At 42.5% G+C, this 72,089-nt stretch overlaps 2 protein-coding genes and 2 pseudogenes across 3 annotated transcripts; 2 read left to right on the top strand and 2 right to left on the bottom strand.

Moving 5' to 3' along the window:
* The window catches only part of LOC115131751 (major histocompatibility complex class I-related gene protein-like), a 10,268-nt pseudogene extending 2,247 nt beyond the window's left edge, over window positions 1-8,021 (top strand).
* Window positions 8,022-15,859: 7,838 nt separating this feature from the next.
* On the top strand, window positions 15,860-17,857 carry LOC115131714 (XK-related protein 8-like; annotated as a pseudogene).
* A 5,213-nt stretch (window positions 17,858-23,070) lies between these two features.
* Window positions 23,071-49,880, bottom strand: LOC115131389 (eyes absent homolog 3-like). Its single transcript, XM_065020365.1, is given in 20 exon segments — window positions 23,071-26,363; window positions 26,558-26,658; window positions 26,850-26,971; window positions 27,106-27,199; window positions 27,202-27,219; window positions 27,741-27,901; window positions 28,073-28,221; window positions 28,382-28,465; window positions 28,901-29,040; window positions 29,996-30,176; window positions 32,346-32,422; window positions 32,975-33,115; window positions 33,446-33,555; window positions 34,321-34,390; window positions 34,700-34,783; window positions 37,621-37,718; window positions 38,087-38,136; window positions 38,841-38,937; window positions 41,705-41,808; window positions 49,774-49,880. Coding segments are annotated over 18 exon segments (1,821 nt in total). The 5' UTR covers window positions 38,901-38,937; window positions 41,705-41,808; window positions 49,774-49,880; the 3' UTR covers window positions 23,071-26,282.
* Window positions 49,881-52,778: 2,898 nt separating this feature from the next.
* LOC115131388 (serine/threonine-protein kinase Sgk1-like) lies at window positions 52,779-69,920 on the bottom strand. Of its 2 annotated transcripts, none has more exons than XM_029663080.2 (9): window positions 69,633-69,920; window positions 59,007-59,082; window positions 57,605-57,677; window positions 57,199-57,384; window positions 56,778-57,022; window positions 56,358-56,577; window positions 55,698-55,853; window positions 55,452-55,541; window positions 52,779-55,204 (listed from the first exon to the last, which is right to left on the bottom strand). In XM_029663080.2, exons 1-9 carry the CDS (start codon window positions 69,658-69,660, stop codon window positions 55,043-55,045), a joined length of 1,236 nt encoding a protein of 411 aa, XP_029518940.1. In that variant the 5' UTR covers window positions 69,661-69,920; the 3' UTR covers window positions 52,779-55,042. The 2 variants fall into 2 exon arrangements, with proteins under 2 accessions (XP_029518940.1, XP_029518939.1); XM_029663079.2 differs by lacking the exon at window positions 69,633-69,920 and adding an exon at window positions 59,621-59,866.
* Window positions 69,921-72,089: the final 2,169 nt, after the last annotated feature.

Raw genomic sequence — 72,089 nt, 5'->3', positions numbered from 1 at the left:
CTGGCGGCGCTGGGCAGACTGGCGGCGCTGGGCAGACTGGGAGCACTGGCGGCGCTGGGCAGACTGGGAGCACTGGCGGCGCTGGGCAGACTGGGAGCACTGGCGGCGCTGGGCAGACTGGGAGCACTGGCGGCGCTGGGCAGACTGGGAGCACTGGCGGCGCTGGGCAGACGGGGAGCACTGGCGGCGCTGGGCAGACTGGCGGTGCTGGGCAGACTGGCGACGCTGGGCAGACTGGCGGCTCTGGGCAGACTGGGAGCACTGGCGGCACTGGGCAGACTGGGAGCACTGGCGGCGCTGGGCAGACGGGCAGCACTGGCGGCGCTGGGCAGACTGGCGGTGCTGGGCAGACTGGCGACGCTGGGCAGACTGGCGGCTCTGGGCAGACTGGGAGCACTGGCGGCACTGGGCAGACTGGTGGCACTGGGCAGACTGGCGACGCTGGGCAGACTGGCGGCGCTGGGCAGACTGGCGGCGCTGGGCAGACTGGGAGCACTGGCGGCGCTGGGCAGTCTGGGAGCACTGGCGGTGCTGGGCAGACGGGAGACTCCGGCAGCGCAGGAGAGGAGAAAGGCTCTGGCTGCGCAAAACTGGCGGGAGACTCCGACAGCGCAGGAGAGGAGACAGGCTCTGGCTGCGCTATACAGGCGGGAGACTCCGACAGCGTAGAAGGGAAGGAAGGCTCTGGCTGTGTAGAACAGGCTAGGCGCACTGAAGGCCTGGTGCGTGGTGCTGGAACTGGAGCTACAGGATCGAGGACACGCACAGGAAGCCTGGTGCGGGGAGCTGCTACCGGAGGACTGGTGTGTGGAGGTGGCTCTGGATAGACCGGACCGTGCAGGCGCACTGGAGCTCTTGAGCACCGAGCCTGCCCAAGCTTACCTGGCTCGATGCCCACTCTAGCCCGGCCAATAGGAAGGGCTGGTATGTGCTGCACCTGGCTCTGCACCCGCACTGGAAACACCGTGCGCTCCATAGCATAACACGGTGCCTGCCCGGTCTCTCTAGCCCAACGGTGAGCACAGGGAGTTTCTACCTGGCATAAACATACTCCCTTCTAGCCCCCCCCAATAATTTTTTTGGGCTGCTTTTCCGGCTTCCAACCGCGTTGCCGTGCTGCCTCCTCATACCTGCGCCTCTCCGCTTTAGCCGCTTCTATTTCTTCCTTGGGACGGCGATATTCTCCAGGCTGAGCCCAGGGTCCTTTACCGTCTAATTCCTCCTCCCATGTCCAAATCTCCAAGTGGTGCAGCCTCTCCCACTGCAACTGCTCTTCACGATTAACAGGGAGAGTAGGCTCAGGTCTGACTCCTGACTCAGCTACTCTCTCTCTGCGCTCTCCCCCGTTACTTTCGGTTTTCGCTCTGCGTCACCGTGTTTTCCTCTTTGACTCCATTAGCCTGTAGCCCTCTTCGCACTGCTGAAGCGAATCCCAGGCGGGCTCCTGCACTCTCTCCAGGTCGGCCGCCCACCTGTCGATTTCTTCCCACGTCGTATACTCCATGCCTCTACCGTCCATAACGTCCTCCTTTCGCTCCTGAAGCTGTCTACGTCGTTGCCAGTTTACACGCTGCTCGGTCCGTGAGTGGTGGGTGATTCTGTAACGGCGTTCTTCGTTTGTGGAAAGAGAGTCGGACCGAAATGCAGCGTGTTGGTTACTCATGTGACTTTAATGAAAGAAATGTGGTACATGAAATAACTCATACTATGAAAACAACAAACAGAACTTGAAACCTAAATACAGCCAATTTTTTTTTATTTTTTTAATAAAAATAATTTATTATCTTCAATACCATTCATTCTTTACAACTCATAATTTACATACATACACAAATAATGGTATTTTAAATAAACTAATTAAACTAAAACATAAACCACAAACAAAACCTCAGGGGAGCATCTTCCCTCCCCGTTACCCTACAAAATACCTCTCCCTATCTCCCCGGCCCTAATCTATCCTCTTACAAATCTAAATGACACCCAGCCCTAAACCCCCCTTCCACCTCTCCCCGAGCAGCATGCTGCCCCCACTTCCTCTCCTCCCTCTTCATCCTCCCCTCAAATCTCCTTCCACCCTCCTCACTATCCCTTCCACCCCCAATCTTTCCCTGTCTTCACCATGTTCTGCCTTGCTTCCCACAGCCCCGTTTAAAGAGACTCATGAGAAGCCAGAGCAGAAACCTGTCCCTATCCGTCCCTCTCGCTCTCCCTACACCCCTCTCTAACCTGGCCCACGTCAATACAAAATCCCCCTTTACCAAACCTAACAACACCCGTGCCCTAGCCCATACTACTCCGGCAAAGGCACAGTCCCAAAAGACATGGCGCACAGTCTCCTCCCTGCCACAAGAGGATCTTAGACAGGTGGGGATTGCACCAAATTATACCGGTACAAGATGGAACGTACCGGCAAACACTTATGAAGGCTCAACCAATTCAGGTCCTTGAGCCTGTTATCCAGACCCCGCGCCTGCACTCCCTCCCAGACCACTTCCGAGATGCCCACTACAGGCGCCGGACTCCCTGCCTTTCTGACCTCCTCGTACAGGTGCCTGTGATCTAAACCTACTCGGGCAGCTTCAACCTCAGGGTGCGCACGCAGCCACTTGGCCGCATGACCAAAGTGCCACGGCAGCTGTTCCGCCCGAGGACCCGTGTTAGACCACACCATTATGCTTCTCGCCTGATACGAGAAAAACACCCGCAGGAGGTAACCGGACGGGTGTATCACTGGCTGAGCAAGCTCCGTTAACAAGAAGGAAACAAAAATTGAGTCCAGCTTGAGGGGGAAATGTGGTACCCCCCTACCTCCCTCCCCGATGGGACAGATAATGCGTGCCCTGGCGACCCACTCGCACCTGCCACTCCACATAAACTGAAACACAAGCCTCACTAGAGGCCTCCTCAGACAAGCCGGCAATGGGTAGATGTGTGCCAAATACAAAAGAGACGTCAACACATCCACCTTTAGGACCAGGACTTTGCCCGTAAAAGACAAATACCTAGCTTTCCACATTGCTAGCTTCCTCTGTACCACTGCGATACGCATGTTCCAGTTTAGCGTCGCTGAGCCGGAGGACCAAAATGGACCCCGAGAATCCTCAGGGCCCCCTCACAGAGAGATAACCCCCCAGGCACATCCGTTCTACCGCGCCATCTTCCGAAAAACTTGACTGAAGACTTTGCATGGTTCAGAACTGCTCCCGACGCTCGGGTGAAATCCCCAAAGATGGCAAGGGACCTTGTCAGGCACGAGTCCTTGCACAACAGCAAGGAAGTGTCGTCGGAGTACTGCGTCATCTTAACACGCAGCCCACCACTTCCAGGGATCAGCAAACCTTCCACCCCTGTGTCTGCCCTAATGGCAGCCCCCAGAGGCTCCATGTACAGAACGAAGAGGAGAGCCGAGAGTGGGCACCCCTGTCTGACCCCAGACGAGAGGTCAAAAACATCACCCAAGTGACTATTTAAACTAACTCGGCACCCCGCTCCGGCATATAATGTACGAATCCATCCTATAAACTTCTCCCCAAATCCTAATCGACCTAACACTCTGAATAAAAAGGATCTATTCACGCGATCGAAGGCTTTCGCCTGATCTAGCGCTGCTACCATTAAAGGCAGACCTCTATCTTCAACCCAAGCGATGGAGTCCCTGATTAACTGTAGGTTCCATCTAATAGAGCGGCCCTCTACCCCGCACGTCTGATCCTCATGAACGACGTAGGGAAGGGCTGTGCGCAACCGGTCTGCTAAAACCTTTGCAAGTAGCTTGTAATCTACACACAGCATGGTCAACGGCCGCCAGTTGCCAAGGTCTGTTACTTCCCCCTTCTTATATAAAAGTGACAGCACACCAACAGCCATTGATCCCCCCGGGACCCCCGTCTCAAGGATGGCCTTCAAGACTTCGAGGACCACTGGTCCAAGTATACCCCAAAACTTGAGATAAAACTCAGCCGGCAGCCCATCTATCCCAGGCACCTTCCCTTTTCCCGTCCTCCTAAGAGCGCTCTCAACCTCTTCTAGTGAGATCTGGGCCTCCATCACTTCTCTAATGTCCTCCGGCAACCGCCTGGACAAGTGTTCTAAAAACACATTTCCCTGCTCTACATCTATTTCCCTTTCCTTAAATAAACCTTGGAAATGATCAGTTGTCACCCTGACCATATCCTCTGGTTCTCTAACTATACTACCATTTTCTTCCCTAACACCATGCATTACCTTCCTACTCTGTCTTGCCCTAACCAACTTAAAGAACATAGCAGAACAAGTCTCATTATGTTCTAGAAAGCCATTATGCGCTCGCTCAAGGAAAGCTCGAGCCTTCCGCTCCTGCAACTCCCTGATCTCTCCCAGTCAAACGACCCGCCGAGGTTGCCTGCCTCGTATTCGAGTTCAATTAACCTCTGGATACGATCCACCTCCCTCCTCTCCTCCCTTTTTTTCCTCTTGCAATACCCTATTATAAAAGCCCTAATCCTCACCTTAACTAATTCCCACCACTCTAACACTCCCTCGCACATGGACCGGAGGCCCTCAAGCCTCCAAAAGAAACCATAAAACCCGTCAACAAAAGCCTGCTCCTCCAGCACATCCCGATCTAGCTTCCAGTACCCTCTACCAAAGAGGCAGACTGGCGACCCCACCTGCAGGAGCACCCCGTCGTGATCCGAAAAGAAAACAGGCAACAGCCGCCCAGACAACTTACCCAAAGACCTGGGTACAAAAATATAGTCGAGCCTCCGCTCAACCTCCCTGGAGTTACGTCCATTTTCGGAGTAGTGTGCAGACCACCATCTACCAGACCATGGCAAGCCATTAGCCTGGCAATGGTGCCCGCACTGCTATCCCCCCCTCTTCCTAAATCTGTATTAAAATCCCCCACTATCACTAATTTCCTATTTGTGACACACAGGGGCGTCAGACAGTCCACCATCTCCCTCCTGTCTGCCACCACCTGTGGCCCATACACCACCACTAATCTAAATTTACAATCCCTTATCGTGACATCCACCCCCATAACCCTCCCCTGCATTACCACAAAAGAATCCTCCACTTTTACCTCCCTGTGCCCACACAAAATCCCTACCCCCGATGAGTGCACCCCCCCCAACACCCCAAACCGACTCCCCCTTGTCCCACTCCCTCTTAAACCTAATAACATCCCTCCATCCCTCAGGTGAACCTCCTGTAAAAAACAAAAATCAAACCCCACACCCTCCAAATAACTAAAAACCGCCCTCCTCTTAACAAAATCCCTTAAACCCCTTACATTTAAACTAACAAAAGTAAAATTAGACTCCATGAAAAATAAATACATGTAATACACTCAAATTCTAAACCCAGACAGAAAAAACATAAAACAGGAGACTCACCCGATGCTCCCCTGCTCCATATCTACCGGTGAGAACACCATCCGTAATCCCGACATCCCCCCCTCTTCCTCCATCACACCATCCCAGGATGCAGGAATAGTGTTTGGCTCCGGGGTGCCCTGCACCCTGGGTCTACCCCCACAATCCTCCCCTTCCCCAGTGTTGCAGCTGGTTTGGAAAAAAATTGGGGAGGCTGAGTCCCCAAACAAAAAACTCCCCACCTCCTCTTGTACCCAGTCCTGAGTCTTGTTATGTGTCCCCACCCAACAGAAGTTGAGGGCCTGGGGAAACCAGCAGCAACCCAGAGGTTTCTCCCGCCCCCATCACTCTCTTGGCCATCCCTTCCCCCTCACTGTCGGCCAATCGCCCCCTCCTCTTCATACTCTTCTTTGGTGATGGCGGCAGTGAAGAGATACCACCCTCCCCCGCCAGCTCCTCCACCATACCCCTCATCTCTTCCACCATGGCACTTTCCCCCAGTCCACTTTCTCTTCCACCGTCTCCTTCTCCACCACTCCTCCCTCGCTTTCTTCTCTCTCATGCTCCTCCACTCGGTTGCCTTCTTCCACCGCTTTTTCTGGTTCTCCTACTCCCGTGCCTTCCGTTTCCTTCTCTCTTCCATCCGCCGCTTCTGGCTCCTCCTCCTTCCTTGTGGCCTTCCCCTCTGGACCTGAACTCTGGTCATGAGGCGTGCTTCCTTCCCCTCCTCTTCTTCCCCCATCCCCCGCTCCTGCTCCCCCCAGCCGCAGACGCATATGACCTCTGACGGGCCGGGCACCCCTCCACAGGTGTGCTGACGAGCCACACCCATGGCACGTCTTAGGCTTGTCACAATCCTCGCCTCGTGATCCTCAGATGCCCAAAATCTGCATTTTCTTGCACTGCATGAGGCGAATATGTGACCATAGGCCATACAGCGTCTGCAAAATGGGGGCTGACGTGCATAATACAACGTCCCCCTGTCAGCCCCTAGGAGAACATAGCAGGAGGATGGAGGTAGCCACCATGTCCCCTTGGGTCCTCTCTGAGGAGGGCCTGGAAGCCTCTCCTCCCATTCCAAAACCCAAGGGAGTCTTTGAGGTGCCTTGCTGAGGAGACGTTATCCATGTATCTCCCCAGAAAAGCCCTCACCTCTTCGTCCTTAACGTAAGGGTTGTAAATGTTTACAGTTACAACCCTAAAGTTATTCTTCGCCAGGCTTGTTATTTCGTAGTGGCACATCGGCCTCTCACCTCCCACTGCTCTTGCCCTTCTCAGGATATCATCGTGTTTTTCCTCTGTATATAGTGCAACGTCGTATGCTCCCTCCAACGAGTTGCCTTGGAAACAAAACACGTCCTTCACCGTCAGCTTTAGAATCCCCATCAATATTATCCTTCCAAAGGATTCCCGTCCTAAAGGCTCAAACTCCTTTTCCTTCCAAGCAAACCGAATCGTGTTGGCCAGCCCAATCCCAGGGACCGACCGTGTTAATGTATTTAGCACCATCTCCGCAAGGAGAATGGCGCTCGTTCTCTTCTCTTCCAAAACAATTGAAAAGAAAAAACCAAGTGACTGAGCCTATCTGGTGAACTACACAGAGACAGGAACAAACACCCACGAAATACCAAGCGAAACTCAGGCTGCCTAAATACGGTTCCCAATCAGAGACAACGAAAGCACCTGACTCTAATTGAGAATCGCCTCAGGCAGCCAAGCCTATACCACACCCCTAATCAGCCGCAATCCCAAATAATACAAACCCCAATACGAAACATAACATATAAACCCATGTCACACCCTGGCCTACCCTAACATATGACAAAAACACAAAATACAATGACCAAGGCGTGACACTGTGATGATATCTCGACAACTCTTACTCTGAACCTCACTCGGTCTCTCTCGTTGCCTCTCTCTCTCTGGTGTGCACATATCCCAGGTAATGTATGGTTGTGAGTGGGATGAAGAGACTGGTATCACTGATGTGTTGTTCCAGTATGGTCATGATAGAGAGGATTTCATCTCATTTGACCTAAAGAGAATGACATGGGTCACTCCAAAGCCACAGGCTGTCATCACCAAACACAAGTATGACAGTAACATAGCTGTCAATGAGGGGTATAAGCATTACCTCACCCATAGGTGTATAACATGTCTCAAGAAGTATCTGCAGAATGGGAAGAGTACTCCGCAGAGGATAGGTACAGAAACACTGGGACAATTTCTTCTACATACACAATTCTTATTTAATACTGTTGAGTTTTTAAATGTGTGCATTGAATTGTACATAAGTCACAATACTGTTAACACTGTGTATTGTTAATAACAACTTCCTTATTCTGCTCTACATCTTTTCCCTGTCATTCTTTCTCTCCCATCTCTGTCTCTTTACCCCACCCTTCTCTCTCTTCCATCCTTTCTTTCCACACCCATTTCTCTCCCCCAGTGTCTATCCTCCAGAAGACCCCCTCCTCTCCAGTTGTGACATGTCATGCTACAGGTTTCTACCCCAGAGGAGTGATGGTGATGCGGATGAGAGGAGAACTGGATATCCATGAGGATGTGAAGTATGGAGAGACCCTCCCCAACCACGACGGGATCTTCCAGATGAGGTCTCGTCTGACGGTGGACCCTAAGGAGTGGGACAACAACAACACCTAAAGCTGTGTGGTCCAACAAGAACCCTGTATCACACCCTGATCTGTTCCACCAGTCTTTGTGCTCATCTCCACCCCAATCCAGGTGTTGACCCTCTTCCCCATTACCCCCAGTGTATTTATACTTGTGTTCTCTGTTTATCTGTTGCCAATTCGTCTTGTTAAGCTTACCAGCGTATTTTCTGAGTTCCTGTTTTCTACTAGACTCTGATTTGACCTCTTGCCTGCCCTGACACTGAGCCCGCCTGCCTGAACATTCAGCCTGCCCTGACCTCGAGCCTGCCTGCCGCCCTGTACCGTTTGGACTCTGACCTGGTTTATGAACTTTTGCCTGTCCTCGACTTGCCTCTAGCCTGCCCCTTGGTTGTTCAATAAATATCAGAGATTCGAACCATCTGCCTCCTATGTCTGCATCTGGGTCGCCCTGTGTCATTATACCCTGAGGATGAAGTCACCATCTGGGTCTTGCCCTGTGTCGTTATACCCTGAGGATGAAGTCACCATCTGGGTCTTGCCCTGTGTCGTTATACCCTGAGGATGAAGTCACCATCTGGGTCTTGCCCTGTGTCATTATACCCTGAGGATGAAGTCACCATCTGGGTCTTGCCCTGTGTCGTTATACCCTGAGGATGAAGTCACCATCTGGGTCTTGCCCTGTGTCGTTATACCCTGAGGATGAAGTCACCATCTGGGTCTTGCCCTGTGTCGTTATACCCTGAGGATGAAGTCACCATCTGGGTCTTGCCCTGTGTCGTTATACCCTGAGGATGAAGTCACCATCAGACTGGAACACTCAGGTGGTCAAGACCAACTGGAGTTAGCAATTATGATCATACAAAGAAACTGTGAATGTTACGGCATACTTGTAGAGAGGCTACAGTCTACACAAAGGACCTCTGTCATGTTAATTGATCATTTTTGCCTTTGAATATTGGTAAAACATTTAACTCTATGCATATAGTCATAGGCTGTTCATTTATTTTTACCTCATAAACCACAAATTCCCAAACTTAGCATACCAAACGTTCAAAATAAAAACAAATTACCTCAATGATAAAGCATTTACTGTGTGGAAAGGTGTCCTCTTTCCTGGCCAATGAAGTCCAATTTTGGGGACCATTTTTTACTCATCAACGGCACAGTTGAATTTTAATCCAAAACTAGTTGGAATACCACAGATCATAATTACATCACTTGCAATTAATATCTGCACGGTTGACGATTGCATAGCCAGTTACCATTTTCTCATGGACATTTACAATACGAACTGTAATATGATCTTTGTAAGCACTGAGAAGCTGTGGAGGAGTGTCCCTAACTTATGTCATGTCATACTAAGACCAACGCCTAAACAAGTACCCATAATTCATGAACATATTTTTTCTGTTCAGTTCCAGAGGATGACAATGCAGGTTTCATCATTGGGAGTGTGGAAGCTGCTGCTACTTTTGGGTCCTCCTGGCTGCTGTCTGGTTAAACAGGAGGAGGACCAGGGAGTCATGCAACAACTACCAGGAACACAGAGACTAGTGGGGACCAGAAACATGGGGTAGATTCATTACATTCAGGGATGTCATTCCAACTAGTGTTCTCCCCTATCATTTGTATTTTCCTACATGGATTTCTTTAGGTATTATACAGTATATTCCTCCACCAGTTTCCCACGTTATGAAGAACTTCTCATTCTAGATAACTATCAAGTTAAGTGGGTGGGTCATTTATTACAATATTATGCTTGTTCTAGTCTAGGTAAACATCCAAGTAATGTACATAATGTTAATATGGAATATGTGCAAAATGTAAATATAGAATATAAGTAATGTACAAAGTGAGGACATGAATGTGTAAACAGATGTAAATATGTGCATCAGACCAAAGTCAATCCAAAAGGTAAACATTTTCACATTATATGTTTATACTGATAGTTGCTGTATTTTTCTAGCCTTTTTTATACTCAAAGCAAACTTCATTGTGAAGTTCGTTGGTCATAAAAACCTGACCTCGCCTACAGGTGCATCAAAGCAGGGACCGAGAGACTGAGAAACAGCTTCTATCTCAAGGCCATCAAACTGTTAAACAGCCACCACTAACATTGAGTGGCTGCTGCCAACACACTGACTCAACTCCAGCCACTTTAATAATGAAAATGGATGGAAATTGATGTAAAAAAAATGTATCACTAGCCACTTTAAACAATGCCACTTAATATAGTGTTTACATACCCTATATTACTCATCTCATATGTATATACTGTACTCTATATCATCTACTGCATCTTGCCATCTTTACATAATACATGTATCACTAGCCACTTTAAACTATGCCACTTTTATGTTTACATACCCTACATTACTCATCTCATATGTATATACTGTACTCGATACCATCTACTGCATCTTGCCTATGCCGTTCTGTACCATCACTCATTCATATATCTTTATGTACATATTCTTTATCCTTTTACACTTGTGTGTATAAGGTAGTAGTTGTGGAATTGTTAGGTTAGATTACTCGCTGGTTATTACTGCATTGTCGGAACTAGAAGCACAAGCATTTCACTACACTCGCATTAACATCTGCTAACCTTGTGTATGTGACAAATACAATTGGATTTTATTTGATTTGTAGTTGTAGCCTATTAAAGAGAAATTTAAACCAATTTAAACTAATTAGAGACCACATTTGTATTAATGTTTGTATCTTTGTTATGAAAAGACAAAATGTCTGCTGTGTTTTCCTGACACGCTGATGTTGAAAGGCCCACAGTAAGTTCAGCCCTGTGGTGATGCTGTTCTGACTGCTCTGTTCCAGTCATATGGGCTCAAATGTCAGCCTATTCCCTATATGGTGCTCTACCAGGCCCCATCGTAGTTATGGGTCTATGGGCTCTGATCAAAAGCAGTGCACTAAATAGGAAATAGGGTGCCATTTGGGACACAACCATGGTGTCGGTGTAACAGAGACACTGACTCAGCAGGAATTGACATGAGCTTTTTTAGCCACTAGTTCTTCGGACAAGTAGGACAGATTGTTTTACTTGTCCGAAAGCTCAAGGACCAGTGGAAGCAAAATGTCCCCATAACCTCAAAGATCCACCACCATATTTTACAGTGGGTATGGGGTTATTTCCTGCATGGGGCGGCAGGTTGCCTAGTGGTTAGATTGTTGGACTAGTAACCGAAAGGTTGCAAGATTGAATCCCTGAGCTGACAAGGTAAAAACCTGTCATTCTGCCCCTGAACAAGGCAGTTAACCTGCTGTTCCTAGGCCGTCATTGACAATAAGAATTTGTTCATAAACTGACTTAAATAAAAGGTAAAATTTAAAAAAAATTATAAAATGTTTCACTTGACGCAAAACCCACCACTGGTGTGCGTGGCCAAATAGCTTTTTCTAACAAATGTAAACACCTAGAGTTTGATAAATGGCATTGGAACTGGTGCTATGGTCAGATGACATGAAAATAGAGCTCTTTGGCCACACACACCAGTGGTGGTTTTTGCGTGAAAAATGTGCACATACAGAAAAGTACCTCATACCTACTGTAAAATATGGTGGATCTTTGATGAATGCACTAACTGTAATTCGCTCTGGATAAGAGCGTCTGCTGAATGACTAAAATGTCATGTAAAATTTAAGGGGCTATTTTGCTCCTTCTAAAGCTGTTCTCCAATCTAATAAAACATTTTAGAAAAAGGCTCAGTGCCATTTTCCTGACAAGGGGAGGTATAGTATTGAAAACGGGGATGCCAATCATTTTTACCCCTATCTTTAAGATAAAAAAGATTACTTGTTAACCAAAATTTCTCTTAGCAATTGTGTTAGTATAAAATAATATACAGTTGAAGTCGGAAGTTCACATACACTCAGGTTGGAGTTATTAAAACTCGTTTTTCAACCACTCCACAAATATCTTGTTAACAAAATATAGTTTTGGCAAGTCGGTTATGACATCTGCTTTGTGGATGACTGTCACGAGTCCGACCGAGGGTGTTTCCCCTTCCCGGGCGGGAATTGTACTTTTTGATTCCCTGTGGTTGGGAACGCAACTTTTTGTGAGCACCCTGTGGTGCGTTGGTGCTATTAAAAGACGCACAGCATTGAACTCTGTCTCCTGCATTTGACTCCACACCCACGACACCCGGAGCATTACAATGACACAAATAATTTTTCCAACAATTGTCTACAGACAGATTATTTCACTGTATCACAATTTCAGTGGGTCAGAAGTTTACATACACTAAGTTGACTGTGCCAATAAGCAGCTTGAAAAATTCCAGAAAATTATGTAATGGCTTTAGAAGCTTCTGATAGGCTAATTGACATAATTTCAGTCAATTGGAGGTGTACCTGTGGATGTATTTCAAAGCCTTCCTTCAAACCCAGTGCCTCTTTGCTTGACATCATGGGAAAATCAAAAGAAATCGTAGACCTCCACAAGTCTGGTTCATCCTTGGGAGTAATTTATAAACGCCTGAAGGTACCACTTTCATCTGTACAAACAATAGTACACAAGTATAAACACCATGGGACCACGCAGCCGTCATACCGCTCAGGAAGGAGACGCGTTCTGTCTCCTAGAGATGAACGTACTTTGCTGCGAAAAGTGCAAATCAATCCCAGAACAACAGCAAAAGACCTTGTGAAGATGCTGGAGGAAACAGGTACGAAAGTATCTACAGTATATCACAAAAGTGAGTACACCCCTCACATTTTTTAAATATTTGAGTAAATATTTTCATGTGACAACACTGAATAAATGACATTTTGCTACAATGTAAAGTAGTGAGTGTACAGCTTGTATAATAGTTTGCTGTCCCCTAAAAATAACTCAACACAGCCATTAATGTCTAAACCGCTGGCAACAAAAGTGAGTACACCCCTATGTGAAAATGTCCAAATTGGGCCCAATTAGCCATTTTCCCTCCCCGGTGTCATGTGACTCGTTAGTGTTACAAGGTCTCAGGTGTGAATGGGGAGCAGGTGTGTTAAATTTGGTGTCATCGCTCTCACACTCCCTCAAACTGACTGGTCACTGGAAGTTCAACATGGTACCTCATGGCAAAGAACTCTCTGAGGATCTGAAAATAAGAATTGTTGCTCTACATAAAGATGGCCTGGGCTATAAGAAGATTGCTAGACCCTAAAGCTGAGCTGCAGCACAGTGGCCAAGACCATACAGCGGTTTAACTGGACAGGTTCCACTCAGAACAGGCCTCGCCATGGTCAACCAAAGAAGTTGAGTGCATGTGCTCAGCGTCATATCCAGAGGTTGTCTTTGGGAAATAGATGTATGAGTGCTGCCAGCATTGCTGCAGAGGTTGAAGTGGTGGGGGCTCAGCCTGTCAGTGCTAAGACCATACACTGCATCAAATTGGTCTGCATGGCTGTCGTCCCAGAAAGAAGCCTCTTCTAAAGATGATGCACAAGAAAGCCTGCAAACAGTTTGCTGAAGAAAAGCAGACTAAGGACATGGATTACTGGAACCATGTTCTGTGGTCTGATGAGACCAAGATACATTTATTTGGTTCAGATGGTGTCAAGCGTGTGTGGCGGCAACCAGGTGAGGAGTACAAAGACAAGTGTGTTTTGCCTACAGTCAAGCATGGTGGTGGGAGTGTCATGGTCTGGTCCTGCATGAGTGCTGCCGGCACTGGGGAGCTACAGTTCATTGAGGGAGCCATGAATGCCAACATGTACTGTGACATACTGAAGCAGAGCATAATCCCCTCCCTTCGGAGACTGGGCCGCAGGGCAGTATTCCAACATGATAACGACCCCAAACACACCTCCAAGACGACCACTGCCTTGCTAAAGAAGCTGAGGGTAAAGGTGATGGACTGGCCAAGCATGTCTCCAGACCTAAACCCTATTGAGCATCTGTGGGGCATCCTCAAACGGAAGGTGGAGGAGTGCAAGGTCTCTAACATCCACCAGCTCCGTGATGTCGTCATGGAGGAGTGGAAGAGGACTCCAGTGGCAACCTGTGAAGCTCTGGTGAACTCTATGCCCAAGAGGGTTAAGGCAGTGCTGGAAAATGATGGTGGCCACACAAAATATTGACGCTTTGGGCCCAAATTGGACATTTTCACTTGGGGTGTACTCACTTTTGTTGCCAGAGGTTTAGACATTAATGGCTGTGTGTTGAGTTATTTTGAGGGGACAGCAAATTTACACTATAATACAAGCTGTACACTCACTACTTTACATTGTAGCAAAGTGTCAGTTCTTCAGTGTTGTCACATGAAAAGATATACTAAAATATTTACAAAAATGTGAGGGGTGTACTCACTTTTGTGATATACTGTATATCCACAGTAAAACAAGTCCTATATCGACATAACCTGAAAGGCCGCTCAGCAAGGACATCACAGGGAAGAAAAATGATATGGATATATTGAAGTAACATCTCAATACATCAGTCAGGAAGTTGAAGCTTGGTCGCAAATTTGTCTTCCAAATGGGGGGGTTCTGTTTTTTTGTGTGTTTTTTTTCTCACAAAAAATATATTTTGTATCTTTGAAGTGGTAGGAATGTTGTGTAAATCAAGTGATACAAACCCCCCTAAAATCAATTTAAATTCCAGGTTGTAAGGCAACAAAATAGGAAAAATGCCAAGGGGGGGAATACTTTCACAAGCCACTGTATGAACTGTTTATAGTGACCACGGTCCATTCTTTAATTTATCAAATCTATCCTAGCCAGAGATGTAAAGTTAGAGCCATGCATAATGCTGTGTGTAGCCTATAGTGTAAATAACATGTACTAAAATACCTACTAAATTATGAAGGTATAGCTAATCAAAGAGTTCTCTATAAACGAGGAATGCATTTACTCAAATCGACTAATAAGATGTATTAGTCATGAAAGAATAAACACTCATACAATAACAGTGTACCTGGAATACATGACATGCAAAATACAACAGATGACTATCAACTAAATAAGACTCCTGTGTTTACTTACAGGTGTGTCTTCAAAATAATATCTAGAGAGAAAGTCTGTGTGTCTGGTACAGTGAATTCACTGCCCATTTAACCAAATTGAAAATGGGAAACTCACCCACAACTTTATGATATATATTTTGTATCAATTATTTTAAGAACGCAGCTCAAATATTGCCACCACCTCAGCACAAGCAAGCTGATGTTAGATGGGTAAATTGCTGAACCTGGCATTAGGGACCATTATACTATAATCTCATATCATGTGACAACCTGGTCTCAGAGCATTTTGTATTCTTCTGTATGAACTGTATATCTGAAACACTCCATTTAGTAAAATGTTACATTTTGCCTATTTTTATGTAACCATACCAAATATATATATATATATATCATACTATTTTGATTGTCTTAGTAAACTAAATGTTATACCTAGTCTATGATACCAGGCTGTGTGTGGGCATATGAGTAATGCTCACACGCCTCGGTCTTCAAACATGTAAATTGAAGTGCAGTAGCAAGTATGGAACTTTTGTACTTTAACTGTATGTTACATGAGGATCCATAGGGACTTCAGTAACTTTGTTCATTTGCTTGTCTTTTATCATCTGCTCAGGTTGTGTACAACTTACCTCTCTGTTGTATGGCAATGTGCTTTACATATTTCTCTTCTCCTTCTACAAAACATGTTGGAGGCGTGGAGATTTGTTTGGAAGTGTGTGTACTTAAACTGTCTTTACTTTGCTGTTTGCATACCTTCAGTTTCACAGTCGATGGGTCACTCAGTGAGCAGGAGTCACAAGTAGCGGCTGTGTTTTTCTTTTTCTTTTCTTTTCCATCTGAGGGTTAAATGCTAGAGCAACCGCAAACGTGTGGAATTGAGGTTTACTCAGTCATCATGGAGGAGGACGGGGGAAGCCCTCTCTTCAAGTACCCAGTATCTGACTTCCTGTTGACAGTCGGTGGTCTGGTGTTCTTTCTCCTGGACGTGGGACTGGACGCGTGGGCGGTGGTGTCTTTTTATCAGGAAGAGGACTATGTGTTCATGGGACTGCTGGTGTTCCTCCTCCTAGGTTCCTCAGCCCTGGTCCAGGCTTTCAGCTGGCTGTGGTACCACTATGACAAGGACGGGACTGAGACCAGGACTGAGAGCCTTGTGAAGAACCTCTGCTCTCTCAAGATCCTACATCTTTTCCAGATGGGAGTCTACCTCAGGTGGAGTTCAACTGTGTTTACTTGGTGTTGAACAGGAAACAGCACAGGCCGCGTTTATAATCTAAAAAGGTTGTTTTCAGAGTCCTTGTGAGTCTGGCAAGCAAGGCTCCTTTAAGAATTCTCCTTCTCGGTTTCCCTTTCTGCTCCACTGATTGTGTTGCAGTTGAAAGGAATAGTCCCGGCTGACAGGAAAAATACAGCAAATACAATTGCCTAATACCATGTTTTAAATGATACATAAACATTCCAGAATACATTGTCAGAGTTGTACATTCATGAAGTAGTACATCATTGAAGTAAATGAGTAGCAGTTCTCTGAAAGAGTTTCCCACTCATCTCAAGGCAGAAACACCTTTGTAACCACACTTATTTGTATTATAGAATTAAGATGGTGAATATAGTCTCAAGTTACACATACTGCTTGGCTGTCATTCTAGATATGCTGGTGTGGTGAGGATCTCGATATGTGGCTTCTGCTGTGGAAAGCGTTACATGGGCGGCGATGCTGTGTATCTGACCCATGACCTAAGCCTGCTGCGCCTCATCGAGGCTTTCTCTGAGAGCACCCCACAGCTTGTCCTCATGATCACTATCATTGTCCAGAGGGGAGAGGTTGAGCCCATCACAAGTACATACATGTATAGACAGAGACTGCGTCCAAAATGACACCCTATTCCCTATATCATACACAACGTTGACCAGAGCCCTATGTGCCCTCGTCAAAAGTAGTGCAAAAAAATAGGGAGCCAAATGTGACAGTCCTAGGGGTATGGCACATTGTGGCTGGTATTGCCCTGTAACTAGGCTTCAGAGTTTTCTCCTGACCCTACATAATCTACGAGTACAGACTCCAAACATTATGATACATTTTTATCATTTCATCCATTGTCAGTTAGTTGATCAGTCTGTTATTTAACATCCTGTGTCGGTGTTCTCTCTCCCTCAGTCTTGAAGGCACTTGGTTCAGCATCTGCTATCGCCGTCAGTGTGACCATGTACCACCGTTCCCTGCTCTCCTTCCTCCCTGACAAGGCCAAGCAGGGCTGGTTCTCCTCCGTGGTCTACTTCCAGTGGAACCTGCTCCTTATTGGTCCGCGTGTGGCAGCAGTCGCCCTCTTTGCCTCAGCCTTCCCCTGCTTTATCACTGCCCACTTCCTGTCTTCCTGGATGGTTCTCTTTTTCTTCACCTGGCGACTCAAGACAGACTTCATGGACAACCCTGGTGGAGAATGGCTCTACCGGGCCACCATAGGACTCATCTGGTATTTCAGCTGGTTCAATGTGATAAAGGGGGACACCAGGTACCAGAGCACCCTCTACCACACCTGGATAGGAGTGGATATTGGGATGCTTTGTGGTCTTTGGGTGTGGCAGATGAAGAAGAACCCTCCATATTTTGAACTGCCACTAGATCCCTATGTCATCCTTGGCATTATGATTCTACATTGTTGGGCTCGGTCTTAAGGTGATATACTACAAGTACAGTCACCCAAAGATCACACAGCTGAGAGAAGACGAGCGTTGCCTCGAGCCGGAGCCAAGGTCTGAGCCAGAGGATCTCACCTCAGATTGCCATGACGAAGTGGACTCTAGGCTTATGAGCCATAGAATGGGTCCTACAGAACCGGTCATCAGAGTCAATAAGAGGATGAGGAACTTAGCTGATAACTTCTACTCCTGAATTGATCATCAGAGACCTCCTGAACATGGAGAAGGCTGTATGGGCTTGTTTGACATTGCAGCCGACATTGCAGTCAGTCTCAATTAGTCATTCAGTCACAATTTACCCACAATGACTAAATGGTCTGTCACATGTGGAGATGGAATCCACATGACAGATGGCTGTGTGAGCCCTTCCCACACTGGTGAAAATACCAAGGTCCTATATTTAAACGTTATTTTGACAGGGAGTCATGCTGAGACCAAGGTCTCTTTTACAGATGAATCTGGAGGCGAAAGAAACGCACACCTGTTTAGGCGAGGTGCTGGCTAGCAGAGTAGAACACCTGTTTAGGAGAGGTGCTGGCTAGCAGAGTAGAACACCTGTTTAGGAGAGGTGCTGGCTAGCAGAGTAGAACACCTGTTTAGGAGAGGTGCTGGCTAGCAGAGTAGAACACCTGTTTAGGCGAGGTGCTGGCTAGCAGAATAGAACACCTGTTTAGGCGAGGTGCTGGCTAGCAGAATAGAACACCTGTTTAGGCGAGGTGCTGGCTAGCAGAGTAGAACACCTGTTTAGGCGAGGTGCTGGCTAGCAGAGTAGAACACCTGTTTAGGCGAGGTGCTGGCTAGCAGAGTAGAACACCTGTTTAGGCGAGGTGCTGGCTAGCAGAATAGAACACCTGTTTAGGAGAGGTGCTGGCTAGCAGAGTAGAACACCTGTTTAGGCGAGGTGCTGGCTAGCAGAATAGAACACCTGTTTAGGAGAGGTGCTGGCAGGCAGAGTAGAACACCTGTTTAGGAGAGGTGCTGGCTAGCAGAGTAGAACACCTGTTTAAGAGAGGTGCTGGCTAGCAGAGTAGAACACCTGTTTAGGAGAGGTGCTGGCTAGCAGAGTAGAACACCTGTTTAGGAGAGGTGCTGGCTAGCAGAGTAGAACACCTGTTTAGGAGAGGTGCTGGCTAGCAGAGTAGAACACCTGTTTAGGAGAGGTGCTGGCTAGCAGAGTAGAACACCTGTTTAGGAGAGGTGCTGGCTAGCAGAGTAGAACATCTGTTTAGGAGAGGTGCTGGCTAGCAGAGTAGAACACCTGTTTAGGAGAGGTGCTGGCTAGCAGAGTAGAACATCTGTTTAGGAGAGGTGCTGGCTAGCAGAGTAGAACACCTGTTTAGGAGAGGTGCTGGCTAGCAGAGTAGAACACCTGTTTAGGAGAGGTGCTGGCTAGCAGTGTTTTTTTGTTGTTGGAACATCCCTTTAATGGAAAACTTCAGCTCCCCTAATCGTGATATTTCAACTGAACATGTAGTTTGCTCACCTGCGCACATACTCCAACTTCTTTCAGAAGTAAGTTATTTTATACCTCCAGCCAATCGCAATCACTCTATTGAGACATATTGCAGACTCGTTGAAAAATATGTTGGTAATCTCCTTCAGAACAAAACAGGAGTACATATCCTTCCATAATTAACAGAGAATGAAACACAAGCTTTGCTTGATTTACAATCCGATACATCAGTCCTTACCCGCCCTGCTGATAACGGTGGGTCGGTTGTACTCATGGATAGTACAGTTTATGTAAAGGAGTGTCATAGACAACTGCTTGACAACACCTCTTACAAGAAACTCAGAAGTGACCCCACTTCCTAATTTCAGAACACTATCTTTACTGTCCTAGATGGGTTTTAAGTTCTGATCAGATCACCAAAAAAAAACACGACTTTTTGGTTATTCAACACCCTAAAAGTGTCACTTTCTATACTTTGCCGAAATTACACAAGAACGTTACAAAACCTGCAGGGCGCCCTATTGTAGCGGGCATTGACACAGTAACGGCCCCTTTATCGACTTTTGTTGACTTTTTATTAGACCACTCGCAGAACAGCTCCCCTCCTTTGTAAAGGACACCAGCAGTATGATCTCTATTAGTGAATCTCTTGATCCTCTCCCTGATTGTACTTTGTTAGTTACTTTTGATGTTGAGTCGTTATACAGAATATTCCACACGAGGGCGGTATTGAAGCCATGGAACATTGTCTTCTGCAACGTGACCCTAAATGAATTACCTTCCAGTGCATGCATTATGACATTGGCTGAAATAGTACTCGCACACAACTACTTCATATTTCTAAATTATTTCTTTATTCAGATGAAGGGTACTGCTATGGGTTTACTAAGGCTTCTAACTATGCTAATTTGGGAAACAGTCCATTTTCAATCCTCTCAACAACAAAACATCTTGTCTAACATTATTATTTGGAAACGGTGCATTGATGTTTTTGTTCTATTGAGGGGTGAAGTGAAACAGCTCCAGGCACCTGAGATTTACTACGCAATCTGACACACGTCAAATTAGTTTGCTTGATCTTCTGATTTTGTTTGAGGATAATGTTCTATACACTGATCTTTACAGGAAACCTACTGATCGTAACAGTTTCTTGAAAAACAGTTTGCCCTATAGCCAATTCTTTCGAATCAAAAGAATTTGCAAAAAACAATCAGACTTCGACAGAAATATGTCTGAGACGCAAAGTAAACTCAAGGATTCAAGGGTACAAAAATGGTCGGATTAATACGGCCATTGAAAAATGCAAAACTAATCGAGACATGAGCTCTTTCAAGGACAAGTCTCGCAAAAATAAGCATTCTTGCGTTCTAGCTACCTGCTATTCAAAGTGTTCTGAACAAATTAAGCAAACATTGGCACTTTCACAAACATGTGTTTTCGGACCCTCACTTGGTCGTATTCTCGCGGGGCAGAAATCTCAGATAAATTGATCAACTCTAATTTACCTCCCTAAAATAACCCTGCACAACGTCTATTTGCGCATCTACCGGATGGAAACTACAAGTGCAATGGCTGCGCTCAATGCAATGGCATTTAAAAATGTAGATCAATCAAACACTCCCAAACAGGGAAACAGATCCCTATCAAAGGTGTTATCACGTGCTCCACTAAGGCAGTTATTTATCTTATATCTTGTCCTTATGGTAAAATGTATGTGGGTAAAACCAAGCGCGAATTAAAAGTACAAATCTCGGAGCATCGTAGCACCATTAGGTGCAAAAACTCGATTTACCCAGTTGCGGCTCACTTTTTGGAAGTGAACCACTCGATTTCGCCCAACGTTATATCGGCATCGGAACATGTCACCCTCCCTAGGAGATTGGATGACCTCGACAATTTATTAATAAAACGAGAGGATGCCTGGATCTTTCATGTAAAGACCTGTGCTCCCTTTGGTCTCAATGTAGACTTTGATCTGAAACCATTGGGATTGTGCTACTCATTGTAAATGTGTGTAGCCAAATTGTATCTACGATCGTACGCTATCCATTCATGTTTTTTGTATGTTATTTTTATATCTGGGAATTAACCAATGATATCAGGCCATACCCGGACATGATTACAGACACCTACCTGTATGTGTCCTGAGACACTAAACTAGTGCCCCATAGTGTTTGTCATTATACCCTGATGAAGACAGCTTTTCTGTCGAAATGTTGGATAATTAGGTTATAAACTGGTTGGTTCAGCACTGAATGCTGATTGCCTGACAGCCATGGTATATCAGACCATATACCACGGGTATGACAAAACATGTATTTTTACTGCTCTAATTGTTTTGGTAACCAGTTTATAATAGCAATAAGGCACCTTATTGTGTTTGTGATATATGGCCAATGCACCACGGCTAAGGGCTGTGTCCTGGCACTCCGTGTGGCGTCGTGCTTAAGAACAGCCCTTAGCCGTGGTATATTGGCTATATACCGCACCTCCTCTGGGTCAAATCATGATGTCAGTGATCTTCAGGTCGGAAAGTTGGAGGTCTAGAAAGAGGCCCGAGTTGGATGACCGTTCAAAAAGTTCAAAGTTGTCTTTCTGAGTTCCCAGTTGTTTGAACGTGGCATCAGATTGTAACTATGGTACCTCAGGGTTGCCAACACATACCCCACACCCCCTTCCAGGGGTTTTATTTTTTATTTAACTTATAAACTTCTCCTGTGTTTGCCCCTGTTTATTGATAAATCCCCCATCATAGTAGTTTCATCCAAACTTGACAACCCTGATAAACTTTCGCGTATGTTTAGGCCGGGCAGTCGGCTTCTATTTGAAGTGATGATCTGTGAGGTGATAACATATATTTGCTTTGTGTTTGTCAAAAACTGTAAACGACTTGTCAAGTCATGTGCTCCAGTTCTTGTATACACTATAACAAGTACATTGAAGTTTGGCCACTTTTCAGCATATTACAAATCTAAATTCATATTTTTCAGACAAAGGGCGCAGCCATCTTTGAATTTGTTTATTTGCGTTTTATAGTGAATGGCATTCTGGGATTAGGGAGTATTTACTTGTCAAACAAACATGGCTGCCATCATAAATCATTTAACTGCTGTTAATTTAGCTGACACGCATCGCTTTTCTAAACAATATTGCATTTCTCCCTTGTACTCACCAGAGATGTGGCACATTGTAAATAAGTCTAACTGTTAGGTTACTAACTTATGTTTTGGTCAGCGTAACCTGTTATTTAGACTGGTTTATGGAATGAGTTTGGCTGTGGATGTGTTCGGGTGATGTTTGGATGACGTTCGCGTTTATCTTTTACAATAAAATATGAAATTGAGGAATAAAGTTGTGAAGACTTGTTTCCAATTAGTACAAAATATTATTTGGATGCTTTTCAATGATAGTTTAGACGCGTTTGTTGCATCATACGTTCTGTTGCTACTGTTCCAATCATATTAGTGATGGTTCGCTGCAGGGACCGTGCACTCAACAGTGATCACAAATATGTGATTGTATGCATCAAAGGGTTTTAATACAATGCAATAGGACAGTGATCACATTTGTGATCACAGATTTACCGCCGTCTTGAATCTTTCAAAGTTATCAGCTCTTTAAAATCCTGCTTTAGCAGCTCCGAATTAGGCAGTTTGAAGTTGTTAGACCCAGGCCTCTGGCATAGCATGGAAGAAAGCCACTGAGTAATAGCCTTAACAACCTTGTGCCCCAGGATAACATTTCTGATCTCTGAGCTGCCGACGATTTGAACCGAGCCGGTGGTACATTCCATCAGAGGAAGGGGACAGAGCCTCTGAGTGTCATCTCACACACAATCATTTTCATACAGCTGCTAGCGAGAGGTTCTGAAGCACTTTATGGTGTACATTTGCATTTTTTGTTCTTTGTATGCAAACATGACTATAAAATGTACAAAGACAATGAAAACCAGGCACTTTCAAAGTCATTTTATTTGTATTTACAATTGCCTTGAGTGTTATTATACACAGGACAACCTTATTGGGCCTTCAACAGTGTTCTGGTCCCAGACAAAAGAAGTGGGGTGGGAAATCACGTCCCTTACATGTTTTATCGTCAAGGCTTTTTTTCTACAGAAGATAGTCACACTAGCTGAGTATTCAAGAAATAACATGATCAAGTTGAGCCAGATATGTCTCTACAAAGCTGTGCCTTCATAGCTCCTTGCATTTGAAATGTAAATCACTACATGACAGCCAACCGAGACTTGTCAAAATGCACATAGTTCTTAGTCTTCAACACAAATCCAAGGGAAATGTAAAAAGCAGACACAGCTTTTTTTTAAACAATCAACTTGTTTAGCAACAGAGTACTTTAAATCAGAAACCATCACTGATAGAAATACATGCACCGTAAACACCTAAGATAAAACAAACTAAATCATACCAATCAAAAGGGTGAAAGGCAAACAAAACGAAAGATGATCTAATGAACAGTTCAACAATAAAAAACAAAACAATAAAAGGGATTTTGGTATGTTGACTTCCAAATGTGTGTCAACTTCACAAAATGACATGTCCATGACACCCTTCCATTCTAAAGGATGTAATTCATCATTTTACAATGCATCCATTTCCTCTCAACTCCATTAGGTAGTAACATGTACTGTTTTAGGAGAACATACACCATTCAAAGTACCATGTGATACAGATTTGATTGTCTAAGCGGTAAAAGCCAGTCACAGCGACTCAGAAATGCTACATGACAGCATTGGGATTCAGTTTTCAACAAAGAGAAGGATGCGATGACTTGGTGAACAAAGCTGCGAATCGTCTTTAAAAGGAGAGAATTTCCGCTGTAACATTTGTCATCGGCAGGACAATCAAAACAAGAAAATAAAACTTATTCAAAAGGAAAAAAGACATTATTCACATACAGTAAGCTTTTCAGTGCTACTGAGTTACAAATAAAAGATTTCAGCATCGATTAATGACGGTAAAAAAAAAGATGAGTAAAATAACACAAACTAAAGTGTAACAACAACCATGTTTGATAAATGCATTTAACACAATTTAAGTATTTCCCTTAGAGATGATATATTCATATACAATATAGATGGCTAAAAAGGCACAATACAAATATGTACAAGACCCTCTAGAAAGATGCAAACAAAGACAGAGAACACATTCTTAACGGTCAAGCTGCAGGGGTGTGTCAAATTGCCAAATCTTCTTCAGGCTCAGTATTGTTTAGTCATAATCTCACACAGACCAGGGTTTAATAATATCAACCCTCTAACCACCTCTCTTGACCAGCTAGCTACATGGGGCAACAAAATGTCCCTTGAAATATAGACCAGTTAATAACAGGCATACCCTTACCACTGACCAGAAATGTATTGCACGGTCATCCCTGTTCCCCCCCCCTATGTATAATGATGAGGGTAGATCGACTGACTACACTGCAAACAGACAGCGGCTGTATATTTTTTGGGCACCCCAGCTAGTTCACAGATGAATTACCAACTTGGGGACATATCTTTGTATGCTGCTGTTTCTCTATTCAAAATGTGACGATAGGAACATCTGTGGTATTTGGAAACTGTGGGAAACACTTGGGAAATAAATCAACACATATTTTTGGTAAGTTACCCACCACATTGAAATAATGGTATCTGGGGTTGTGTGACTCGCACCATGCAAATCAGCTAAAGATTGATTTTACAATTGCGACCTACACACATTTCCATTTATCAATGACTCAAGCAGTTGATCTTTGATGGAAAATATCTGCCATGTGAGGTAAATCAGGACCAGATTGACCAGACAAACCTCCTGTGACTTGGTCTAACATCATTTCCAGTATTAAACAACAACAATAATTGCACTGTATCTTAAACAACATGTGATTGGATTGTGCCATTCCTTTCAGCAAACTGCTTTTAAATGCTATTTGTCAAGTTTAAGTCCCTTTGCAGGAATTCAAGGACACTTAGGGCTGTGCTCTGAGGAACAGTTAGCCCAGTGGGGACAGCTTCTAAAAGGTTATTTATACATGTACACACATTGAACTTCAGCACAATGCTGAAGAAATGACACATTGTTTTGAAGGCCCATCCTTAGTCTTTTAAAGTTAATTTACAGAAAGGCCTGGTTTGGCTTATCTTGGGTAATAATATACAGCAACCTGGGGTCCATAGATATCATGCAGTGAAATACAGGCTAGGTTCTTCATTGAGTCATTGTCTTTGCCACACATCAGTTTATGTAAAAAGACCACAGAAGACTGTTAGGCTGTTGAAGTTTGACACAGTGGAGAGGTCGGGACAGCTGAGAGAAGGGTGGTTTTATAATGAGCACAACATTCTATCTCCATGGAGGACATTGTCAGTACTAGAGTATAACTAGTAGAAAGGTTACATCCAGAAGGCAATTGAAGGTCATTCCTAAGTAGCAATCTCATCATATGCTTAGAAAAACTAAAACAATTCCCAACCCCAATCAATGCTGCCTCAGTAACATTGAATTCTGTTTTCAAGCTTTGGAATGAGTGCAAAATAACCCCAAAATTAGAAAAATAATTCATTTTGTGACATTATCCTTTCATGTATAGCCACCGAGGGCTCTAAAACAATCCAAAGCGTCCGTCCGTGATGCCCGACAGTGCTGCAGACCTTTGCTTTGGTCAATCCACGAATGAGAGACAGTGTGCATCCCAAATGGCACCCTTTTCCATATATAGTCACTACTTAGTCAAAAGTAGTGCACTGCATAGGGAATAGGGTGTCATTTGGGATGAACCCAGAGGAACAACAGCCTGTGAGTTGTGGAGCCAGAGGTTTGTCTTCTTCCCTTTAGTTGTGTCCTCTCTGACTGCTGTGCCCCAGTGCCAGGATAGCTGCCATAGGGAGAGTGCTGCTGGGCAGGAGCCCTGCATCAGAGAGTATATCTGTCCAGTCTGCTTCCCAACCACTGCCATCCCCAAGTCCACCTCAGTTCAGTCCATGGCCATCACACTGGGGCAAGATTAACTCACTAGGGCCAGCAGGTGTGTGTGTGTGTGTGTATTTCAGAGGGCTGGGGTGGAGCCAAGTACCTAATAATAATAAAGAAAATAAGTCACTCCACAAGCGAACAGTGGTGTGACTGACTGTTTCCCTCTGTGTCAGACCTCTATCCCTTGCGCTCTACAAGAAGTCTAGCTCCAGAGCTTGGTGCAGGGATACTAGGTCCCCGTGGGTGGAGATACGCCAGAAAGGCATGTTGTGCTGCAAAAACAGAGCAGAGATACCAACAGTCAAATCAATACACCAAGACTAATTTACTGCAGTGTTGAGTGTAAATGGTGAATACCAGAAGTACTTGACATACTGTATGCAACACAGAAGAATTATTGCCGGCTGTTTGTTCAGTCTTAATACCTTGTAATATGCAGCCGATACCCAAATGCACATAGGCCTACCCGTTTTGCTGCAAATTCCTCATCACGGCCATCTCCTACCACCACATAGGTCACCTTCTTCCCAAAGCGAGAGACAATGCGCTCAAAGCAGCTCTCTTTCCCTACAGAAAGACCACAGCAAAATCATAAGTAAATAGTCACAAGGACTCACACTAGTAGATTGACTTTCAGCTGAGATACTCAAATGCTGGATTTAATCGATTTCATCCACCTTGGATCAAATACAAATCCTTTAAACCCCACGGCTATGGAGAACATGGGTTAAGGTCTGTGTGTTAGTGGTTTAGTTTACCTATCTTGGTGGCACTGTAGATGTTCTCTATGGGGAAGACGTCCCCCAGGCCGTAGAGCAGCACCTTGGCCAGAGCAGGCACCAGCTGGGTGGTCGTCACCAGGACATTCATACACTTACCTCTGTGGACACGGATGCACACACAGTGAGTAAGGCCACAATAAACTCCACTACAACCCCCCCCCCCCCCCCGCATCAAATTACACTATAAAATAAGAACAAAGATTGTCTAAAATGTCAAACTCACTGTGCTGACCTGGACTGGATGAGCAGCAAGGATTTGAGTGCCGTACTGAGCCAGGCGTCCGTCACATTTTCCATCTCAGACTGCAGTCGAAGGAGCAGCTCCTCTTCATGGGACTCAGCAGGCCTGGAGGAGAGCAGAGGCGTTAGATGTGTTATTACCAGGAAGAAAACAAATATAGCATCACTAATTTCTTGCATTGATGCCGTATATAAAAACAATACCATCAGAGCAGGGCATTTAGAGGTTATTACCACAGCAACCAGGAGATGGCGCAGGAACACATTTACAACCTCCCCATCGTCGACCCTATTCTTTTTCCATCTATTGGTATCTGGCTTTAGATCTGGCTGTTATATCAATGTCTGGTTAGATTCTACATTCTAGGATGCTGCACACAAAAAAAATGGCTGTGCACAAACAGGAATATTCCTCCCAGGCGAAACTATGACACGGCAAGAGTACACAAAAGCATACCGTTTTTATTTGAACAATGCATCAACTTTTAACGTCTCAAAGTAATATTGCGGATATTAATATTCAGATGTCATCAGTGCTTGGACACCGTGCCCTAAGGGTTTCCCAGTAAGTCACAGTCTGGTGATTAGTCCAAATTTGAAGACAAACACAGTTGTCACACATCTCACCTCCCACATTGCATTTGTATCCGTTGTAGAGGTCCTTTAGACGGCGGTAGCGGAAGGCCAGTTTCCTCATCCACTCCACTCCACCCTGGACTCCAGTAGTGGCCCCTGGGGCCCCTCCACCACTGGGGCTGTAGAAGCCGTCCGCCAGGAAGTTATAGGTGCTGAGAGGAGGATGAGAGGATTGTATGTGGCGAGCGAGGAAATTAGGGTCACTGAGTCTCTACCGTCTCCTGATATGAGCATCACAAATCATCACTATTTAGCTAAATAGTATGGCCTTTTGTATTTACTGGTTGTTTCCAGCAGCATCATAACTGAAGACATGTCCATACCTCAGATCCTGTCCATTGTCATCAGAAGCCATGTCTTCAACATGGACCTGGTCACACTCCTCCAGGTCATTGAAAAACAGGTGTGTGTCTGCCAGCTCAAAGATCAGCTCCTCCATCTGAAGACCCAGGTTCAGTACTGTGGCAGGGTCCTACACAACCCCAACAGGACAGAGGTTATATTCATTTCAATAGAAATCTTACCACATCAGAGAAATTCATTCTATTATACAGACGTGTAAAATAATAGATTACAGCGCAAAACATGATAGTTGCGATTTCCCCAATGTTTCTTCATTCCTAAAGACACACCTTGCCAAACTTCTGAGCGAAGGAGCCGGTGAGCAGAGAGTGGAAAATGATGATCGTCTCATCCAGATCCCAGAGAAAGATTCTCTGAAAGAGACGGGAGAGGAATGAGTCAGTAACTAAAGAGTGGGATTAATCAGAAATTATTCCATTTATAAAATTACATGAACATGTAAAAACGAAATGACATGTTGTAGAGCAGATACATAAATAACAAAGACAATTAAAAGAACCAGCCACCTGAGTAGCTGGTTAATTTGTAAGTCTGTATATGAATGACTGCATTTTGAAACAGTCTGAGGTGGGTTTTAATTTTTTTAATGTAAATGTATGCTTTGGCCACATACGAAGATAGGATGAGTCAACAACATTATTTGGGTACGAGTTAGACAACTTTTAAAAAGGGAGATTTTCACTGGAAAGTTACTTTAAAAATAACCTCATCTGAGTAGCTGGTAAATTTGTATGTGAATGAGTGAGTAAGTGGTTGTGCATCTCTGTTCATGTGGGTCCTATAGTTACCTCAAGGTCGTTGTCAGTGGGCTGGTTGCTGACTGATTTCTTGGCCTTCCCCTTGGCCTTGCCAGCAGGGTTCCTCCTCCCTGCCTCCACGCCTGCCGGGAGGGCCACTCCGGTCAGGAGGTTCTCACGTGGAGATGCGTCTGAGGGAGAGGGCAGACAGGTTGTGGATTGATAGCTGACAATTCAGTTGAGCACTGACACAATCTCCCATGTTGAACACCTCAGCCTAAATGGACTAACAAGCCCGTAATCAAAGCAATGTTGATAACACATTAACTACTGGATCCCAGTGTTATCCATCCAGCTATATTCTAAACATGGAACTGACATTCATCCGGTAAGGCATTGTGACACCGATAATGGGAGTTATCAGAAGTACCTATAGATACCTGCATGGTCATACGGTAAGACTAGGGTTGCAAAGGGAGGGTATATTACTGGAAACTTTCAAGGTTTACCAGTAAACTACCAGAATGTTGGCCTCTTTCAAGGATTTTATGTAATCTATCACAATAAATCTAATGGCCCTTTTGGGTACTTCAGGTTTTTACAGGTGTCTAATGATCTCTGGCCCTCTATGTGGCCTCATCACATGTAAACTATTTTAATTAAACAAGATGATTTTAACAAAATATAATGACAAAGCTGTAAAACATGATCCTAAATATAAACCATTGGTGTTTAATATCCTTTATATTTTTCCCCACCCATTTATTTTAATATGTATTAGTCGTCAATGTTTTGGTGTCAAACTGGTGGCAGTTGTGAAAAACGTCAATCAATGGAAGAGTTGCAGAGTTAGTTGAAAATAATGAAATTGTTGATTAGATGTTTTTTTTCTTCATTAATTAGGATATGTTCTCTAGATTCATATTGGCCTATCTACTAGAAAAACTAATGGACACTGATAAACAATGGATACTATATAAGAATACATTTGTTAAACGTTATTCAAGTATAAATTACCAAAGTTACCATAGATAGCTATTGATTCTGTTAATTACCAAAATAACGTTAACTTTTGTAAACTACCGGTAGCTTTGCAACCCTAGGTAAGACGGTACTAGCTATTGTTAGGAGGTAAGGCTGAAGTACCTGTAGTGCTGGGCAGTCCAGCGGAGGCACTGCCCTCCGTCTTGATGGCTGGATAGCCAGCCACACCCACACTGGATCCATTCCCTTCGCTATTGGGCTGGCCGGCGAGCAAGTAGCTAGGAGGCGGGGCGTAGTACTGAGGGAACTGGGCCTGGCCCAGAGAGTTATAGCTGCTGAACTCCTGCAGCATGAGAGACACATACACAAAATGGACATGAAACAATCAAGGATGGATTTACAGGCTGTGTCCCACAGGGCTCTGGTCAAAAGTATGGCAGCTGTGAGGCAGCCATACTCCATTAGACATACTCCGTAAATGCATTGTGCCTTGACCCTGCACCACACTGAAGTCTCTGTGTAGAGATTTTAGTTTTGCCGTAGGTTGTAACTTTACATATGCTCCAGTGACGTTTTGCTACAGAGACTAGGGCAGTTGCAGTGACCATATTAGCGCCACACCGGCAGTCATGACCGCAGTAAAATTCTACATGAAAGTTGAGTCACGGTAATCTCCTCTTATGCACTCTGGACATGCCTTAGCAGTAGCCTATCCAACTGGCTAACGATCTTCAGGTCCTAATGGCCTGCTACTCAGGGCTCTATTGTCCCTCTAACCACTGACAATGCAAATGCAATGGAAAAATCACATCAAAAACTCACCATTTTGATTGATAAATTCAAAGAAAGAAGTTCAACAATAGGTTGAAACGGAGTAGAACATGGCCATTCTGAATGTTGTTTCAAGGCCTAACAACTCAAAAAATGGGATAGCGCTTTCTAAGGAGACGGTTCATTCAAAAATACCCATACGCATATTACAGCTTACTAATAAGCATAGGCCTATATAAGCCCAAGCCCCAAGGGCCGTTATACAATACATAACCAATGAATAATACACATGGCAGAAAAACATTTATTTATTTATTTTAAATACTGATATCTTTGGTACATGGTCTAGCCTACATTAAACAAATTCTGATTTAGCCTACACTTATAGTGAATTTGTTTAAGATTTTGAATAGCTTAGTAATAGGGATTTTTAGAGAATATCTCACCACTCTTGAGTTTCCATCTACTTCATTCCTATCTCAAGCGCAGAGGCTGTCAACAGTTTAATGAAAAATGTTTTGTGAAAACATGTTACTATCGATGTCCCTGAACAGATTTCACTTGGTTTCTCAAATTAAGCACTGGATAGCTGCTGGAACGAGTGAACAAAACATACAGTAGGGGAAAGTGGCCTCCATTCTCTATTCCAGTGCATAAGGATGACATGTCTTTTGTGTCTTGACCCTGTTCCTGCCCATTTGATAAATAGGCCATTCTAAATCTAAATATATTTTACATATGGGTAAAGACAAGATTAAATTGAGAATAGTCTGATGGGTGAAAATATGATCACTTAATGAGAGAACAGTGTGTGCAACCTGAGGCAAGGAACAGAGCGCAAACTTTTTTTCATGCAGCTCAAATATCTTTGTATTTCTAAGGCCTTCTAATGTTTGTATCATTTATGATTAAAGTAGCCCCCCAAAATTAATACAAATAAACTCTACATCTAGCATATAGGAACGGTTTCAAATTCTCACTTTTACGCTCAGCACTTTTACGCTCTCGCTCCGGAAAAAAATCTGTTCTATTTTATTTAGCTAAGTTCAATTATATGATTCATACTATAAAAGGTAGCCTAGTGGTTAGAGCGTTGGACTAGTAACCGAAAGGTTGCTGGATCGAATCCCTGAGCCGACAAGGTAAACATCTGTCGTTCTGCCCCATGAACAAGGCAGTTAACCCACTGTTCCTAGGCCATCATTGTAAATAAGAATTTGTTCTCAACTGACTTGCCTAGTTAAATAAAGGCGAAATAAAAAAATTATAATATATAATAGTGGCACTGGACTTATAAGCATATCTGGTCAGCTAAATTAACAAGCCTACAGCCTATGGCACAGTGTAGTCAGATAACATACAATAAGGCCAACTCATTCTGTTCTGAAAAAAACCTCACCATTTTTCTTTAGACCACCTAAAATAAAATGTATTTTTCATTTTTTAATAATGAATGTATTGTGATGGTGTATATTAAATGTGATGGTGTATATTAAATGTAGATGTTCAAAAAAGGCACATATTAGTGGCTTGTATGCTGCTTCGATGAGTGGAGCCTTGAGATGCTAAACATGTTTATGTTAATTAATGGTAAATTACTATTAGACCAGCAGACTTTTGCATGACAATAACCAGCTGCCAAAATTTCATGACCCCCACAGCCCTAACAGAGACCTTTCAGATTCATTTTTGTTGCTTTTTGAGGCCCTAATTTCCCTGGTCAAAGCTAGCCAGTCCTTACCTGGTGAGTCACTGTAGGTGTAGCCGTGGTAGCTGAGGGGATGTTAGTGTACACACTGGATGTAGTGAAACTGGAGCCTGGCAGAGAAAACAGACACCTCAAAACATTGGAAAAACGCAGACAAGAATTAATACTTCCTCTCAATCCATTTCAATGAATAGATCATTCACGCCAGTGAGCGCAGTAACCGTAGTAGTGAAAAGTGCAAAAACACATCTGCATAAATCATAGCACCGATTTCCTTGTCCAGTAAGCTTGTGCCTGACTTGCACTATGGGACTGTTCAGAACCGTAATGTGCTGGGTTGGATATTTTTCTTCCACATTGCCTTTTCCAGAACAGTTAGAGCAAATATTGTGGATGCGTAACCAGGCCAGGCCAGCCCAGCACAGGTTGGCTCAGTTTGGTCCTGTAGTGTGAATCAAGCATATTATTATGAGGTAAACCCTTATTAGCGTTGACAGAAAGCGGATGTTTCCGGTTTTCAGGAACACAGTATTTTCAACCTAACTTCCATTTGCGCTGAATAATAGAAGTAGGGAATCGTCTCAGGCGTCTGTCTACATCTGCTACGTTAGGTTATATGATGTGAGTCAGGGTGGTGAGATTGATAGATGGCGATGGCTTGCCTTGGCTGGGGTATGAATAGTGCACCTGGCCTGGCTGGGTTGAGGTATATGCAGAGCTGAAGCTGAGAAACTCAGGCTGGCCAACAGAAGGCACTGCATCAGGCAGCCCTGTCTCTGTCTTAACGCCTGGCCACATAGCACCTGAGGGAGGGATGGACAGAGAGAGAGAGAGAGAGAGAGAGAGAGAGAGAGAGAGAGAGCAAAAGGTAGGAGAGGGAGTTGTAAAAGGAAATTTAAAAAAGATGTAGAGAAGGAAAAGAGTTAAAGAAAGACCTTTCAGTCAAAGGAGTGAAAATTATTGGAAATTTTAGGGCAATTGAATCAGTGCAAAAGCTTGACGTAGCGTAACAAGCGTAATAATGAACGAACAGAAGCGTAGTGTTGGGTTATTGTGCAGGTGATGTTAGGAGAAGACCAGGGAGGTGAATAGTGTTTGTGTGTGTGAGAGAGTGAGAAAGATCAAGGACTGACCGAATGGTGGGAGGCCGTAGGTCTGTCCTGCCTGGGGGAAGGCGGTGTACACAGTGGACTGGGTTAGAGGAGGGAAGGCCACCTGGCTGCTGTACGACGTGACGGCTGGGCTGTGGGACAGACGGGGACTGTGAGAACTACTGGAGGAAAACTCTCTTCCAAATAGCATGCAGTGGAGAGCTGGGCCCGCATTGATCAAACGTCTCAGCGTATAAGTGCTGATCTAGGATCAGGTCCGCCCTGTCCATGTAATCTGATGCATGATGATTTAAAAAGCCAAACTGATCCTAGAGCAGAACTCATACCCTGAGACGCATTGAGAATATGGTCCTGGGCCCCCATTTATCAAGTGTCTCAGATAAATATTGCTGATCTAGGATCAGTTTGACATTTTAGATCATAATAGTTCAGATTATTATGGACAGGGCGGACCAGATCCTAGATCAGCACTTCTACTTTGAGACACTTGATAAATATGGGTCCTGACCAGAACTTTTTAATGTATAGAGTTTCCACAGACATATTCTTACATTAACATTTATACAGTAGAACTAGAAGTCATCACACACTGATTACTTCTGGCTGCACAAAGCATTTCCCTGCGGGAACAATAAAGTTTGAATTGAACTGTCATGCAAGTCCCAACATACAAGTAACCCAGTGTTTCCCAATCCTGGTCCTGGGAACCCAAAGATGTACACATTTTTGTCCTATCCCTAACACACTTGACGTAAAGCATCAACTCCTTATCAAGCCTAAGATTTGTTTTTTTGAATCCGGTGTGTTAGTGCTAGCAATTTAAAAAAGAAATGCACCCCTTTGGGTCTCCAGGACCAGAAAACACTGAATAACCTATGACAGCAGACAATACTCACCTGCTTCCATGGTAGATGTGAGAGTTATATTCAGAGGCTGTTGTCATGGTGAGCTCTTCGCAGGTCACCGCTGGAAAAACATGAACAATGGTAGGCAAGCCTCAGCTTAAACACGTTTTACAAAACATGACAAAAAACATCACTATGACAAATGAAAAGCTTGTGTAGACCCAAGGAGTGTTGTGCTCGAACCGGCGTGTGCAGGGCAGCGGTTTCCACCTTTTGGGTTTTGCCCTAGCACTACACAGCTGATTCAAATAATCAAAGCTTGAGGATTTGAAATCAGCTGTGTAGTGCTAGGGCAAAACCCAAAAGGTGCACCCCTTGGGGTCCCCAGGACAGAGTTTGGGAAACCCTGTGTAGGATGTTGTGCTCATACCAGTGTGTGTGTAGGGGTTCATGGACTCGTCACAAGCCTGAGGCCCTGCTCCTCCTCTGTCTGAACCAGACTGGTCCCTGCTCCCTGAAATCAAAAAGACAACAGTCAACCATCTACACCAATGAGTGAACTACCACTTATGTTCACTAACGCCATCTACAAGTTCCATCTATTCCTTATATGCCCACACACATGCCAGCAGCATATCACCCTGCATATCACTGCTGGCTAGCAGGGTTGGTCCTGGGCAGTTCCAGGATGGGAGACCAGATGCTGCTGGAAGTGGTGTTGGAGGGCCAGTAGGAGGCACTCTTTCCTCTGGTCTAAAAAAATATCCCAATGCCCCACTGCCCTGTGTAGGGTGCAGTCTTTCGGATGGGACGTTAAATGGTTGTCCTGACTCTCTGGGGTCATTAAAGATCCCATGGTACTCATCGTAAGAGTAGGGGTGTTAAACACGGTGTCCTGGCTAAATTCCCAATCTGGCCCTCAAACCATCACGGTCACCTAATAATCCCCAATTTACAATTGGCTCATTCATCATTGGCTCATTCATCGTTGCTGCAAATGAGAACGTGTTCTCAGTCAACTTACCTGGTAAAATAACGGATAAATAAACACAATGGGCATAAAATGAACACCTACCAAATGTGGGTAGATTTAGGTATTTGCGGGTAAGAATGTCTATTTCACCAGCTACTTTGGCGGGTGGTCAATTTGCAGGGCTCTACAGTGAGAGCAGTGCATTCGCAAATGTGAAAATATTCAAAAGTCAAGTATGAGCACTAGAGGTTGACTGATTAATTAGGGCCGATTTCAAGTTCATAACAAATCGGTAATTGGCCTTTTTGGACGCCGATTATGGCCGATTACATTGCAATCTACGAGGAGACTGCGTGGCAGGCTGACCACCTGTTACGCGTGTGCAGCATCAAAAGGATCTTGTGGCTACAAGAAGCCAAGGTAAGTTGCTAGCTAGCATTAAACTTAGCTTATAAAAAAACAATCAATCAATCTTCACATAATCACTAGTAAACTACACATGGTTGATGATATTACTAGGTTAACTATCAATCAATCTTCATAATCACTAGTTAACTACACATGGTTGATGATATTACTAGGTTAACTAGCTTGTCCTGCGTTGCATATAATCAATGTGGTGCCTGTTAATTTATCATCGAATCACAGCCTATTTCAACTTCGCCAAAAGGGTGATGATTTAACAAAAGCGGATTTGCGAAAAAAGCACAATCGTTGCACAAATGTACCTAACCATAAACATCAATACCTTTCTTAAAATCAATACACACGTATATTTTGTTAAACCTGCATATGTAATTAAAATAAATTAATGTTAGCAGGCAATATTAACTAGGGAAATTGTGTCACTTCTCTTGTGTTCATTGCAAGCAGAGTCAGGGTATATGCAGCAGTTGAGCTGCCTGGCTCGTTGCGAACTGTGTGAAGACAATTTCTTCCTAACAAAGACCGTAATTAATTAGCCAGAATTTTACATAATTATGACATGACTTGAAGGTTGTGAAATGTAACAGCAATATCTAGACTTAGGGTTGCCACCCGTTCGATAAAATACGGAACGGTTGCGTATTTCCTTGAAAGAATAAACGTTTAGTTTTTGAAATTATAGTTTCTGGATTTGACCATATTAATGACCCAAGCCTCGTATTTCTGTGTTTATTATATTATAATCATGTCTATGATTTGATATTTGATAGAGCTGTCTGACTGAGCGGTGGTAGGCAGCAGCAGGCTCGTAAGCATGCATTCAAACAGCACTTTAATGCGTTTGCCAGCAGCTCTTAGAAATGATTGAGGCACATGGCCGACTTCAAGCCTATCACCTTCCGAGATTTGGCTGGCAATAGTCAAGTACCTATAAGAACATCCAATAGTCAAAGGTATATGAAATACAAATGGTATAGAGAAATAGTCCTATAATAACTACAACCTAAAACTTCTTATCTGTGAATATTGAAGACTCATGTTAAAAGGAACCACCAGCTTTCATAAGTTCTCATGTTTAAGTTTCTTGCTCAGAACTTTAGCTTTTTTACATGGAACATATTGCACTTTTACAACACTGTTTCTGCATTATTTAAACCAAATTGAACACATTTCATTATTTATTTGAGACTAAATTGATATTCTTTATGTATTGTATTAAGTTCAAATAAAAGTGTTCATTGTTCATTCAGTATTGTTGTAATTGTCATTATTACAAATATATATAGTAAAATTGGCATCAGCTTTTTTATTTGGTCCGCCAATAAAATTGGTATCGGTCGAAAATCATAAGCGGTCGACCTCTAATGAGCACGTGAGTTAGAAAAATTGGGCAGTAGCTATTTTCAAAGTATGTCTGCTGTTTTGTTTCATAGCTAATCGCACAAAGAAATAGGAATCCCATATCCCACCTCACGCAGCAACACCACTGCCTGTCAGTGAAGTGCAGTGCTGATAGATTCATTTTGAGGCACTGTGCACAGCAATAAAAGTCTAATTTACTCTAAAGTCCACAAAGTGAGACTTTGTCCTCGTGTTTCTTGGCTATTTACACTTTTTCACAAGGTCGGTTGTTTTTCAACGTTAGTTTGAGTCTGCTGCTTCAACCAATAACGAAGAGACGCCCTAGTCAGATCCCAAGTCACTCGCACTCAGGACTCTTATAGGGGCAGCTGAACATTTTGTCTCTGATATTTTGGTTAAAAGACTCAGGTCACCAAAAATTAAATTAAGCAAATCACGGTCATCCAATATGTGAGTTGCTGGTAGACTTCGTAATCTACCTGCCACAGGGGCTGGTGGATTTTTAAAAAAGTACATTTTAGGCCCATAGGCAATAGATTAGCCTTTTTTTAGAGCCATTTATTTCTCAGGCTTTCATTTATTCAACTCACCTCCATCAAGCTGGGCATTAGACAAGGAGGAGAAGGAGTCGTCCTGATCTCCTGAGCCCAAGAGAGTAGGGGGGCTCTGGTCATCACCACCCAATCCCCTAAAAAAACATCCATTTATCAAATATCACAAGCCTATTTACTACCCACCGACAGCACTACCTGTGCTAATGAGAGAAAAGTCAAACTGAACCATCAAACTATTCAGTAATACATTTATCAGTCTAGCCACCATATAGATTCTTTGAAAGGCCATTAATAAGAACAAACACCACTGTACAACCCACAACGGGAAACAATCACAAAATGATCTTCTAATATATGTGAGAATGCTGAAAAAGCTGACAGACCCTCTCAAATGTCTGCTCTTTCAGTCACCTATTATCAGAACATAGATCTCATTTATCCATTTTTTTCTAGAGACAAAATGGGCCATGTTAAAAAGCATGTTAGAAATAAACAAACTGACCGTGGCTCTTTATCCAGTCCAACGTTGAGCTCATGCCTTGCCTTCTTGATCTGTGAAAGTAAAACACACATGAATGACATGTTCACCGTTCTTTAAGTCTTAAAACCCTTAGAAACAAATTACGACAGTCAATCAGGTAGTGTCAACTTTAGTGTCTGGCAAGTTGTGAAGTGATGTTAAAGGGAAATCTACTTAAAAACCCAACATTGCCACAAATTCTGTCAACAAGAAGTATATTACAAATCTTTTCCGAGATGTGAGATAATTAACTTGCTATCTGTAGTATTGTATAGATTTGGAATCGTGACATTACGTACTTGAGGAAAATAGGCACGTTTCGACATATTCCTTCAATCATTGGATCTCCTTTCTATAATATCTCTATAATATCTCTGGCAACGGCACCATGCAATGCGCACTGGACTAAAGAGGCAGACTAATTGGAAAAATGTGCTAGACCCTCCGTTAAATTACACCTTTCTTGAGGTAGGAATGTAGTAAAAATATGATCAATGGCTCATTCGAGGAGATATCCTCCCGAGTTATGACATTGGCCTGTATTGAAATCTGACATGTATGATAGATGTTTTCTTGATCCAAAAGTAATATTCCTATTATCTGTCAGTGTAGTGAGACCTTATCACGGTGCTACGTCATACCGGCAGGATTTCTGCCTGCTTGAACGCCAATAACTCAGATACCCATGAAAAAACATGAAATTCCTTTAAGATGAATGTCTTGAGACTCAACTCACCGGCAGTTCAGGCAGGTCCTGCAAGTCATCCATGTCTGCTGAGCCAGGTCCTCCTGACATTTCTTCACTCTCTTCGTCTGGGGAGGCTGTCCGGACACTGCTTCACACAAACACAGTATGCCCAGGGTGAGTGGACAGGACCACTGGTTTAAGTAGCCAGCTATGATCCCCTCCCCCCTGACACATCTCCGGGTGCCCCCGCCCACCCTACTATCGTAGGAGTTGATCAACAGTGAGGCAGGGTGTGGCCTACTGGGGAAGAAGTGATGCACGGTCGGCCTAATGGCAGGTGAGGCACGTGCACCGTGGCCCCACCACTCCGGTGTTTACAGTTGGATTAAGGGGAGCGTGCCTCCTTACATGAGCTAGCCTACATTTGAGGAAATGTATTCTCTGCGGATTATATGAGCGGCATTAGGTGTTCAGGTGCAAGCTGTCGTATCAATAGCTGGATAAGATCTAACCTCATTTTCAGCCACCTGCCGCCCACTTTATAGCCTCCTCTCGGTGTGCCCTGGCCATAGAGCCCTGATCTAACTGGCATTTGCGGGAAGAGCTTGCCTACGGAGCTGTGAGGGGAACGGCACCTCAGTACCTCCAGGCTCTGATCAGGCCCTACACCCAAACAAGGGCACTGCGTTCATCCACCTCTGGCCTGCTCGCCTCCCTACCACTGAGGAAGTACAGTTCCCGCGCAGCCCAGTCAAAACTGTTCGCTGCTCTGGCCCCCCAATGGTGGAACAAACTCCCTCACAACGCCAGGACAGCGGAGTCAATCACCACCTTCCGGAGACACCTGAAACCCCACCTCTTTCAGGAATACCTAGGATAGGATAAAGTAATCCTTCTCACCCCCTTAAAAGATTTAGATGCACTATTGTAAAGTGGCTGTTCCACTGGATGTCTTAAGGTGAACGCACCAATTTGTAAGTCGCTCTGGATAAGAGCGTCTGCTAAATGACTTAAATGTAAATGTAAGAGAAGGGAGAAAATAGTATTTTAGAATTTCCCACCTGACCGAATTTATCAGACACTTGTTAAAGAAAACCGTGCACATGAACAGGATGCCAGCCACCTGAATTAGACATAAATCGAGGCACGTGTCCCAAAAACATTTACACAACTCTTCCTAGTAAAACGGACCACTACATATTTTTTAGGAACCATTTTTGTACACCATGCAGCTTACGTCAGATCATCTTGCAACTTTCTCTGTAAAGCTAACTTTTGTCAAGTTCATATATTCTACAATTGGTTTCTCTTTTCATTGTCAGTAGGCCCATCCATTTTCAGCATTGATATCCAAAACATCTAAGTGTTGATATTGATGGCTCATAGCTTCAGAAGCTTCTGCATTCACCACATTGTGTGCGCTTGTTCTGAGATGTATTTTTCAGACTTTTACTGAAGCAATTGTTGACATTGAAAATGTGTTTTAGCTAAGATACGCGTAGAAAATTCACACTAAAATGTATTTCTCATATGTAGCAGTACTGTTCTTAATTTCAGATAGACACTTATCTTTCTATCAACGATCTTTTAAAATAGTCCTGGGAGTGTATTTTTCTAATTAAAGTGACCCAAAACATACGGACTTCATCCAGTGTCCTGAAAAGTGGATTAGTACTTGTATCATTTGCATATTTTGTATGCAAACAGTATCAGAAAAATTATATATATTTTTGGGGAAATATTTGTGTCAGATTATAAATCAGTTTTATAGCATTCTTCGTATGAATAATTGTCTTTATATATCCTTAGAGATTAATTTAAATTATTTTATATATCCTTATCAATTTCAATGATAAATTCAAGCTCTTTGTGTATGAGAAGTAATTATTTAGTGGCCTGCAGTAATGTGTACTCCCTATAACTCAAGGTCTCTCCTGACTGATAAGAAGTTATGTGATATGCAGAGAAATCCTGGGTGATGGAAGAGTACTGAAGTGCATATTTGTGGAAAGGAAGGGGCAAGAGCTAAGGGTGTAAGTGGACACTCCACTGCACTGAACGTATGTTGTTTTCACAGTCTTATGTCCAACAATTAAATTGATTTTTGTTTTTAAATTGCTCAGAACATTTTGGGTTCGAAATAAAACCATAACCAAATTCAGCCCACAAGTTGGGGAACCCTGGTGTTTACCTTCAATTGGTTAAGGTTAATTTGGATATATCAAAACGAGAAGAAAAACCCTATTTAGGTTGTGGTGCCTTGCATCAGGGATGCAAACTGGTAAGGGCCCAAAAAGGTGACACTTTCCCTCCCCCCACTGAAACATACAAAAAAAAATCCCTGCTTAGGAGGAAATGCAGGTTAACTAATTAAAACAAAGAAAATGATCTACATGATCAGCTTGGGTGTAAGAGTGGTTGACGTGAACCTAACTCACAGCTAAAAAAATGTAAAGAAAGCAATCCAATGTTATTTGTTGTCTCGTCTTTACTGCAAATGACACTGACGTCTTGAGAAAAAAAAACTATACACTAATATTGCAGTTAGCCATGACAGCCTTTATAATAGAATACATAAATATTGCACTTGGAGAAAAGGACATCTTAAGTAGAAATAGAATGAAACAGGCATTCTATTTTTGCTCTATTATAGTGGCCACTATATACATCGATTAAGTGCACAAGACTACATGTGTGCAAAAATAACATTCACTGAGTAAAAAAATAAATAAACAAAAAGATAATCCCCCCTCTCACTCACACGTGTTACTGTCAAGTTCAACACAACAAAAGCAATAACTTTGGGCTACACTGCACATTATTACAATGTACACTTTCTGGCTGTGGACATCTGTTCTACAATGTGCTAGCAAAAGTGAGAAGGGGGGGAAAGTGTGTGGTGTTCCTTTCACCTCTATAGTGGCATCCAGGTTAAACCAGGCTCAGCTCCAGCTACACTTGATCCCTGAATCCACCAGGTCATGTTTCGGAGGACGCGTGACTCGACATTTGCCTCCTGAGCCCGTTCGGGAGTTGCAGCGATGAGAAGATCGAAATTGGGGAGAAAAATGGGGGTAAAAAAATGCAACAAGTGGAAACATTTCTAAAAACTTGCTTTTGCTTTGTCCTTATGGGGTAGTGTGTGTAAATTGAGGGGGGAGGGCAATTTAATAAGGCTAGGATTGCACATTTTTGGGAATATTCAGAGGTGGAAACTTTCCGTGGGAATTAATGGGAATATATGCAAATTAATATTAACACCATTTAAATGTAAATGCTTTAAAAAAATATTTACCATATCATATGGAGACAGAAACATAAACCTAAGTAGACCATTGCAAATGATTAAATCCTTCCCAAATAATCGATTTAGTTACACATTGAACCTTTAAACGAGTTGACTCTTCACATGGGATGATTTCACTGAACAAAAGGGAATATTGAACAATCCCCAATGATTCATCGCATCTCTCAAAACCGTTTTCAACATACATACATTTCAACATAAACTAATAGTCTAGAAACTAAAGCTTGTTGTCTTCCTCTCAGGCGTCCATGTCTTCTAGACCTCCTCAATGTCAAACTCTTGAACATCAGACTGAGGCCTCATCTTCACTATGACTTTCCAACCTTGTTGAGGATGGTTTGTTGTCAGGCTCAAAAAGCCTCAAATTTCCCTGGATGGCCACCAATTTTTCAACCCTTGTATTGGTCAGCCTGTTGTGTGCTCTGGTGTGGACCAGTTGCGCTCTGAGGCGGCTGATATCGGTGGGATTTGGAGGATGATGGAGGCAACAGGCGAAAGAGTCTCTGATCCACAAAGTCCCTTCCATCAGGTGGCATATTGCATCTCCATCCCAAAGCCCTTGCTTGGAAGTGTACCTCGTAAGACTGCCGAGAATCTTGCCCTCATCCAGGCCAAGGTGGCGAGACACGGTAGTGATGACACCATAGGCCTTGATTTCTGAACCAGACTGGATGCACTTGCCAGCATACTTGGGGTTCAACATGTACGCTGCAGCGTGTATGGGCTTCAGGCAGAAGCCTTCATGCTTTTTGATGCATTTCAGAACTGCAGTTTCCTCTGCTTGGAGCAACAGTGAAGTGGGCAGGGCAGTACGGATTTCTTCTTTTACATCTGCAAGCAGAGTTTGAACATCAGACAGGATGCCATTGTCTCCCTCAATCCGTGCAATGGCTACTGCTATAGGTTTCAGGCTGCTTACCACTCTCCCCCAAAATACATCATCCTGGAGGATCCTCTTGATGGGGCTGTCCATATCGGCAGACTGTGATATGGTCATTTCTTGCAGAGACTCCTTCCCCTCCAGGAGACTGTAAAACATGAAGACAACACCAACCCAACAGGTGTTGCTGGGCAAATCCAATGTGATACTCTTATTCTTCTCACTAAGCTTGGCGAGGTAGATTGCTGCTATAACTTGATGACCCTTCACATACCTAACCATTTCCTTGTCTCTCTTGTAGTGTTTCTATTGTTTTCAGTGCCATGATGTCCTTGAGGAGCAGATTCAACGCATGAGCAGCACAGCCAATGGGTGTGACATGAGGGTAGGTCTCCTCCACTTCAGACCAAGCAGCCTTCATGTTAGCAGCATTGTCTGTCACCAGTGCAAATACCTTCTATGGTCCAAGGTCATTGATGACTGCCTTCAGCTCATCTGCAATGTAGAGACCGGTGTGTCTGTGCCCTTGTAGAATACTGGTTGAGGGGTGGAGATGTAGTTAATTGTTCAGTGCCCACGAACATTCGACCACCCATCAGAGATGATTGCAATACAGTCTGCTTTCTCTATGATTTGCTTGACCTTTACTTGAACATCCAGCAAATGAGTAGATAAAGCATGTCTGGTTGGAGGGTGCATGCTGGTTGAAGAACATTCAGAAATCTCTTCCAATACACATTGCCTGTGAGCATCAGAGGTGAACCAGTTGCATATACAACTCGAGCAAGACATTCATATCAGCATTTCTCTAACTACGTTCCTCCATTGAATAAAACAACTCCTGATTCCAGGAGGACCATGAGCTGTTGCTATCGATAAGGTGTCTGAATCATTATTTTCACCTCAAATAGAGGTAGAGGGACTTTTGTCAGAGGTTGCTTGTTGTGAGGGAACTTTATGCACTTGGCCAGATGATTCTGCACTTTTGTTGCATTCTTCACATAGGATTTGGCAAAGTATTTTCACATTTATACAGCTATTCCTTCTACATTAGCTGCAGTGAAATGTATCCATACATCAGATAGTGCCCGTGGCATTTCCCTGTAAAGATTAGAAAAAGAGAAAAAAAAAAGTTACAAAATACAATTCCATGTAAAGATAAATAGATTAAACAGCTTTTGTAAGATACATGTTTTAAAATTAAACATGGAAACAGGTGACTTAACACCTAGTGAGCAGGCTCAAGCAAGCTAAAACCCACATGGTAGCAAAAACTAACTAGAAGAAATTGTAAACAAGTTAGAAATGATTTAAAACACACTTTGCTGTAGGCTACTATTTCCTAGTTAACAAAAAAAATAATGTATGTCATACAAAATATATTCACCCTACCCAGTATTGTAATCAAAACTTACCAGAAAGCATGTAGTCCTTGGCTCAGACAGTGTAGTAGTGTGGGCTCAATAGTATCTCATTACTGTGAAAAATCTTGAGCATCAGCTGTACACGTGATGGAAGAATGCACTGTGCATGCATAGGGTTGCAATTCCATTGAATTGGGGATAGTTTAACCAAAATATGCCACAAGACTTAAAATTGCCTTGTGCATCCCACAAAAAAATGCACTGTTATAAGCTAACTTTTTTGATGAATTCAAGCAAAATTCTCAGGCTTAACTTCCCATGGAGAAATTCTGGAAATTTACTGTAAAGTTTCAGACACTTTGCAACCCTAAAATAAGGCTGTAACATAACAAAATGTAGAAAAAGTCAAGGGGTCTGAATACTTTCTGAATGCACTGTACACTCCCCCCAAGGGGTACTATAGACACACATTAAAAGTTACATTTTATATTTTGTGCATTCTGAGACAGTAAAGTTGTGATATTGCATGCAAATGTAACATCTACAATGCTAGAACTGCCCAGTAGTACTAAGATCAAAAGGCAAAGCTGAAGAATTCAAATGAGGGCACCTTTGACTAAATAAAAAGTCAAAAATATCCCTGTCATTCGCAGTGCAGTGTAAACTTCTAAAATTTTTAATACGAATTTAATCTGATGGTTTAAAGATTTGCAAACAGCCCTGGCATTTTCTATTGAATATAGGCATATTATGAATCTGGCCTTTATAATCTCATAGTGTTAAGATCTGGCTTGTGAGAGAGACTATTGTGAACCCAATGCAATCTCGGTTGTCCTGACAACCATACAAAAGCTCGAGCTACTCACGGCACCTGCTGTAGACATAGGTAACCTGCTATACTGTACACAGTGATCAGCTGATGTTACCCTATGGTGTTTCCAGTTCTCAGAACCGTCACTAAACTTCTAGCCAGCTGAATCACAACACACACAGGCACTGTAGTATGCTTTATGCAAAACAATGAAGCAAGCCTACCTGCTCCACAGACACTGAGGTATGAATCTTTATTTATTTATTTATTATTATTATTATTTTTAAATAGGCTATACTGTAGTCTACTTCAGATATCATTAACTAGATTCAGCTGTGGGTAGATTTCTTTGTTGAGCGGATAGTCACGGGGCAAGAACATAATTACAAATACAAATGTTGGGCTAAAAGAAAATAATTTCAAGCTTTGCTTACATTTGTATATGATACTTGGGCTCAGATTTCTCAAGTTAAAATACATTTTTTTCCTGGCGTTTTTAGTCTTATGTCCAACAATGAAAATGTAACTTTATTAAAATTGGGATGTCTCTGTGCTGCCTATGAGTATTGTCTTGATAAGCAAACATTGTGTGTATAATGATCTTACTGTTATTATTGCCTCCTCTAATAAGACATTGTGACATTTACAGGAGCACTGTGCTGATTTGACTTAATCTTTGTCCAGGAAAACCGGCCCTACAGTGCCTTCAGAAAGTATTCACACCCCTTGACGTTTTCCAAGTTGTGTCACTGGCCTACACACAATAAACCATAATGTCAAAGTGGAATTATGATTAGGAATTTTTACAAATGAATTAGAAATAAAAAGCTGAAATGTCTATAAAAGTATTTTACCCCTTTGTTATGGCAAGCATAAATAAGTTCACTATCACTGTGTGTAATAGTGTTTAACTCATCTCTGTATGGTCCCTCAGTGGAGCTATGAATTGCAAACTAATGCAACCACAAAGACCAGGGAGTTGAACATTGAATAACCCTTTGAGCATGGTGAAGTTAATAATTACACATTGAATGGTGTATCACTCAACCCAGTCACTACAAAAATGTCTCAGTTGCCAGAGAGGAAGGAAACCACAAGGATTTCACCATGAGACCAATGGTGACTTTAAAACAGAGTTTAATTGCTGTGATAGGAAAAGACTGAGGATGGATCAACAATATTGTAGTTACTCCACAATACTAACTTAAATTACAAAGTGAAATGGAAGCCTGTACAGAAAAAAATATAAATAAATTCTGCATTCTGTTTGCAATAAGGAACCAAAGTAAACATGAAAAAAATATGGCAAAGAAATTACATTTATGTCCTGATTACAAAGTGTTATGTTTGGGGTAAATTCAATACATCACGAGAACCACTCTTCATACTTTCAAGCATGGTGGCGGCTGCATCATGTTACGGGTATGCTTGTCATTGGCAAGGACCTGGGAGTTTAAGATAAAAAAAAAGAAGCTAAGCACAGGCAAAATCCTAGAGGAAAACGTGGTTCAGTCTGCTTTCCACCAGACACTGGGAGACAAATTCACCTTTCAGCAGGACAATAACCTAAAACAAGGCTAAATCTACATTGGAGTTGCTTACCAAGACAACGTTGAATGTTCCTGAGTGGCCTAGTTACAATTTTTTTATTAAATAGTTGTCATGACGTTGCCCTCTTTGGGTACAGCAAGCACCATCCCCCTCTCCCTGCCTCCTTCAACTAGGCTGCTGTGGTCAGAGGAAGGTCGTAAATTCCAGAGGAGAAGACCCTGCTTCATGGCCACACAGTATAAGAGAGTGAATTTTCAGAGAGAACAAAGGAATTTCTTCCACCTCACAGAACTTGAGGTCCGAACAAATTTCATGTTCCGGAAAAGGTATAATAGATCGGTGAAGAATCCAGCTACGAACTGGTCCGTTTGTTACAACTTGTGGAAGATCATGGGAGACGGTGTGGCCACATTACCATAACGCTGTTTATATAATAGCCTCAGATATGAGGTTTACATCTAATTGTTGTAGAAGATGAATGAGTGAGTATGATACTGTTTACACAATTTTACAATGTGATGTTGGACTGTTTAATGAAGGAAACTCCAATTCCCTTTTGAGACCTAAATCAGAGGACCGCCCCTGAGCCCAGTTAGGGTCAGGCATCCAGGGACAGCCCAGCCCCCTTTCTGCAATTCCAAATAAAACCCAACCTTGAGAAATTATTACCAGACCATGTTTCTCTCAATCACGGGAGTACAAAGGTTGCAGACCATTGCTGAATCTTTTAACCATACCGCGTGGTTAAACTCTTAGACTATCGATACCAACAGAATAAGAACAAGTCTTTGATATTAATTACTAGTCTGAAGCTAGGAATTCGGTATCATTGAACGCGAAGAACGACAACCACCGAAACATCCATTCTATAACAAATGAATGAATGTCAATCTGAACTAGAGAGCGAGAGGACGAAACTCTCCAACAGAAACAAACTTTTCAACTGCGATCAAGACGACGCACTGAGCGTAAATATGTATTGATTGAAATTGTTCCCGAGTGAGCAAAGGATTAGCATTTCAATTGTTATAATTATCACTCTGTAGTGACTTCTCAGCTGGCTCCCCCTTTTGTCCACCAAGCCACGATGTATGTTTAGCCCACTAGGACACATTCCCCTATCATTTCTTGAAAACATATTTACCTTGTTTGTTTATGCATTTCTGTGAATTACTTAGTAATAAATACATGATTTAAGACAATTGATGTATGGATGACTCATAGTGAAGACTGGGTTCGTGCAGATAACCAACCATTTACGACATTTGGAATAAGACTAACGTGAGGTAAAGTAAATAATTCATTCATCAGAAGACTATGGATCAGACATGAAAATATCTGAAAAGTTATTTTAGGAAATGATAACTTTGTAATCTGAATATTTTCCTTGGTGCCCCGACTTCCTAGTTAATTACGGTTACATGATTAATCAGTTTGATCGCATAATACTAATTACAGAGAATCTTTGATAAAAACTAAGTCTTCAATCTAATGATAGTAAAGACACGACATAGTCTTGAAATCTATGGCAAGACTTTAAAAAAATATTGGCCGTCTAGCGATGATCAACAACCAACTTGAGAGTTTGAAGAATTTGTTAAAGAATAATGTGCAAATACTGTACAATCCAAGAATGCAAAGCTCAGAAGTTTACCTAGAAAGACTTACAGCTGTAATCACTGCCAAACGTGATTACCTGGTTAAATAAAGGTGAAATAAATAAATAAATAAAATAAAACTCAATTATAAGCTTTGACCTTCATAGTAGTAGCTAGCTAACGCAGGTAAAAACCAATGACAAGCTGGCAGCATGCCATTATCTGTGGTGGCGGTAGCTATCTGATTTTAACAACTAGTATTTACACACTAACGTTACTAGTAGCGTTCCTGGGAATTAACGTTAGCTTACAAAAAAAAAACATTAGTCCGCCGGAAAATTTAATTTCAACGTACTCTGTCGAGGGAATTTGAGAAAAAACATCTAAATGGAACAAACGTGAGTTTGTTGTAGACCCATGCAGTTTCTGTTATCTCATGGACATGTCAAAATAAAAGTCCCACACAAGTTCTTGCTTTTACGTGTGCAGGCAGGTATGGCGCACGTGTAGGATTTTGACATGAGGTTTAGTATATTAGAATCCCCAAGCTACTCTTCCCCAGATATAGCTAGGTAAGCAGAGAGGAAGTGGGTCTACAATAGACCCACGTTTGGAATGTCCGTTTAATTTGTTTTTCTCAATCCCCCTGCACAAGGACCAACACTACGGACAACAGGCAGAATACATTTAAATGTATTTAACTTCAGGCTTCCTGCGGACTATTCCGTTTTTTTACAAGATAATTATGACATCTGGTGGTAGCTGCTTTTAGTGTGTAAATACTAGCCTTGCTAACCGCAGCTATGGAGGTGGGTGTCTGAGGCTGACTTTAGACTGTCATTTCAATACGTTTTGAATGATAAGCGTAAAATAGCTAGCCAATTTTGCCTCCAAGGCAAATCCAAGTTAAATTCTATACAAGTGAGTGGGGGGTACTAATAAGTAATTAGCATGCCCAAAACAGGTGTGCTAACGTTAACTGCTCCACGCTCAACACTGAATCCAACACTGGTTCCTAATTTCTATTCATCTTTATCCAGGAACTGTATACACGAGTAAGTGTTGCTAGCGATGGCACGCTTACTAGAACATTCTACATTTGTAGAGTCAAGGACAGCTTGTGAAGGTGAAGTCCAGTTATTGCTAGCAAATACGATGTCTAGCTAAGTTAGCCAAATTACTACGTTACTTATCCAACGGACTTTTCATTTTAGCAAACTAGGAGGAATTGAAAATCTATAGATATGGTTTTATATATTGCAATTAGCTGAGTACCGGGAACATAGCTAACTAGAAAGCGTTAACTAGCGCATAGCAAACTGCATTGTTTTTAGCTAACTATAGCCAACGCTCTCATGATGCTATACTAGCTAACGGAGTATTACCGCAACGTGTTGGAACTTCCCTTCCAAAGTTAGAAATCGTTATCGCCCGTGGGTCTACATTGGAGTTAGTCAAACTTAACCTTACCATTGGTGTAATGTATTTTTGCTTTAGTCGAATATCTTCGTACTGAATCCACACCGCTTTGTCTGTTCGACCACTATTTAGCAGGAAGTTTTGATTATTCATGTTACGCCGTGTGCAAGGTCCTTGCAATCCGGGATCTTTGGGACGTCACTACCCACCATTGAAGCTGAAATGTTAAATGGGGATACTTTAGATATGTTTGCATCAAATTGACTGACTTGTCGCAGATAAAAGGCTGTGCATGATGATGTATGGCACATAAACATACCCTTTGCGGTTAAATTCCCATGTGATGAATAAAAAAGACAAGTTAAATGGGTTTCCATCGCATTTTCAACTCTACTAATGGTTTTCTCACTTTTTTTGTTGTTGCGTTATATAGCAAGTGTGCCCACTAGTATAGCCAACTGCGCACATATAACCTACAAAATAAGATTATTATGGATAAAATAGCATGATTATATTGTTATTTGTCAAACGGCAGCCAAGCATCAATGATCATGTCATCAGAATAAGACCCTTGATATTTATTGGAAAGGAGCATCAAACTCATCAATCATGCAAATGTATTTGTAAAGCTCATTTTACATCAGTTGATGTCACAAAGTGCTGTACAGAAACCCAGCCGGAAACCCTAAACAGCAAGCAATGCAGGTGTAGAATTTGATCACCTACTAACCAGTAAGAATTCCGGCTCTCACAGACCTGTTAAGAATCCCTCCTGTTCTCCACTCATTACCTGTATTAACTGCACCTGTTTGAACTCGTTACCTGGATAAAAGACACCTGTCCACACACTCAAACAGACTCCAACATCTCCACAATGCCCAAGACCAGAGAGCTGTGTAAGGACATCGGGGGTAAAATTGTAGACCTGCACAAGGCTGGGATGGGCTACAGGACAATAGGCAAGCAGCTTGGTGAGAAGGCAACAACTGTTGGCGCAATTATTAGAAAATGGAAGAAGTTCAAGATGACGGTCAATCACCCTCGGTCTGGGGCTCCATGCAAGATCTCACCTCGTGGGGCATCAATGATCACGAGGAAGGTGAGGGATCTGCCCAGAACTACACGGCAGGACCTGGTCAATGACCTGAAGAGAGCTGGGACCACAGTCTCAAAGAGAACCATTAGTAACCCACTGCGCCGTCATGGATTAAAATCCTGCAGCGCACGCAATGTCCAGCCCCTTCTGAAGTTTGCCAATGACCATCTAGATGATACAGAGGAGGAATGGGAGAAGGTCATGTGGTCTGATGAGACAAAAATAAAGCTTTTTGGTCTCAACTCCACTTGCCGTGTTTGGAGGAAGAAGGATGAGTACAACCCCAAGAACACCATCCCAACTGTGAAGCATGGAGGTGGAAACATCATTCTTTGGGGATGCTTTTCTGCAAAGGGGACAGGACGACTGCACCGTATTGAGGGGAGGATGGATGGGGCCATGTATCGCAAGATCTTGGCCAACAACCTCCTTCCCTCAGTAAGAGCATTGAAGATGGGTCGTGGCTGGGTCTTCCAGCATGACAACGACCCGAAACACACAGCCAGGGCACCTAAGGAGTGGCTCCGTAAGAAGCATCTCAAGGTCCTGGAGTGGCCTAGCCAGTCTCCAGACCTGAACCCAATAGAAAATCTTTGGATGGGGCTGAAAGTCTGTATTGCCCAGCGACAGCCCCGAAACTTGAAGGTCTGTATGGAGGAGTGCGCCAAAATCCCTGCTGCAGTGTGTGCAAACCTGGTCAGGAACTACAGGAAACGTATGATCTCTGTAATTGCAAACAAAGGTTTCTGTACCAAATATTAAGTTCTGCTTTTGATGTATCAAATACTTATGTCATGCAATAAAATGCAAATTAATTACTTAAATCATACAATGTGATTTTCTGGATTTTTAGATTCTGTCTCTCACAGTTGAAGTGTACCTATGATAAAAAATTACAGACCTCTACATGCTTTGTGAGTAGGAAACACTACCGATTTTGCAGGTTATCCAATACTTGTTCTCCCCACTGTGTGTGTATGTGTGTGTGTGTATATATATATATATATATGCACATTTCCACTGACATTTCTCGGAAATTTCAGCTTCTTTCATACTGGACACCGATACATAAAAATGGTATCCATGACTTAATCTGACTGCGGAAATAGATAAAGGGCCTCATTGCCAAAATCCTGAAGTACCCCTATAGGTTTAGGAACTGTTTGGTTAGGGTAGGGACGTCCTAAGCAACCCGGATTGCACTAACTACGCGTGTCACATCAGATCGTATCAAATTTTCAGACCAATAGTATGGGAAAAAATAGTTGTCCTTCCCCTTTGTCCTAGGAACAGCCTCAATTTGTCAGAGCATGGACTCTACAAGGTGTCAAGTGTTCCACAGGAATGCTGGCCCATGTTGGCTCCAGTGATTTCCACAGTTGAGTAAAGTTGGCTGGATGTCCTTTGGGTGGTGGACCATTCTTAATACACATGGGAAACTATTGAGCATGAAAAACCCAGCAGCTTTGCAGTTCTTGACACAAACCAGTGTGCCTGGCACCTACTACCATACCCTGTTAAAAGGCACATAAATAGTTTGTCTTGCCCATTCAACCTCTGAATGGCGCACACACACAATCCATGTCACAAGGCTTAAATCCTAACCTGTCCACATTTACACTGATTTGAAGTGGATTTAACAAGTGACATAAGGGATCATAGATTTCACCTGGTCAGTCTGTCATGGAAAGAGCAGGTGTTCTTAATGTTTTGTACACAGTGCATAAAATTGAATGTAGCCGATATTTCCAGGAGACCAGCACCAATAATCAAAATGTACCAAGTGTGTGGTGCTTTTTTAAATTGATATGAAAATGTATGAAAACGTGTTCCTTGGAATAGAATGTAGTCAGCTAAAACTGACTACTTACTATTTTAGCATACTACTTACCATATATTTTCTTAACTCCTATTTAGTATCAAACTGGCCTCCAGAAAAATCACTTGGTTCACACTTCCATTTGAATTTGGTCAATACATTTTATTTACCATTTTGAACAGATAGATAATTCAATATTTTAATTTATCAATACTAGGAATTTGTCCTCTGGTCTTTAATCATACAGTACATTGTGTCATGACGTAAATAAATATATATGGAGAAATAAAATACAAAAACAAATAACATATGGAAGAAAATCACCTAGAACTGTATTGCGTTTGTAATTTTCTACAAGAAGGAAGCGGTACCACAGAATGGTCTGTAGATATTCGCTGCAGAGTCAACACTTCTTTGCAGACCAACATTTTCAGACTTGGCAGGATCAAGGAAGTTAAAGTGACATATCAAATTAAGTGTCAGTCCTTTATCAATTTACACTATATAAAAATTAAAAAAAAGTGATTTTCATCATGAATAGATATTTGTTCTGTCAGCCATTACAAGGTTATATCTGTTAAGGCCAAATAAAATCAGTTCATGCCCTTTAACATTTTTTTTGACTACTGACATCTGGTAAACACTTATCTTCCATAATCTCAGTCATTTTAGAGGATGATTTTTTTAAGGCATGATGACTAATGGAAAAAATATATCTCTGATCAATTAAAGGTGATTCTTGCCAAGCCTGCGATGTTATTGCACTATTTAGGGCCATCAGTAAATGAACGCCGCTAGCGCTGTTTACAAAGAGTAAGTTCAGTCTAAGCTCTTGTCATTGCAGTAGCACAGCTTTTCAGGTCGTGGTCTCCAGACCATGAGGATAACGGAAGAAATAGATACAAATGGATCAGGCCTACATATCCTACTGTAACATGGCTGGAACAGATAGGCACACTTTACAAAACGAAATGCATGTACAGTTCCTTTCTATATCAATCTAGCAGGAGTTCTGTACACAATGCAAATGGATATACATAACAATATTTATTCTCTAGAGTGTTTTGCCAACAAAACAGCAATCACTTTCACTCGCAAGAATAACAATGATTGATATGTGTTATTACTGCAGAATACCTATTATTGCTGGTAAAACTGTATACTCCATTTTCTGTATTTATGATAAAAAATATATTAATGAGTCTACAAACATTTGTCAACAGTGTCTCAGGGGGGTAAAAGTGCAGGTATTAGAAGAACGAAGGCAAGAACATTTTGTTCACATAGGGAGTATAAATAGCTAAACATTTGGAGCTTCTTAATATATTACTATGGTTTTTGTTAAAGATTCAAGTGGAAAATGTGTTTTTGAAAGGAGTACTTTGTAATTTCTCAAACTGAAATACTGTAGTAAAATGAACAGTACCATTAAAATAGTAAACCAATGCATTATTTGGTAAGATTACAATTAAATTACTATGCCATGATATACAGATTTCTTGTAAAATAACATATTCCGTGTCTGCTTTCTATGCATCGGCATTCATTTGCTCTATTATTATCATCAGTATTTGGACGAAAATGATCAATCAGTAGAATTTGGTTCAGATGTACCATAGTACCCTATTTGGTCCAAAACAACATTGTTGACATTTCATTATCCATTCTGGTGTTTTCCTACTTGTTTGAGATATGATTTTGTGGGTGAAAAGATATGCAGTTGACCAAGAGACAGAGTGGATGCTTAAGCAACGCAAACATTTTCTTTACCCTTGTTTCCTCAAGTGCAATCGACCATTCACATAACAAACAGATAACAAATGCATTGTGACTCGAACAGACATGTACATCTTCAATATATGCAGAAAGATTAGGAAGGCATGGACCTCTACAGCTAGCGCCAGGGTCATAAGTCCAAACAGACTGGAAAGTCTGCGGGTTTGATGCAGCCGGCTCTTCTTGCCTAGCTCTGTGGGTACAGTACTGTTCTCGCTGCCTTGAAACTTCAGGCACTTCATCCTTATCTCCGACAGTGGTCGTAGTCCACATCGATTTGAGAGAAATGTCCTTTCTCCCTGTAGTACAAAACATAATCTCTGTTTCCTACCTTGGCACACTTTGGATCCGTTTTGGGGTGGGTGGGTAGGTAGGGCCATTGGTGTTGAAGATAAGAGTCCCATGCAATCTACACCCCTCATGCAACAATCCAACAAGATCTGGAGTTTCTGGAACCCCTTTTCATGCCTCTTAGGCATGTCACTCAGGATTTCCATTAGCAGGCCATGCAAACCTCCTAAACTGCTCTTATAATAGTGCGTGGTCATTGTCCCAGGCAGTGTTTGTCTGTTCCTATTCCTCCTTTCGACTGTGGAGGGGATGAGGATCGAGGTGGATAGAGGAGTCCTTCACATGAAGCTGTCAGCGGGTCCATAGGAGAAGCCTGGGAAGGCTCCAGCTGCCTCCTTGATGCTGCTAGTCACCAGCAGGCCGTCCGTGTTGCACAGAGATGAGGTCACAGGGAGGTGGGTGAACTCTGGGTCAAAGTGCCTGAGGTCCGTAGGCCCGCTCTGTGAAAGCCAACCAAACAGAGCACTATATTAGAGACGTGCTCTAAAACACAAACATCAAAATCACATTTCACACCCATACAGCCTCTAAATATATATATTGCTGTCATTGGGATGCAGTTTGTGACCATTTTTTAGGAAAACAAGATGGAAATTCTACTTGAAGTGAACAAGAAAGGGTATATTTGTACTTCTCTCATGTTAACCTGGAAGACTACATGTATACATTGTTGGTAGATGTACTTACCACTGAGGGAATGTAGGGTGGTGTGATGTTCCTTGCCATCAGGTCATCCCAGTTGATGGGTGAAAAGAAGGTGTGGAACTTCAGTTCCATCTAGAGGCAGATAAAAACACTACATCAATCCACTGGTACAGAACAATACTGAGACCTTAGTAGTATTTGTTTCTTGTGTGTTATTCATATAATGTATTTGTTTGTTGTACATTGATTGCTCTGTTGGTGTCTATGTCTGTGTGTGTGGGTACTTACAAAATCATCTTTCACTCCCAGCCTCTTAGTGCGGTCCTTTTGCAGGAGCCCCTCCAACAGTTCTCTGCCTGCGTTGGACACGTTGGGCTTCAGTACGAGAGGCTTGTTCAGGATATTGTTGTACATCTCAGCTGTGTTGCGGCTGTAGAAGGGGGGCTATGGAAAGAGACAGCAAAAATCAGTACATGCTACGTGGCCAAAATCCATACACACCACGCACCATGATTGTCAGTGTACTTGTGTGATTCATACTGACATTCCTTATATATGGGGCGACAAGGTAGCCTAGTGGTTAGAGCGTTGGACTAGTAACCGGAAGGTTGCAAGTTCAAACCCCCGAGCTGACAAGGTACAAACAAATCTGTCGTTCTGCCCCTGAACAGGCAGTTTTTCCCACTGTTCCTAGGCCGTCATTGAAAATAAGAATTTGTTCTTAACTGACTTGCCTGGTTAAATAAAGGTAAAATAAAATAAAAATATAACTGACATGGTGACATACGGTGTCCCACCAGAGTCTATGGTCAAATGAAGTGCACTATATAGGGAACAGGGTGCCATTTGAGATGCATTGATAGTGGATATCATAACTAAGGTAAATGCATTGTGAAAACTGAACCATGAAAGAGATGCTGAAAAGAGCAGTGATCAGTAATGCCTCACCAGTCCATAAAGCATCTCGTAAAGCACGGATCCCAGGCACCACCAATCCACGGTTCGGTCGTATGCCTGCTTCTGCAGCACCTCGGGGGCCAGGTACTCCGGGGTTCCACAGAAGGTGCTGGTGGTCCCAGTTGGTGCAAGGCCCTCTTTGCAAAGGCCAAAGTCTGTCAGGACGATGTGGCCCGCAGAGTCTAGCAGGATATTCTCAGGCTTCAGATCTCTGTGAAGTTGGAGAGGGAGAGGGTTAGGAAAGTGCAACTCTCCCTATACAGTGTTTACGTCCGTTTACCTTCCTCTAAACCACTGGCCCTTATTCAGTGGCCCAGACTACACATTTCTATAAGTGGTATTGTTTCTGTCATGTGCTATGAAATATAGTCACCACCAGAGGGTGGTGTATGATAGGATCTTAGTTCATACCTGTAAACAATATGCAGGGAATGGAGGTATCCCAGAGCACTGGCGATCTCTGCAGCGTAGAACCTGGCTCTGGGTTCTAGGAACACCCGCTCTCTCTGTAGATGATAGAACAGCTCTCCTCCATTCACATAGTCAAGCACAAAGTACAGCTTGTCAGTAGTCTGGAAGGAATAGTGCAGCCCCACCAGGAAAGGATGTTTGATATTCTTCATCAGGACACTTCGTTCCGCCATTATATGCTTTTGCTAGATGAGGGAGTAAGAGAAAGATGAGCATACCACTCACAATGACATCAGTGCAATACTTAAATTAGAGCAACTGAGCGAGCGACTGAGTGGTTGTATGGGTTTGTGGCTATTGCACCTTGCTTGGAGTATTAACTGTGTGTTTTTATGGTGAAGATCAGTAGAGTAAGACTCACTTCTTTCTTCTTCAGGATGATTTTCTTCTGTAGAACCTTGACGGCGTAATACTCATTGCTCTCCCTGTGTCGAGCCAGCAGCACCTTCCCAAAGCTCCCTTTGCCAATGATTTTCAGGTAGTCGAAATCACATGGTTTGATCGCCAGCTCTTCAGCTAGTGAGCTTCTGGGGGAGGTCAGTAGCATCTAAGAATAGAGGAGGAGAGAAGGAGCTAAGAATGACCATCTTGGCTCTGGATAAAATTATCTATTTACAGTTCACACTGGTAATTCAAATGGCACCCTATTCCCTATATAGTGCACTACTATAGGGCTCTTTTAAAAACTTGTGCACTATTTAGAGAATTGGGTTCCTTTTGGCTCAGTCTGTCCCAGTGGCCAAGGCATGTGTTATGCTGATGCTCACCGGATTTAAGAGCTCAGCATTGTCCAGCTTCTCATTCTGGTTCTCATCGATCTTGAGGAAGTCAACTTCAGAGCTGAGGAATGAACAGAGAATGTTAGAATGGAATCCTCCTTCACTTATGATTCTCAAAATAACTTATGGTTATTTTGACTGATACACTCATTGCCACTTTGTGATTTTATAGGGATGAGTGACCTCTCTAAGTTGACATTGTTTTTTCTAGAGTGTTTAAATTATAACAGTAGTCTAATACTTAGATTGCCATCACAGGCCAGTATTACGATTCATACTATTTTTCAAAGTCGGACATCACAGTAAAATGTTGAGTTTTACAGTGATTTAATTGAGTAATTAGATAGAGAAGGTTCCATTTGTCATAACTGACCCAAATGAGATACAAACCTTCCAAGACTGTAAATAAGGGTCTCTCCTCTAACTCCTGAGAGACAATAAGGGTCTCTTTTCTCTAACTCCCAAGAGACTATTCAGTTGTTGTTGAGCCCCTCCCTATACACCATGTAGCCTGCAGCACCATCTGAAAAGTAGTTCTAAGCCAGGGGATCAGACATGACTAGCACAAACAGCCCAGAATCTGACTGCTATAACAACCTAGCACCTGATGATGGTATTTCATTTTTGTATATTTTATTGAACCTTTATTTAACGAGGCAAATCAGTTAAGAACAAATTATTATTTACAATGGCGGCCTACTCCGGCCAAATCTGGACGACACTGGGCCAATTATGTGCCACCCTATCACAGCCAGATGTGATACAGCCTGGATTCGAACCAGGTACTATAGTGACACCTCTTGCACTGAGATGCAGTGCCTTAGACCGCTGTGCCACTCGGGAGCCCAAGGTGTTTTGGAATTTTCCACTGAGCTAGACCCCCCACCTGGTCCCTTTTTAGGCTGTTGAGTACTAACCATATTGTGTGGTGCGCGCTTAATTGAATTACCCGGTTATCCCAGTCAAGGGGACACAGGGGATTTGCAGAAAAGGTGCTTAAGCACTGGAGAGGCCATGGCGGGAACACACTTGACATGACATAACTATTCTTGTGCTGGCTTTGCCTGCTTGGCCCCAGATTACTGCTTTGACTCAAAATGTGAATAGTGACGTGCAGTTGATTGGATTGGAAATGTACAGTAGTTTACACTGACCTAGGTAGACCTATAAATAAACACATAGACCTAATCTAACGCCATGGGAAGCAGATGAAATGTCGCACAGAGGCCTATTGTGTGCACACCTATCATATATCTTGACTATTTGATAAATATCTATACTTTCAGAAAATATAATTTGTCATAATATTATATTTCATTGGCAGCTGGTAGCTCATATATAATATCTAAACATCTCATTTGGCCATACAAGTGCTCCATATAATACTTACTGTTGACACATATGTGGGTTTGACACCAGCCTCGATATGAAGTCGTTAAGTCCAATTTTCCTCTCCTTGATGAAAGCTGCAAATCAAAAATAAGCATGTATGTCAGCTGGGCGCCCTCTCAGAGAACACAACGTCACAGATTTAACACAGCCCTTCATCAGACCTAAGCTACACCATTGCAGAATTAGGGCCATGGATAGGCCTCTACTATCTACCTGGGATAGATAACAGCTTACATTTCATCACAGTGCGGTGAACAGTCTAGAAATTATAGCCGTATGCCTATATTAAATCTGTTCAAAGCTTTAATTTTAAAATGTTTCAGAAGTTCAAAAGTGATTTGGAATGGATCCCGTTATAAAAGCATTATGTGCCAAAGTTAGTCGTTATGCAACAAAATATTACTATTCCTTTTTTGCGAACCGCCGCGTCGCATAGTGAAAAATAACACTCAAAGCCTATATCACAAACATAGACATGAGTAAAGGAGCATACAGTCCATCTACAAATCATAATCCAAAGAATATTGATGCATACTATTAAACACCACAATGTAGAAGCTAAATTCTAAATAAAATAATTGAACTTAGATTAACAGAAAAAAATATGCCTACCAGTGAGGACTGACACAATTCCTCTCATTTTGCAATAAGACAAGTCACATGGAGCCTTGGTAACAGCCATGGTGAATAAAAATATGTATCCACTTGTAAAACAGTGCCAAAAGAAAGCCCCTTTATGGAGAAGACACGCTGGTTGCTTTAGTACCAATTGCTCCAATTCATGCGCACTGGCTACAGGGAATCCTGCCTGCGAACACGATCAGTCCAAAATGTCTATCCAGGGCGCTGGGCGGCAAGGAGTTATATACTGAGCACGTGGTATAAGGAGGATCGGCATACTGACGTCACTTGGTTACCAAGCAACTGTCAGAGGCAGTGATGTCACGGGATTCCGCAGCTCCATCTCTTGCCTGCAGGAGGCGGGGAATGACAGGAGGCACGCAGCAGCGCATAGGTGGAGCGCGCTAGATTGAACATCGCTCGCCCAACCCCCTTTTCTACCAATGGAAAGATACGGATGGCTGTAATCTCTCTAGAACCGATAGGATTAAAGGCACTCTGGATCATTTATAATGAAAAATGGAATAACAGGTGCATTGATCCTACACAGACTTCTGTCACCAGCCTCAAAAATACACTGAACAAAAATATAAACACACCGAACAAAAATATAAACACACCATGTTTCATGAGCTGAAATAAATGACCCTATAAATGTTCCACACACAAAAAAAAGCTTATTTCTCAAAAAATGTTTACATCCCTGTTAACGAGCATAACTCCTTTGCCAAGATAATCCATCCACCTGACAGGTGTGGCATTTCAAGAAGCTGAATAAACAGCATGATCATTACACAGGTGCACCTTGTGCTGGGGACAAAAAAGGCCACTCTAAAATGTGCAGTTTTGTCACACAACACAATGTACAATTGGCCAGTGGTGGAAAAAGTACTCAATTGTCATATTTGAGTAAAAGTAAAGATACCTCATTAATAGAAAATGACTCAAGTAAAAGTGAAAGTCGCTCAGTAAAATATTACTTGAGTAAAAGTCTCTAAAAGTATTTGGTTTTAAATATAAGTAAATGGAATTGCTAAAATGTACCATTTCAAATTCATTATATTAAGCAAACCAGACGGCAGGAAGGATAACCAGGGGCACACTCCAACACATAACTTACAAACAAAGCATTTGTGTTTAGTGAGTCTACCAGATCAGAGGCAGTAGGGATGACCAGGGAGATTATCTTGATAAGTGTGTGAATTGGACCATTTTCCTGTCAAAATGTAACTAGTATTTTAGGCTATCAGGGATAATGTATGGTGTAAAAAGTACATTATTTTCTTTAGGAATGTAGTAAAATAAAAGTTGGCAAAAATATAAATAGTAAAGTACACATACCCCAAAAAATTACTTAAGTAGTACTTTAAAGTATTTTTACGTAAGTACTTTACACCACTGAAACTGGTAGGCTGACTGCAGAAATGTCCACCAGAGCTATTGCCAGAGAATTTAATGTTCATAAGCCGCCTCCAATGTCATTTTAGACTATTTGGCAGTACGTCCAACTGGCCTCACAACCGCAGACCATGTGTATGGCGTCGTGTGGGCGAGTGGTTTGCTGATGTCAACGTTGTGAAACGAGTGCCCCATTGTGGCGGTGGTGTTATGGTATGGGCTGGTATAAGCTATGGACAACAAACACAATTGCATTTTATTGATGGCAATTTGAATGCACAAAAATACCGTGACAAGATCCCGAGGCCCATTTTTGGAGAAAGGCATTTCAAGAAGAAAGTTTTTTAAGTTCTGTAGCCAATTCCCTGTTTGCATCATCAGCAAATATCCAATATGTTCTTATGAAAGGATGGAAGCAAGTCAATGCAAGGAACATTCAAATGCAGGTGAAAATATGCCAACAAAAAAGTGATTTTCTTTTATATTCTGCAGGATATTATATTCTACAATACACCATCAAATCCTAACCCTGATGTTTACAAAATGGCCTCTCTCCATTTCCCTGACATAAGGCCCAGTTATGGACCTATGCATACAGTGACAATTCAGATCAAAACATTAAAACAAACTGCAGGATCAAAACAGAGAACTGTCAGGGGTAACTCCTAGGCTATGTCCCAAATGACACCCTATTCCCCACAGGGCACACTACTTTTGAGCAGGGCCTATGTAAGGAATAGGGTGCCATTTGGGATGTTTTTCTTGCTCAATGGCATGTGATAGTCATGCATACTTCGAAGGATGTCCCATCTCGGGACTGAATTTGACCGATAGTTCCTACTATATAAGAGGAAGCATGTTGCCAAGCTAAGTACATGAAGAGGCAAAATGGTGTGAAGACAACAGCTAATCGTGTCATGTCAGGTTATGGTAGTATACTTTCCCAGCAAAGATCTATTTACACACTGTCAGGATCAGATGGCACGACATTGACACCTGGGTTGTGTCCCAAATGGGGCCCTATTAACTACATTATATTGTGCACAACTGGTCAAAAGTACTGCACTACAGGAAATAGGGTGCCATTCATGTAATTGTAAAAAAAATACATACATAAGGGCGCTCCAGCTGGTGAAGACTCCACATGTAATTTAAGACAATCATCAAGGATAACACCAAGGTCAAAAGCTTATTTCCATTGTAGTCCTTCTGGGGGGACTACAATGACAGACTATTGTTGTTTGATTCATAAAATGAGCTAATTAGTACATTTCCATTTCTTAATAAACAACGACAAACAGGTATATCTCCCTTGTCTCAAATACCCCTAAAATATAAATAAATTCCTTATATACAAAACAATCAATCCCTAATAAATATCTAAGACAATCACAATAGGCACCAAAAGGCAGACCATAAGCTATCCTGGGCATTTTCTTCTCACCCTTGTACTAGAGTCTAATGACTCACTTCTGAGACATGCCACTATTTAGCCGTTTTTTCAGTGAGAACTTTAAACTACCTATGGAGGTTATACTTTTCAAATACTGTTTCATTTTGGACATAACCCTTGTTAGGAGCTTAGGTTGAGGCTATTTTCTGAGCTCATCAAGCCCTTATTCACACACATAACCTCCTCTCTGTCATGCTGGTGTGATATCAACACTTTAAAGGGAACATTTGTAACCACAAATGATTGAAAACAGCTAGGGATATTCAAGTTCCCACGCACAGTTGAATCTATTTCAGTTTTGCTTGACTTTAATACACATTAACACAAGTTCTTTTGTGCACAAATACCGGCTCTGCAGGACTGGTTGTGTGTTTGTACTGCAGTAAATACACCTCGCTTTCATCATGTGCACGTGTTGTATTTTTCATTTTTTTGGTAATATATACTGAACAAAAATGTAAATACAACATGCAACAATTTCATTGATTTTACTGAGTTTTGGTTCATATGAGGAAATCAGTCAATTGAAATTAATTCATTAGGCCCTAATCTAGGCAGGTTAGCTGAGTGGTTAGAGCGTTGGGCCTGTAACTGAAAGGTTGCTGGATTGAATCTCTGAGCTGACAAGGAAAACATATGTTGTTCTGCTTGTGAACAAGGCACAAGCCTTGTTCCACTGTTCCCCAGTAGGTTGTCATTGTAAATAAGAATTTGTTCTTAACCTGACTTGCCTAGTTAAATAAAGGTTAAATATAAGATTAGATTTCACATGATTGGGACTACAGATATTAATCTGTTGATACCTTAAAAAAAAGATGGCCTCAGAATGGGACTCAGGATCTTGTCACAGTACTTTTGTGCATTCAAATTGCCATGCAATTGTGTTTGTTGTCCATAGTTTCTACCAGCCCATACCATAACACCACCGTCACAATGGGGCACTCGTTTCATAACGTTGACATCAGCAAACCGCTTGCTCACACAAACGCCATACACATGATCTGCGGTTGTGAGGCCGGTTGGACGTACATTGGAGGTGGCTTATGGTAGAGAAATGAACATTAAATTATCTGGAAATAGCGTTGGTGGACATTCCTGTAGGGAATATGTCAATTGCAGTATGCCAGTATGCCAATTGAGATATCTGTGGCATTGTGTTGTGACAACTGCACATTTTAGTGGCCTTTTATTGTCCCCAGCACAATGTGCCCCTGTGTAATGATCATGCTGTTCGATCAGCTTCTTGATATGCCACACCTGTCAGGTGGACAAATTTGTGCACAAAATTTGAGAGAAATACGATTTTTGTGCATATAGAAAGTGGGACCAACACTTTACATGTTACATTTTATATTTTTGTTCAATATATACAGTACCAGTCAAAGGTTTGGGCACACTTATGCATTTAAGGGTTTTTCTTTATTTTTTACAATTTTCTACATTTGTCACGCCTTGGTCATAATGTTTTGTGTTTTCGTTATATATTTTGGTCAGGCCAGGGTGTGACATGGGTTATGTGTTGTGTTCGTATTGGGGTTTTATAGGATTGGGATTGTGAATGATTAGGGGTGTGTCTAGTTACGCTTGGCTGCCTGAGGCGGTTCTCAATCAGAGTCAGGTGATTCTTGTTGTCTCGGATTGGGAACCGTATTTAGGTAGCCTGAGTTTCACTTTGTATCTTGTGGGTGATTGTTCCTGTCTTTGTGTAGTGTTCACCAGATAGGCTGTATAGGTTTCACGTTCCGTTTGTTATTTGGTCTTCTATAGTTATTTCATGTATCGTCACGTTTTCCTTCATTAAAGAAACATGAGTAACCACCACGCTGCATTTCGGTCCGACTCTCTTTCGACAACAGACAAACGCCGTTACAACATTGTAGAATAATGGTGAAGACATCAAAACTATGAAATAACACATATGGAATCATCTAGTAACCAAAAAAGTGTTAAAAATATATTTTATATTCTTCAAAGTAGCCACCCTTTGACAGCTTTGCACACTCTCAACCAGCTTTTACATGTTACAATGTAACCTTTTATTTAACTAGGTAATTCAGTTAGGACAAATTCTTATTTCCAATGACGGCCTACACCAGCCAAACCCAGACGACACAGGGCCAATTGAAACTGGCTCTCATGAGGAACGCCACAGGAAAGGAAGACCCAGAGTTACCTCTGCTGCAGAGGATACATTTATGTATTATTTATTTTTGGTTACAACTGCTGTATCATTGTGAGATGCAGAGTAAGTGTACGGATGATCTCCGCATGTGTGGTTCCCACTGTGAAGCATAGAGGAGGAGGTGTGATAGTGACACTGTCAGTGATTTTATTTAGAATTCAAGGCATACTTAACCAGCATGGCTACCACAGCTGTCTGCAGCGACATGCCATCCCATCTGGTTTGCACTTAGTGGGACTATCATTTGTTTTTCAACAGGACAATGACCCAACACACCTCCAGGCTGTGTAAGGGCTATTTGACCAAGAAAGAGAGTGATGGAGTGCTGCATCAGATGACCTGGCCTCCACAATCACCCGACCTCAACCCAATTGAGATGGTTTGGGATGAGATGGACCACAGAGTGAAGGAAAAGCAGCCAACAAGTGCTCTGCATGAGTCTTGAAATCTGTTGTAAAAGCATTCCAGAAGCTGGTTGAGAGAATGCCAAGAGTGTGCAAAACTGTCATCAAGGCAAAGGGTGGCTACTTTGAAGAATCTCTCAATTATAAAATATACTGTATTTAGATTTTTGTAACACTTTTTTGGTTTCTACATGATTCAATATTTGTTATTTCATAGTTTCGATGTCTTCACTATTATTCTCGAAAATAGTAAAAAATAAAGAATCTGGAATGAGTAGGTGTGTCCAAACTTTTGACTTGTAATGTATGTATGTACAATATATATATTTATTATTGAAATTCTATTTTCCTTTATTATTTTCCCTAACCCTATCACCCCTTCCCTAATTAGAGTAAACTAATGGACAACAACACCTAGACTTGTACTTCCAGCTTATATTTACATTTTACACACACAGTATATTTTGGATTTCTAATTGCCATATATTTTTCCACTGTGCTGTGTCACAAAAGTTCTGATGTTCTGATGTCCCATGTATTTTCCGAAATCAAATAATGCACATCTGTCATCTACTATAATGCCAGCACGAGGTTTCCTAGTGTGTATGCACATCATTACAATCACCAAAAGAGAGGATCAGGATTACAATGTGTAGATGGGGGAGCTCCCTTCTATCCAGGTTTGGCTGCAATCCGATTCTCCTTCTGACAAATTAGTCATTCAAAGCCTGCGACTTGTGTTTAGTCTGCTTTTGGAGATGCTTTATGGCAATGGAAACATGTGGTGAATCAGAGGTGCTGAATCTACAGTTTAAAAGCTTTGCATGTTTAACAGTCAAAGATGACCTTTCTCTATTTCATTAAACAACACTATTTCACACAACAACACCACATAATGGCTTTAACGGTTATATTTAGCATCCTCCCTATCCTAAAAAAAAGCCCTTCATTTGCCACCATCTCTTTGTCTGATTCATGCCAAGCAGACAGGTGGTAGTATAGGCAACATTTCCACTGGTGAATACTACCCATGATGAGTCACTACTCACCAAGGACCCCTGTCCTCGCCAGCAGCGGCTGATAAATGCCTCTGTTAGTACTATCTGTTATTAAACCCCAGTCCCCAGCCTGACTGTCTTCTTTTACGTTACTACTTTGCGTTGTTTCTGGCTATCTCTCTATGTTCTGCTCCTACGGATGTTTGAGTTTACATCCAAGGCAGTGTGTTGCTGGTTCAGGTCCCCACAGATGCATCCCAAATGGCACCCTATTCCCTTTGTAGTGCACTTTATTTGATTTTATTATTTTTTATTTTACCTTCATTTAACCAGGCAAGTCAGTTAAGAACAAATTCTTATTTTCAATGACGGCCTAGGAACAGTGGGTTAACTGCCTGTTCAGGGGCAGAACAGGAGATTTGTACCTTGTCAGCTCGGGGGTTTTGAACTCACAACCTTCTGGTTACTAGTCCAGGGCCCCCAGTGCACAAAGGGAGTAGGGTTCCATTTGCATCTGTTTTGGATGGATCTGGTGGGAAGGCAGGGCCTGCTGTGCAGCTAGACCCCCACCTGGCTGGTTAACCTGCTGCTGTTGCTGGGCTGAAGGAACCACCAGGGGAGGGGGGCGCACATCCAGGCCTCCCCCAGGCACAACTCACTCTAGATGGGTCGTGGCTCCAGGGAGGAGTGGGTAGTGGGCGGGGGAGCCAGCCTCTCCCTCTCCCTCTGACTGTCTAAGAGAGGGAGGTAGTGTCCAGGTCTGCGTCCCAAATTGCACTCTATTCTTTACATAGTGCACTACTTTTGACCAGGGCCAATAGTGCACTACCCTATGTAGGGAATAGGGTTCCATTTGGGATTCAGCCTAGGGCTTTGACTTCCTGCCCCCACAGTTATGCTGCCAGCAGCTCCATTGATCCCCCCTCCACCTGGTGTGAGTCGCCGGTTGAGTAATGAACCTCCAGTGTAATTCCCTACAATTTCTCACCTGCTACATCCCATCTCTCTCCACGTCCATCATTTTTGCCTTTTCTACTGCTTCTCGATTGCCCTTTTTCTCAATTTCCTCGAGAGAATCATCCCACCCCTCCCTCTTCCCTTCTATTGCTCTTTCTCTGTACCTATCTACGTCTGTGCTGTCCATTCTGTCTATGCTCAAGGAAACTTTGGCATTATTCAACGTCGACCCACAGAGACTAGAGTACTGGAGGTGTTGGGGTCCTTGAACAATGAACACTGCAATGCAGCTTCAGGTCCGAGTGAGTAGGATGCTTAACTCATCATCCTAGCACAATCTGTACGGTAGCATTACGTACAACTCCATTTCCTTCTACAATTCCCAGAAACAGAGATGACTGATATTCAAATCACAGTCAGATGGGATACGGATATGTGCCTTTGAGTCCCAATGACTCAACATCAACTCAATGGTTAGCAGCCACGGAAGCTCACTTTAGGTGAGAGTTTATGTAACGATTCTGGCACCATCACCAAGTACTCTATTAGCAATGTACTTCAAGCTTCTACATTAAGCCAACTGTTACTTAACTTTAACTTAAACTACTGTACCAGGCCTACCACAACCGCACCTTCTAATATTCCTGCTGAGGGTATAATTACTAGTACATTTCACTAGCTACTGCTACTACTATTCATTCTAAATTAATATTTAATTTGACCAATACCAATAGCCATTGTATTATGGGCAAAGCCAAATTCCCCCTGAGTCTGTTCTCTTAGACGGTTCCAAATGGCACCATATTTCATACATAGTGCACTACTTTTGACCAGAGCCCCATGGACCCTGGTCAAAAGAAGTGCACTAAAAAGGGAAATAGATACAACTCTGCTGGTGCAGCCAGAGCCAGGTGACTACTCTACAACAGGCCTGTCACGCTCTACTGACTTCCACAGCATTACCTAGCTCAACATGGTTCAGTGGATGGTACAGGGGAGCGTCTAGGGATTATACCACAGAACAACCACTCACATTCATTCAAAATGACAACACAACTCGTGTTTACAAGCATCAATAAATTAATCAATGGGGAGTGTTGTGACTCAAGTTCTCTCTTCAAGATGCTGCTTCCCCCTTCCTTTGTTGGGTTGTTCCACCAATTTCGGTGACTTATGAAAAGTGTAACTTGGTCAAAAAACCTTGTGATTTCACCCCCAAAAAAATTGGGGTCATAATAAGCACATGTTCAACTTAATAAAAAACATGTTTTCCCATCGTAAGATGTGAAATAAAAACAATACTATATGCCAAAGAAAGTAACAGGGTTGACTGTAACAGTACCAGCCATAAATCCCCTCATGACAGGGGGAATGGAAGCTCGTTTTGTGCAACAGAAAGGTGCAATTGAATGCAAGCTTCACAAAAAATAATCAAATTCCTAAAGCATTTCTAACCTGTATGTCTATGGGTAACAGCGTTGGCATATTATACACGACCTGAAAAGTATTCCAAAAAACAGAAACAGCAACAGAACATGTCAAAAAAGAGTAGAACCAGCTCACCTGCTTTACAAAATGATTTGCCTATTAGATGTTCATTGTTTCTTTTGAATTTAAAAATATATAAATAATAGTTTTACCATATTAAAACGAGAGTTCAGTTCACTTAACAGTGTTGACCGTACAATGAGGGACAGACTAATCACATTAAATAAATACTAATCTTCAGAAATTACTTTGTCAAGAAAAACTAAATAATTTGGGCTTTACAATGATGTTAAATTAATTGAAATATTCCTAGAAGTGACACAGGGTTGACGCAGGGATATGTCAAAATGCTGAATCTTCGCACTTTAGCAAGCCTTTATAAAAATCTGATTTATTGAATAATCCATGCGGTCTATATTAAAAGGCACTTCATTTAATATAACAACATTTTAAAATGCAATATTGGTGGACAATTTCTACTTAAAATATCAAAGAGATGCAAAAGGCCCTCTTTTTGTGGAACGACCCTGTTTCTCTCTCACTAATCCATACATGGGATGGATCATGATTAAAGATGTGTAAATGTGAATGAAGCAATGAATGAGTGGGTAGCTGGCTGGAATGCACTTACATTCAAAGAACAGAGAGTGCTTAAACAAAGTGTTCTGTCTGTCTGATATTTCCTGTCACTTTCTTTTCCCTCGTACATAATCTCAGCGTGTTTAGTGATTACTGGCTGCTCCCTACCATCCAGGTGAGTGATGATTATAAGAGTAAAGTAGATTATGTCACCTGTGATGGGACAGATAGAGGTGTGATTGATAGATAGATAGAGCAGGAGGTGATATGAAATCCTGTCTCTCTCCCTGACTAAATTTTTTAGAGAGAGACCATAAGAAGTAAGTCACGTAAAAAAAGGGAAGGAAAGAGAATCTGAAAGAGATGATGGAACAGACTGAAAGAGAGAAACAAACAAAGTTGAATGAAGACAATAAAACACGAAAAGTTCTATTTAAACTCCACTTGTTCTAGACCTACAACAATGGCCTCAAACATGTCACCCATGGGATAGGCGTTGCCAGATAAAGCTTATTATCACACAAGAAATGAAAGAAGTTCCTACCTATGAAGGATTTCTTGCCAGTCTTCATGTCCTCTTCTATTTAGGTGCAGTGTGTTTTGTGTATTTGTGTCTGTTTCTCTGTGTGTGTGTCTGAAGCAGTAATATTCCAGTGTATGTCTCTGTGTGCGTATGAATGATGTAATCTTGTCTCCAGCTCCTCTCCCTCAGTAATATCCCCCTCTCTATCTCTCTGCAGCACCGTTTGAAAGAATTTGACTCTGCAATTCACAAGACCAGCAAATCCTTTCCTTCATCGCACTTCCCTATCTCTCTCTCTCTCTCTCTGTGTCTCCCTCTCTCCCAGGCAGTACTGGCTGAACTGATGAAACCAAAGAGGCGAAACCAGAGAAGTGTGACGCACCTGTCCCCCTCTCAACCCCCCTTCACCTGTTCCTTTATCTACCAGAGAGCCACAAACAAAACAATAGCAGGTGTCAGGATACGGTTCCCGTGAGTATGGGAGTCCTGCCCGAGGGAACCTAGTCTGCATCCTAAATGCACCCTATTCCCATCACAGTGCACTACTTTTTTTGTTTACCAGGGCCCAGGTCAAAAGTAGTGCACTATATAGGAAATAGGGGGCCATTTGGGACTCAGGCCTGGTCTCTATGACACTAGAGCGCACCTGAGTCTCCTGAGCAGTACAACACCAGGATTTTAAATCCACCTTTAATTGGGGGATATTACTTATAATGATGGTGATGATGATGGTGTCTCCATCCCCTATAGTATAGTATAGAATAGTCTTTCTATTTAAAGTCTCTGAAGTAATCCAGGAAGTAAAGTGATCTATTTAGGAACACTGTTACAGTTCTGATATATTTTACTGCCTGAGGTCATACGTGAATAGATACAGAAGGACAATGAATGTTGGTCAGGAAACGAGGTCTGCTTCCCACATGGCAGCCTATTCCCTTCATATGACACTACTTTTGGACCATGCACTGGTCAAAAGTAGTGCACTATGTAGGGAATAGATTGCCTTTTGGGACACAGCCTTAGGTCTGTGGGCACACCTGGCTGCCATTCACTGTAGTTCTATGGTGAGTTCTATGCAACTGGGTCATTGACGCGGTAAGGCCCTTTTCAATGAGGAAAACCTAATTGGTAAATAATTATTTATTTATTTGTTAGTGCTAATCTAAGACACTGAATATGTGAAATCATTGTAAATGTGTTGTGAAATGTGATATACAAGTGTATGCAGGCGGTAGGTTGCCCAGCGGTTAAGAACGTGACAAAAATATGAAATGTAAATGTTTGCATTATTTAATGTATTGAATATAGTACATAGTATTTGACCATGGTGGTTCGTTGAGTGGGCTCTTGTAACAGAATGTAACACTGTGTCCAATACAAGTCCTGGCTAAAACTATTAGGTCCAGTTTCACAGACACATATATTAAGCCTAAAAATCATGTTCAAAGGAGATTCACCATTGAAAGTTCTTCTTCGTCTAAGATTAGGCTTAATCTGTGTCCGGGAAACTGGCCATTAGAGAATCATTTAAAAAAGTTGAGTTCACACATGGATGTTGCTGACTTTGAATCTTTCTGTTCACCAAGTCCTCTGTTAAAGTTGTAATCCTTAATGGTTAAACTGCCAGGTCAGTTTGCGACATTACAGCAACAAAGAAGTTACTGCAAACAGCGAACACCGTCTCAGACATCATTGCACGACCGATAGAAGAACAGTATAAGTACTGCCATTTTCTTCTCCCTTGAATGTGCAGCGCTCCCCAACTCTGCTTTGTCAACAAAACACTAACAATGGCCGTGGGGCAGACGGTAGCACTGTTTCCCCTACTTTAAACCAGTATCTGTCTGTCCCTTTTGGATTTTTCTTCACAATTGATTTGCCTTCCACTTTGCAAATGAGAATGGCAAAGCTGCCACACCGCTGATAACCGAATACATTTCTCATCCACTTTGTGAAAGAAAATTCGAAATGCATATTACTACTATAACCCTGGACAGAGAAAGCATTTATATCCCAGGGATAGCAATTGTTTTATTTTATGTCCTTGCTGTAATAGAGGTCCATTTTACATCCCAAATGGTACCCTATGCACTACTTTTGACGCTCTGGTCAAAATGTGTGCACTATATAGGGTAGCATTTGGGACACACACACATTCTCAGCCTATATGGAAATAAGATGTGCCATACCGTGTCATTCAGAAAACAATCATGGCTGCCTTTTGGTGATTAAACAGGTTGTGTAGTAGAATGGACTCCATGGCTGTTCAATCCACATTATCTGATGCTTCTGTTCAAGGCCACTTGCATTTCTATGCCTTGACGCATTCTACAACCCATTCATTCATTCATTTCTGCTGTATTGATATCGAGGCAATAGTGGTTATGTCCCGAGTGGCGCAGCGGTCTAAGGTACTGCATCTCAGTGTGTGAGGCGTCACTACAGACCCAGGTTCATTCCCGGACTGTGTCACAACTG

This window comes from Oncorhynchus nerka, linkage group LG7 (genome assembly GCF_034236695.1).
Source record: "Oncorhynchus nerka isolate Pitt River linkage group LG7, Oner_Uvic_2.0, whole genome shotgun sequence".
Lineage (NCBI taxonomy): Eukaryota > Metazoa > Chordata > Actinopteri > Salmoniformes > Salmonidae > Oncorhynchus > Oncorhynchus nerka.
Note: the sequence above shows the minus strand (reverse complement) of the source record. Positions and strands in the feature narration are given on the sequence as shown.

Coding starts and splice junctions, on each gene's coding strand:
- LOC115131388 (XM_029663079.2), bottom strand. CDS start 59,690: ATGGCTGTTACCAAGGCTCCATGTGACTTGTCTTATTGCAAAATGAGA. Junction 59,083..59,620: donor AATTGTGTCAGTCCTCACTG/GTAGGCATATTT, acceptor TTTGATTTGCAG/CTTTCATCAAGGAGAGGAAA. Junction 56,578..56,777: donor TCCCTGCATATTGTTTACAG/GTATGAACTAAG, acceptor CCAACTTCACAG/AGATCTGAAGCCTGAGAATA.